The 72089-nt window shown below is 38.4% G+C and overlaps 1 protein-coding gene across 1 annotated transcript; it reads left to right on the top strand.

Moving 5' to 3' along the window:
• The first annotated feature begins 44870 nt into the window (after positions 1-44870).
• LOC145158366 (uncharacterized) lies at positions 44871-45575 on the top strand. Its single transcript, XM_079077277.1, has one exon. It carries the CDS (start codon positions 44871-44873, stop codon positions 45573-45575), a length of 705 nt encoding a protein of 234 aa, XP_078933403.1.
• Positions 45576-72089: the final 26514 nt, after the last annotated feature.

Raw genomic sequence — 72089 nt, 5'->3', positions numbered from 1 at the left:
TCTTTGTATTCTTTTAGCAAAGATGCCTCCTCGCAGATCTAACAAACGCACTACTCTGATAACTCCAACGCCGCCTCCTTCACAAATTGATATGGCAGCTATAAACGTTGCAGTGGCTGCGGCTGTGGCAACAGCCATGGCTCAATATCACTCCATCAGTACCAGCAGAGGTGAAACGCCTACTGATTCTACTCAAGGTGAGGTCCCTAGGCGCTCGAGAGAGTTCTCTTACAAGGACTTCACCAAATGCCAGCCATTGTCCTTTAATGGGACTGAAGGAGTCATTGCCCTCGTGCAATGGTTCGAGAAAACAGAGTCGATCTTCGAAATCTGTTTATGCCCAGAAGGAAGCAACGTAAAGTTTGCTGCCTGCACCTTCTCTGGCAAGGCCCTAACATGGTGGAACAACCATGTTAAGTCACTAACTCTATCAGTGGCTAACTCATTAGGTTAGGAATACCTAAAAGAGTTAATGCGGGAGGAATACTGCCCGTTAGGCGAAATTCAAAAACTAGAACAAGAACTGTGGGATCTCACTATGGTCGGATCAGACATATACATATATATATATATATATATATATATATATATATATATATATAGTGTCTTTAATTTCAAGGCCTTTTAATTCCATGTGTTGTTAGGCCATGTGGTATGGGGCACATTTTTACGCGTAGAGGGTGAGGTGGCACGCATCCTTACGCATGAACTCCACCCCTCTCACCCGTAAATGTGGTGTGGATTGATTCGTGTTATGCGTCCTTACGGACAATGGAATTGCATTTCACCAAACGGTCAAAAGTTAACCCGTTACAATGTAAAAAAAATTATATTTTTAACCTTAAACTAAACCATACAAATACCAACATTTTTATACCATTTCTAGGAACAATAAACTTAAGATCGATGGATTCGTAACAGTAATATGAATCAAAGAACAAGAACAATGATCAAAGATGTGCTGAATGCTTAATATTCAATAGCCTTAGAAGAGTTCTACATGAACTTCTCTGTAAAAGCTATGTAGGGCAATACAATTGTTAACCCTAAATAGATACATGCATGCACCTTAAATAGTCTAACCCTAGCATCATAAATACGGATGGACAGGCCCAACCCGTTCAATAAATAAGACTATTAAGTACAAAACATTTTGACACAATACATTAAAACCCAACAATCTCCCCCTTTGTGTCAAATGCGAAGGAGATTCTTCATCTTTGAACCTTCTGAACTTTAAACAGCTTGGTCATCAAATTCAGAAGAGTGTTTCGGATCACGAGATACCATCTGATCATATCATTGAAACATTTCAGATATTCGTCACTGTTGAGTTTGCATGCCACTGTTAAGTCCATGATGTGAGTCAATGCAGTAGAAGAGTATAAATGTTTGTCTAACAAAAAGACCAATCTCTTATGGACTTTATCACCGCTTCTCCTTTGATACACAACACTCCAATCAGCCTTCTTAATTATACCCAACTTCCTCTTCAGAAAATCCTTCGTATCTTCCTTAGGATCCACAACATGCTTTTTCTTTAATATTGCAGCTATCTCCACATCTAGTTTGGCAACCTCGTGAATATAGCAGATCAACATCCTTTTAATATGGGAGACGTTAGGCTCAAACTTCGCTTCATCTTTTGATAAAATCAAAAAGAGGGAAATCCAGTCATTCGGATTCAAGAATGGCAGATCAGAAAGCGTAAAATCAACTTCAACACGACGTTTTCCCCTGTAGCCTTTAAACTTGATGTTGGTGAAGTGTTCAATAGGAAAAAAAGCAAACACTTTAACAGCAGAAAGCTTCTGAAGACTCCATGTCTCGTACGGAGGCTGGCCATGCTTGAGATAGAACGAGAAGAGAATGTTGTTAACATCATAGCCTGAAAGAGGTTCTTTCTCAATATTCTCAAACCCTCGGAATAAGAAAGCTTTCAGAGTGAGTGGGAAATCAAGCTGCGAGTTGGCAGTGTTGTTCAGTTCAAAAGATACCGCAAATTGTAACCAGAGAACATTCGGATCATCTACCGCTTCCTTCTGAATTCTTTCAAAAGACCAAGGAGGGAAACGAGTTTTCTGAGTTTTAAGAGTTACTTTCGCAAGTCGCTCTTCAGCTTCTTTGGCGTCTAATTCCTTCACGACTCATAACAAATTATCAAGATCCTTATCTCTTTTCTTACGAACTAATTTTTCTCCTTCTGAGAGTACTTCTTCCTCATCATCATCATCATCATCATCATCCACCAGTTTTTCTTTCCCTTTAGATCCCGAAGCTTCATTAACATTCATATCTATCTTTGGTTTGTCTTCATATTGATCATCAGTGGGAGTGGGTTTCGTAACCTTGGGCTCCTGGGGCTTTGATTGTTCTTTTTCTTTAACGCTTTCTCCCCTTGTTTCGGAAGAGCACTACTTCCCGAAACACCCTCAATTTGACTCAAAACGGAAAAAACCGGTTGGAGTTTATCTGTGAGGTGTTGGCAAACCGAAACGGTGAGGATTGAATCACGAGTTTCAACAAGTCCTCTCAAAAATTGATTGACGTCTAAAATGCAGCTTTTGACAATTGCCCCTTCATTTTCCAAATCATCGACTCAACGGTTGGTGTATTGGAGCTTGACAGAAAGATTTTTGGCTTTCTTAGTCTTTTCTGCCAGTTTATCCATAAGATCGTTTTCTGCAGCAAGATCCTCCTTAAGTTTCTCAATCTTGGATACTATCGAAGCACTCATCTCAGCATTGTCAATTCTGAGATCAGAACGAACCTTGGAAAGAGCTTTTTTTTTTCATTCCGAAGAGTAGTTCCGAGGCTCATGATGACCTTGTTAGCAGCAGCTGTGTTCTGATCCGAAGAGGATCATAACTCTTCCATAAACTTTGTAACATCAACAAGTAGTTTTTCGACTTTTTCGGTCGTTTCCCGAACGTCTCGATTAGGGCTTTATGAGACTCAAGAGAATACTCGGTATTGGACGAAGATTTTGAAGACTCCAGAAGAGAATTCAATTTCTCATTGAGTGTTTTGAACTGCCCTTTCTGTTGGGTTTAATGTACTATAACACTCCTATGGTGCACATACAACCCTAATACCTTTTGATCTAAGTTTTATCTAGTTATACATGAAACAAAATTTTTCCAAAGCATGAAGCCTACAACTAGCATACAATATTGATATTTGAATCATAAAATACTAGTTAGAAGATTACCTCTTGTTGTAGCTTGTAGAGTTTTGGCCTTTCAAGAGCCTACCACCTCAAGTGTGATGCCTCAAATGTCTTAAAACAAACCAAGAACAAAATGAGAAACTTGAGAGAGAGGTTTGGGGACACAAAAATCGTGTAGAGCTTCTTAGAATCACTAGTGCACGATTTTTGGCTTAGGGGATACATATATATAGTGTAGAATTCCAAGGATCATTTGTAAACCCTAATCCATACACTTAGGCTTATGATCCATAACACACATGGACTAACTCTTCATGGACTCTCACATAAACTTAGTCCATCATGGATCAATAGCCTAAACCATATGTATCACTGATTTACATAATCAATCCCCGTTAATTTAATTAGTCTCTTTTGATCACTAAATTAATTCCAAATTAATTCTTGATCAATACTTATTAAATAATATGATTTCTCAATTAATATATTATACTTATAATATATTAATAAATCACAATAACCTCTTTCTCAAATATCCATCCTATCAAATTGTTCCAGAGAGTTGCAACCCAAATGGACCATGCTTATATCGGGTCAAGTACATACCAATCATAGTTATGGGCTTAGACACCTAATCCAACACTTTCATCATAGGGGACTCATCGTCATCACTGGCTTGATGAATAGTAAAAGGACTGAAAACAAAGTCCTGAAGATCATCCTGATCATCACCAAAAAACACTTCTAGATCGTCTTCTCGGAATGGGGAAGTGATTGAAGTGTTTGGACCAATAGAAGCATCGAAATCAAATGCCCCCGTATCAGATACGTTGGCAGTCGACATCATAGTAGTGAAAAAGGTGGATGTTGGTGAAATGGTGGAATCGGTAAAGAAGGGAGTAGATAACGGAACTGAAAGTTGTGGCATGGAGACTCCAACCGAAGTCTTAGGTGGTAAGGGAGCAATGGTGGTATGAATTGTAGTGGCGATAGGGGATGAAGTAGTGGTCGGAGAAAGTGGAAGAGAAGGAACGTGAAAGAAATCATCTGTTAATGGAACAGAGTTGAGATTGGAGATGATACCTTTGGAGTGGATTGAGTATGAATTGGTTCCGAGACCAAAGGTTTCGTAGTTGCTGTTGTGTCTTCGGTTTCATGCTGAATGTTATCTTCCCCTCATAAGTTAGAAACAGTCTGGGATTGCGAATCCTCTTGAGCGATAGGAGAAGGATATCTTGGTTTGCAAGAAGACTTCTTAACCTTCTTTCACAAATCTTCAGGCATAGGAAGAATACCAAAAATAGGCTTCTTTCGGTATTTATTCCCCACAACATTATTAGCAGGAACATTCAAGAGCATAGCTTCAGGAATTGAACCAACAAAGCCAAACTTAGTGGGATTAGAGACAATGAAGTTTGATGTATTCAGGATTGGAATAACAACAATCATAGAGTCTTCGTGCACTTGAACCTGAAGACGAGTAATAGCACGCTTGACAATGACTGACCAAAATCTAGCACATGAATTATCTGAATGCCTTGATGTAGAGAGTGTGCTTGAACAAGCTGTGCTGTAACGCCTGGTTCCTGGTACGCATTTAAGTATAACTTATTCGTTTTAGTAAAGCTACTCGACGAGTTGGGAGCCCCAGACTCGTCGAGTATAAATGAGATTTGGACGCGGGTTTTATGCCATCTACTCAAAGAGTTGAGACCTTCAACTCGGCGAGTAGGTCTGCCAGCATGAAACCCTAATTTCAGGGTTTTGCACCCTATTTAAGCAACTTAATCCCCACATTTTGGCCTTAGTTCCAGCCTCCAAGTCCCAAACCCTAAACCACGAAACCCTAGACCCTTGTGTGAGTTTGTGAGCCATTCTTGAGTGATCTTTGTGCATTTGAAGCTTGTGAAGAAGAGAAGAAGCTTGGAGATTCCGAAGGAAGCTAGTAGATCCAGAAGCAACTTCTCATCCCGTTTATTTTCTGGTAATCAAGTCTCCACCTTGCTTAGTAGCTTGTTAGATCTCTTCTTTATCACTTTATGGGGTTTTTGGTTCAAGAAACTTGGTCCTTGGGAAATGGACGTCCCAAGTGTTCTACCTTCCAGATCTGGAGTCTAAAAGGCGTTTCATAGCATAAAGGTGCAAACCTTATGACCATGGAAGCCCCATGCAAGCTTTAAGGTGTTATTATGGCCTTTTAAGCCCCAAAAGGCCATGCATGGAAGGAAAGTTAGGAGCTTTACGTATTCAAGTGGTGTCTAAGGCCTACATCTATGTTAGGATGGGTTAGTTTGGAGTATTATGGCTTTTGGACCAAGATCTATGTTCTAGAGAGCTAGGGTTTGAGTTTAACTCTTTTGGAAGGACTACTAGTAGGTAAAGTTGGAAACTTTACCCTTAAAAGGGTATTTCCAGTATGTAGATGAAGTATGGAGTAGGGATCTGAAAAGTAGGGGCTTAATCCCTTAAGATGGCCCAAACAGACTGAAGAGCTCGTCGAGTCCATAGAGGAACTTGACGAGTTGAATCGTGTTGTCCCGATTCTGTACCAGATAGAACTCGACGAGTCAGGGGTATGACTCGGCATGTTGGATCGTGATTCCAGGATTTATGAGTTATAGAACTCGGCGAGTTGGTAGGTCAACTCGACGAGTTGAGTCAGTCAGAATGTTGACTTTGACCAGGGGTAAAATAGTCATTTTACCCTTAGAAGGATTATCAGTTTTTGACTAAGTAATTATTGCGATAATGATAGCCGGGGAGTGGTTGGAGCAACTATTAGAGATTCCTCACACGAGATTTCAGCAGCCAGCTTGAGAGGTGAGTTTCCTTCAGTAGGAACGGGTCTACGGCACCAAGGCCGGCCCGTATATGCGATATGTTAGTAGCCAAGTGTGGGCGGGGCCCGAATCTCATAGTAGCCGAGTGTGGACGGGGCCCGAATCTCGTAGTATTATTTGAGTATGGATATGTGACTGCTTGTTAGAAACAGATATACTTGTTGTCTGTGTGATACTTGTGTGGATGTTAGTAGCGGAGTGTGGGCGGGGCCCGAATCTCCTAGACAGCGGAGTGTTGGCGGGGCCCGAATCTCCTAGATAGCGGAGTGTGGGTGGGGCCCGAATCTCCTAGACAGCAGAGTGTGGGCGGGGCCCGAATCTCCTAGACAGCAGAGTGTGGGCGGGGCCCGAATATCCATGAGAGTGGGCGGGGACCGTATCTCCTAGTTGCATGATTATGTGTATGGCATGTGGTAGTTGGGGAGACTCACTAAGCTTCGTGCTTACAGTTTCAGTTTTGGTTTCAGGTACTTCCACTAGCAAGGGGAAGAGCTCGGGATGACTGCATGGCAGACACCACAACTTTTAGCCTGAGATGTTTAGACTCTGATGTTTTGACATGTGATTTTGATACAATACTTGGATATGATGTTTTGGGGATACATGACTTGTGATTTTATTATGATGATTGATGAATTATGGTTTTCCTAAATGATTTAAAAACGAAATTTTTGGACTGTATTTTTGGGATGTTTCATGTGCCCAAAGAACATAACCATATTCGAGGTTAACACCCTTGTAAAGACCGTAGATAATCGTGTACAAGAGCTTGCTAGCACTATCAGATCCAGTAACACGTTCAAAAAAGCTTTTAAATAATAGAGTAAAAATCCCATTCCACATAGGAGGAAGGTTGGGCTTCCTGAACTTCGACAGTAGAGTGAAAATTTTAAGATACCCCATTTGATAGAACATGTGACAACCCGAACCCTTCTTTAGTTTCCGTTAATTAATTTCCGTTAATAAAATTTTATTTTATTGGGTTCCGTCAATTTCCTTCGGTTTGGAAAATCATTTAACTATATATATTGAGTTCTATATTCGAGTTGGAACCAAAACTACTCGAAATTTCGGGAATTCCTCCGAACGAGACCGAGTTCACGACCTGACTTGAGTTCACAGCCGTACATCCGTGTACGGCCGTACATGAGCAGGTGGACCCCATACCCCCGGGCTATATATATGAGACCCCCACCTTCATTTGAACCTTCTTGGCCGAACACTCACTCATTTCCTCTCTCTACCTTCTGATCGTACACACCAAAGACACTCTAAAACCTTCCGAAAAACGTCGAAAAACACCATTGGGGGTCATTTCGGAGCATCTGGAACACATTTCTCATCGAAATCAGCACCTTTGTTCTTGAGTGTACGGCCGTACACCTTCAAGTTCATTGACCGCACACCAGTCTACGGCCGTACACCTTCAAAGGCCGAACACCCTATTTACGACCGTACACCAGTTCACGGCCGTACACTCCCTTCACAGCCGTACACACTTTTAAGTGGTGCATTTGACTGAAAACCCACTTTCCTCGATTCGATCAAGTCCCGGTAACATTTCTTAACCGAAAGCAAGTGTTTTCCTAACACATTATCTAATGAAATCGCTAATTTAGATACATTTATGTATTTAATTGTTATTAGGATTCCGTTAAGTGCCACACTACAACTCGAGGGTTTTCATTCAGTCTGTTGATTCGACGCTTGTACACAGCTAACAGTGAGTTCATACCCCTACGCTTTTATGGTTTTTAAACGTTTTTAGGGGGGAATACAAGCCAAACACAAATGATTTTGTGTACTAAAACAAAAGGATTTTAACAAGTATAAAACTTATGCAATTGATACAGACAAACGATTTCCACGTTTTTATAAAATATTCAGATATTTTATCCCTTTTGTACTATGTTGAGCATAAGGGACGTTTTCAACGTACAACCATAATTGCATAGTTTTCAGATCAATATACAAACCAAATACACAATATACATGAAAACTATAATAGGTATAGTTTGGGGTTTTCAATACACAACTTTTACGAATTCAGAGTTATACACTGCTAAACATATAAACTATGACAAATTTAGTTTATGATATACATTACTACAAGAGTATAACATTTAATAATTATTTAAGTATAATTATTACCTTATACAGTATTCAACGGATTCAAATACAAAAGAACAATACAGAGTTACATGTAAACTAGATTATGCAGAATTGTGAGACTCTACTTCAAAACTGTACCCTTAGGTGTACTGAATCAAATCCTATCATAGTATAACCAGAGTCTCCTGGAGGGAGAGCGTGATATTTGTGAATAGATCTATTTGGGACTGACAATCCCACACCTGAACTGCTAGCTACAGTTAGGCAGGCATGCCTGAGGTGACAAATATCATTTAACCGACACTTGAAGAACGTCGTAAAGGTCACCAGGTCATATCAAGCATGGTTATACGACCCACAATAAGTATAAACTAACCTTTGTTTACGAGATTTCATTCTTCATTAGTTTTATTTTCATTAATAGAACTATTATACATTATACTGGAGGATTTCAGGGATACACTACTCGGTTTTGTTTTAAATAATAAAACAGCTATACATACTGGCGGTAGCCAGGGTTTTCAAACAGAACACGTAGTCAGGGTTTTCAAATGGAACATACTATACATACTGGTGGTAGCCAGGGTTTTCAAACAGAACATACTATACATACTGGTAGTAACCAAACATACAGACTAATATGTTTTAAATACTACAAAGGATACAGTAACAAACATTCATAGTTAGTTCTATAACTCCTTAGTTTATGCATCAGGGTTACGTATGAAGAATACTCGATAGACCGTGGAGTATGTGGTTTCTGCCTCATTTCCTGTTCCTTGTTTGGTTGTGGGCTTAGGGTAGATCCACATAATCCACTGTCTAGTCGATATTGGTTTATGCGTGACTAGTATGAACTAAGTGGTTAGAGAAGGAACTGGTATTATCATGCTTTCACTAAAGAAAATATTGGATTTTCTTGGAAACATACGAACATTTTCATAGACTCATCAACAGGTTTTCATTACAAAAACATCGCTTATGAACTCACCAGCTTTATGCTGATACTCTTTCAAAACTGCTTGTATTCTCAGGAAATCAGTAGACAGGTACCTCCTGGAGTTTTGAGAAGACGGAGCGTATCGAGTCTCGTCTTTTACTTTTATCTTACCTTTGAAGTGTATAAACATGGATCAAACTGATGTAAATATTTTTACTTAATCAATGTAATGGTTGTGTTTACTTTGATTACTATGATGCAATGGTTGTGATACTACACATGAAGTCATCCACCCCCGAACGTTTCCGCCATTCCGGTTTGGGGGTGTGACAGAACATCTCGATAATCGCTGATGAAGAAATCGTTTCAGGGTTGACGAGATCATCTGTAGCAGTAAACCCTAGCAACCTGCAAAATCGGGATTTAGAGATAGAGGTTTTGTGAGAATCGATCTCAAAAGTAATCATAACTTCACTTTGTTTGTAGTTTGTAGTGGAGAATGCCTTGGACAGATGAACCAAAGGTACACTCTCAGCCATTGTTAGTGCTTGAGCCAATGGAGAGTAACGTAGGCGTTCGACCATTGAATTGAGAGAATCAACATACTTGGAAGAATCGAGATCCAGAGCCAAATTCTGGTTTGGTTTGATGTTCAACATGACTGTGGAAGCGGTTTGTTTAGCAACAGAAGGAGTTTCAGATGAAGCAGCCATAGAAGCAGTTGGAGACAATGATGAACAGTGTAGGGAGAGAAAAGGGTTTTTCGCCTGAGAGATTTTGAAAGTGGTGAAAGAAATCAATCGTCGATTTTCCTTTTATACCTCTGTGATAAGTGGTGAGAGAAAAAATCCGCCGTATGATCTCCCCATATCCCGGTAAGGTAGCCTAGAAATACGCAACAGCTGTGTGTCAGGCGACGTTACAACTGACAGGCGTGATGTCAGGCTTTGAAAAGGACGCGCCTTAATTTGAATCCTTATCCACCAAGAAACCGCCCTTTCAATTCTGTTCTTTCGGAATTAGACACCAATCACCATAACCTTTGTTCGTAATGGAAAGTAATCATTCGGAATTGTTAGACCAAACTTTTGAAAAATCATGAAGATTTTCGTGCAAGAGTGTGCCAAAGATGAAGAAATAAATCAAAATATATATGTGGGAATCTGTGATGTCAAAGTAGACATAAAAGCAGATGGATCCCGGGAAACGATCTCTTCCTTCTGAATCAAGAGAGATTCGGAAGTGCTTGTGTGGCATCCCGTTGAATTACGATCATCTATTTGTTAGGAAATAGTGAAAGGCATCTTTTGAATATGCTTCATAGGTGGCTATAGCTTCAACCAAATTCTGAAACTCAACATAAGTCCGAATGTCTGGAAGAAGTACTTGTCTGACCAGTGTAGTCATAATAACAAGTATGGTTTGGATTTATTTAAGTGGCTAGTGAATGTAGAAATCTCAAGAAAAATAAAAACTTGATCTATTGGGAAGAAATATCTTAGGTCGAGAACATTTCATTAAGATCTCGCAAAAATAAAAATAATGAGATTCCAAGGTACAAACCACTAGGGTTGTTGTTCGTCAATTCCATGGTGAAAAATCTAGAACATATTAATTGTTCACTGTCAATACAGAAATAGGATTCGGATTTTGGGTTTCACTCAAATCGTGGTGATAGTGAATTTAAGATCATAAACACAGATGTTGTGTAACCATAAACCTCAGTGGTAAATTCTGAGAGTCTCAAGGGTTACAATTGTGAAAGCGAATATGATGGAGAAATTGTAAGGTGGTTCTGAAGAAGGTGTACCTCTGCTATAGATGAATAACTAAGCAGTCAACTCTTAACTCAATGTGAGAAGAGGAAGGTAGCTCAATGACTTAAGTGAATATCAGCCTGATTGGGAAGAAACAAACGGAGTGAGAGTTTCATTAAGGCTTCACATAGAGTCTCAGAGGCTTGGGTCAACATGCTCCTAGGGACACTTAACTAGTGCATATATTCGTAATTATATACCTGCCCCATCATTTTGAATTGAGATTACGATTAATATGTGCATGAAAGCTTCTCAATAGTGTAATATTTTTGGTATTTTCAAAATAAGCACAAAAACAAATAAAGAAAAATAAAATATTTTTGAAGTTTTTCATTTTCTTAAAAGAGAAAACAGAAAGGTAAATATTTTTGTCATTTTTGGATTTTCTGAAAACAAATAAAAAAAACAGAAATAAGAAAATATTTATGTGATTTTTGGATTTTCTGAAAAAGAAATAAAAACAGAAAAATAAAAACAGAAACACAAATGATAAGTTCTGAATCATTCGGAAGATACTTAATATACAAAGGATACACGACGTTCTGAATCACCAGATGAACAGTAGATTCTAAAGCGTTCCGAGGGCTCGGAGCCATTCAGAATATGAACAGTGAATTTCGAGTTACTCTGAAGGCTCGGAGCCATTCGGAATTTAACCAATGTGTTCCGATTGCGAAGCTGGTTTCGGAACCGAGTCAGCTTCTACCATTCCTAAGCCTTGTAGAATTCGATTGAAGGTTGTCTCAGGTAAGGCTTTCGTAAAGATATCAGCAAGTTGATCAGAGGATCTTACAAAATGAACTTCAACATTGCCATCCTCTACGTGATCATTTATAAAATGATACCTTAGTGCTATATGTTTCGTCTTGGAATGTTGCACTGGATTATGACATATCCGAATTATGCTTTCAGAATCACAGTATAGAGGGATCCTCTTCATGTTAATCTTATATTCCCTCAGCTGATTCTAAATCCATATGATTTGCAAAGTGCATGATGCAACTACAATGTACTCAACTTCTGCAGTAGATAGGGATACACACGGCTGCTTCTTGGATTGCCAAGTAACAAGTTTGCCATCTAGAAACTGACATCCCCCAGAAGTGATTTTAAGATCGAGACCACATCCACCAAGATCAGCATCTGAAAAAGCTTGAATGAAGAATCCGGAGTTGGATGGATACCATATGCCGAGAGAAGTAGTTCTTTTAAGGTATCCGAAGATGTTCTTTACTGCGATCATGTGTGGTTCCCGAGGATTCACTTGAAACCTGGCACAGTAACAAACATCGAACATTGTATCTGGACGACTTGATGTTAGATACATTAAAGATCCAATCATCTATCTATAAAGAGTTATATCCGCTGTTGGCTTGTCCAAGGATGAAGTCAGCTTTGTTCCGAATGCCATTGGAACCTTGACCTTTGAATTACCCGCCATTCCGAATTTTGCAAGTAAGGTCTTTGTGTAGGCTTATTAAATGCTGAATTTGCCCTCTGAACTCTGTCTAATATTTAATCCAAGAAAAAGGTTAATTGGACCTATTGAGCTCATTTCAAATTTAGTTTCCATCATTTTTCGAAATTCAACAGTTAATTTTGGATTAGTAGAGCCGAAAATGATATCATCAACATAAATTTGAATGATCATAAGGTGGTCACCATCTTTCTTGCAAAAGAAGGTTGGGACAACCGAACCTTGTTTAAATTTTGATTGCTTTAAAAAACAAGTTAGAGTTTCATACCAAGCTCATGGTGCTTGTTTCAGACCGTACACCGCCTTATCCAATATGTAACAATGGTTTGGATATTTTTCACTCACGAAACCTGGTGGTTGCTCCACATAGACTATTTCTTCTAATTCACCATTTAAGAATGCACACTTCACATCCATTTGATAGATTTCAAAGCTTTTGTGAGCTGCATATGCAAGGAAGATCCAAACTGATTCTAGCCTTGCAACTGGTACGAACGTCTCTTCATAATCAACACCTTCCTCTTGGCAATATCCCTTCACAACTTGTCGTGCTTTATTCCGGATCATATTTCCTTCCTTGTCTAATTTGTTCCGAAACAACCCATTCATACCGACGACTGAAGCATCCTTCGGAGTTGGAATTAATCTTCAGACCTTATTACGCTCGAATTAATTGAGTTTTTCTTGCATGGCTTGATCCTAATCAACATGATCAAGAGCGGTCTTCACATTTTTAGGCTCGACCTTGGAGATAAACGAATTAAACATGCAAAATTCCATTTTAGAAAATAATGCAGCTTTCTTCGCCTTTTGTTGTTCCCTCGTAAGTACTCCTATGGATAACTCTCCAATCACTTGACTTTTTTGGTGATCTTTAGTCCATTTTGTTAAAGGAGGATACTGTGGATCATATGCTGGATCAACTTCGGCATTAACTTTCTCAAATTTCAATTGCATATCAGAATCATTATTTTCAGTCTCATTCCCCCCTGGAAGTTTGCATTTGTTCCCTCATTTGGAATCAGTTTCTCCCCCTGAAACTGAGGATCAGTATGGGAAATAGAAGATGAGCTCTCCCCCTGGAATGGAGAACCAGAATGTCCTTCCTGTGTTGGAAATTCCGAAGCGTTCGGACTCGGAGGCTCTTGAGAGGTTTCAACATTTTTAGTAGCCTCATTTACAATCTTCTTCAGTTCATCAACCTGATTGTATTTTGCTTTGGATTATGAGGAAATGGCTCTATCAGGCTTACTAAACAAATTCATAAACTCCTCATAAAGGCTAGAAAGAGGAATCGCCATCGGATTTGTTGAAGGAAAATTTTCCTCGGATAGACAATCGGCTTTTTGGTATTTCTTCAGATAATTATCATCAAAGGTCACATAATAGGTTTCTTCAATCATTCATGATTTCTTGTTCAGAACCCTATACGCCTTCAAAGTAAGAGAATAATCCATAAATATTCCCTCATCAGCCTTCACGTCAAACTTGTTCCAGTGTTCTTTAGAGTTGAAGATGAAACACCTGGAACCAAAAACATGAAAGAATTTTACGTTAGGCTTTTGTTTTGTTCAGAATCTAATAAGGTGTAATTAATAATCGTTTATTGATCTGAGAGAGATTCTAAGTGAAACAAGTAGTTCCGATAGCATCAGCTCATAAGTAAAGTGAAAGGTTCGCAAAAGATAGCATAGTCCTTGCAGCTTCGCAAAGAGAGCGGTTTCGTCTTTCAACGACTCCGTTCTGTTGAGGAGTGTAAGGAGCAGAGAAGTTGTGAGCAACTCCTTTTTCAGTTAAGAATTCTTCAAACACTTGGTTTTTGAATTCATAACCATTATCGATGCGAACGTTCCTAACTGGCTTTCACAATTGAAGCTCTATCTACTTGATGAAGTCCTTCAGCTTTGAAATGGCATCCGATTTCTGTCTAAGAAAGTAAACCCAAGTAAATCTTGAAAAATTATCAACTATCACTAGAATGTACTTATTACCACCAATGCTCTCGATGGTTGATGGGCCACAAAGATCAATGTGTAACAATTCTAGAGGCTCGATTATTTTAGTATTGATAATAGTCGAGTGACTTTTACGATTTTGCTTCCCTAGCTCGCAAGCTGCACACAGACGTTCCTTCTCAAACTTTAAAAGAGGTAAACCTCGAACAAGTTCGCCAAGTACGAGTTTGTTGATTTCCTTGAAATTCAAATGCAAGAGCCTTCGGTGCCAAAGCCAACTGTCATCCGAAGATGCTTTCGTAAGAAGGCAGATGGCTGGCTTCCCTTTGATAGGATTCATATTCAACGGGTACATTTCGCCTTTTCTTTTAGATTTCAGTAGCACTTCCTTGGACTTCTTCTCAGTTATTTCAGAACCCTCATCATCAAATGACACCTTCAACCCAGTACCTACAACCAATTGAGACACACTTATTAGATTATGTTGCAGGCCTTCCACATAAGCTACCTTCCGAATGGAGAATTCACCATCCGTAATCATGCTGTAGCCTTTTATCTCTCCGATAGAATTATTTCCAAACTTTACACGTCCACCATCCTTCAGCGATCAAAATTCCCTCAACTCATCTCTCCTTCCCGTCATGTGGCGCGAACAACCACTGCCAATATACCATTCCGAGTCGTACTGTTCGTCACGAATCACCTACAAATTTTAGAGAGATTTAGGAACCCAAAGTTGCTTGGGTCCTCGTGAGGGTTTCTTAAGAATAGGAAAAGTTATAGCTTCATCAACCAAATAAGATCTCTTAATCAATGTAGAATTCTCCCCTTTCGTTATTTTGAAAACAACTATTCTATTATCCTTGTGATTTATTTCTTTAAAAGGAATCTTTCTTTGCTTGGTTACCTTTTTCATAAACTTCTTTTTCTCCTTTCTCAAGTTTGCTTCGGATTCCTTGAAAGAAATTTCTGGTTCCGAAACAACTTTTCATTTGCCCTTAACATCTTTTGATGTATTGACAGTTTTTGAAAGATTTGTTTTAGGAGAAAAATTTGTTTTCGGTTTTTCAACTGGTTTTGAAACTTGAGGTTTTAAAAAACTTTTTAGTTTCGAAACGTGTGAAGTTGAAGACTAAGGCTTCGAAAAAGGTTTTAAAATCGAATTCATAATTGGAGATGAATTCGTATTTTGTTTTGAAGATATTTCTGAATAAACAGAATTTTGAGTGAAATTCTTATTCTTCCAGAAATATTTTCTTTCTTGCAAGTTCTTCTGATATCTAGCATTCAATTGTCGTTTCTTAGCTACGGATTCCTCAGCTGACTTATAAATGTTAGTTCTAGGTTTCTATTTTCTGATAGGGGCGTCACTCTGTTCAGAGGATGTTTCACTTGGAACATTTTTGGTGCCACTAGGACCAGCTTTATCATAACAGAAGTTACCACAATTTAGTGATTCTGCCACATATCTCCCTTTTGTTTTTCATGAAGTCATTTCAGAAAGACCTTTAGTTTTTTCTAGATTATCAATTGGCCCTGACCAAAAGAATTCATCGCACCCGCTTGCATTATCATCATCTACAAGGGACGTTAATTCATAAGTTTGATTTTTATTAAGTCCAGTTTTTATGAAAACCTTATTCGGAACAATTTTCCCTTTCGGAAAAACTGTTGCTTTTGCATGTAAAACCTTTGAACCTTTATTTTCACAAATACGAACAAACTCAATATAATTTTCAGAAATCAAATTTTTCTGTGGTTTAGACTCATTTTGTACAAATGTGGAGCAGTCAATCTCATCCTCTACAGAAATTTCACTCATGTCGCTTTCATCAAATTCAGAGACGTTCTCAGTATCGAAAGTATTCTCTAAACTCAATTTTGTGCACAACGAGTTAAATTTTTGCACAGTATTAGATTTAATTAGTTCTTTATCCTTATCATCCAACATTTGTTTCAGGATATCTTTATGTTCTTTGGACTGAATGTATGCTTCAATTTTGTCAAGTCCAATTTTGTACGAATCAGAAACATCATCAGAAGACACAATGGATTCACATTTATAGTACTCTGCATTGATTTCATCCTCTTTCAATTCAAGAAAGGGTAAAATCATTTTGTGTATATTTTTGTCTATTTCACAATCAAGATGCAGTTGAGTAATGTTGAAATATAAACGTTTTGCAATTAAACAAAAAATGTTTCGTTGTTTCAACAAAGCAAGATTGTCTCTTTTAAGATAAATGACGTCATCCCTCGACCTAGTTAACTCTAATTCCAACTTCTCTGTCCACATCCTCCTCTCTTCACTTTTATTCGTTACCTTGCTGATTTGATCACTTAGGTTAGAATTACTTAGACGGGTTCTTTTTAAACTATCAATAAAACTAGTGAAGTAAAATTCGGGTCGTCTAATTCAGTTTCATAACGTGTAACGAGAATGTCAAGAGACTGAAGTATAGAGTGTACGTTATTGATGACCTTTTCGCATTCTTTCACCTGTTTAGAAATAGGCCTCACTGCGAAACAATTTTCAGAGGGCTGGCCGCCATCAGTAGCGTATCCCCTCTGTTCCAAGACTCTGCTATGAACCATCAGACATCTCCCTTCATACTCCTGCACTTCAGACTTTGCAACAAAGCATCCACCATGTGTGGGCTTCCGAACTTCCACATCTTCCGAATGTGTGGACCAAAGTTCAACACGTCCAAATTCATCACCATCTTCCTGCACAATCAAAGCGGGCTTAACTTTCTCAACACTCTTTTTCTTCCTAAGCTCTTTTATCTTTTGGAGATAGTAAGCTTCATCCTTCTCTTCTTCCTTCTTTTCGCTCATCCTTCTCAGCATACACTCTTTGGAAAAATGGTTCTTGCCATGGCAGTAGTTACAGTCGTACCCAGAGTCACCTAGCAGCTTCTTCTCTTTCTTATCTTCATCCTTTTGATAGCTTTTGAAGCTTCCATCTCTCGACTTTTCCGAACTGAAGTTTCCTACCCTGTTTCTGCTTTTGAATCGACCAAAGTTCTTTTTGATGAACATTTTGGGATTAGAAACCATCAGAGTATGTTCTTCCTTGGTAAGTTCGCAATCCGAGAGGTCGGATTCTGAATCTTCTACAACAACCTTTTACCCTTCGCAACCAGGGCCAACGATCCCATGCTAGAGACAAGCTTAACATCTTTCGTTACTTCATCTTCGTGGGATTTCAAAATTCCCACCAGCTTTGCCAAGGTATAGCTTTTAAACTGTTCATGAGCTTTTACCGTGGACACTACAACTTTCCATTCAGGCCTTAAACCATTCATAAATGTAACCTTTTGCTCAATCTTTTCACGCTTGAGATTATGTTTTAACATCCTGCTCAAGAGATGATTAAAACAATTAAATGTTTGATCTAGTTTCTCTTCTGGCTTTTGAACAAAAGCACCAAATTCTGACAAGAGCAAAGTTTGCATAGAATGTTCCAGGTCTGCATCGCTTGAGTAAATCTCCTTTAACCTGTCCCAGATTTCCTTGGCTGTCTCACATGCACTCACCAGACGAAACGTGTCTGGAGGCAGAGCAAACCTTATGTAACGTCCCAAAAATCATGACCAAAAATTTCATTTTTATTAATTACACAAAACCATAGTTATTAAAATCATTCCATCAAAACATAAGTAATAGTATCTCATATCAAAACATCTGCCAAAATATCAGAGTAAACATCCCAGGCTATAAACATAATGGTGTGTGCACTGCAGTGATCCGGAGCTCTTCCCCTTGCTACCGGAAGTACCTGAAACCAAAACTGAAAACTGTAAGCACGAAGCTTAGCGAGTCTCCCCAAACTACCACATACCATACTCATAACATGCAACTAGGAGATACGAGCCCCGCCCACACTCAATGAGATACGGGCCCAGCCCACACTCAGCTACTATGAGATACGGGCCCCACCCACACTCAATTACTATGAGATACAGGCCCCGCCCACACTCAGCTAATCATGAAAACACATTCTGGTATCACACAGACAACAAGTATAACTAAGCATATAAATCTGTACAATATCAACTATCTATGAGATACGGGCCCCGCCCACACTCAGCTACTAATCAGATAACATATACGGGTCGGCCTTGGTGCCTTAGACCCGTTCCTACTGAAGGAAACTCACCTCAATGTCATGAATAGCTGAAAGTCCCTGCTCCACAACCGGCTCTACTCACACCCTATACAGAACAACCTCTTAGATAACATTCCGTACTCAAAACCCCTTCATGGGTCAACCTTGGTCAAATTCAAAGTCAAAGTCAAAGTCAACATCATGAGTTAAATCAACTCGTCGAGTTGTTCCATCAACTCGTTGAGTTCCACGAATCATAAACCCTGAAATCGCGATCCAACTCATCGAGTTCTTTCACAACTTGTCGAGTTCCTCCTATCTACTGAAACAAGACTTCTCCAGTCAACTCGTCGAGTCATCTTTGAACTCGTCGAGTTTTGCTTTTAACAGAATCGGGACAGTTCGTCCCAACTCGTCGAGTTCCTCTATGGACTCGATGTGTTCTTTAGTCTGTTAAGCCATCTTAATAGATTAAGCCCCTAATCCTCAGATCTGGGCTTCATACTTCACCTACACACTGAAAAAGTCCTTTTAAGGGTAAAGTTTCTAACTTTACCCATTAATACCCTCACTTAATGAGTCTAGCTCAAACCCTAACTCTTTAGGACCTAGATCTTGGTCCACAAGACATAAATACTCCATACAAAGGAACATACACTGAGATATGGACCCTAGATACTACATGAACACGAAAAGCTTCCACCTTTCTCTCCATGCATGGCCTTTTTGAGCTTAAAAAGGCAAAATGACATCCTATAGCTTGCATGGGGCTTCGATGGCCATAAAGTTTGCACCTTTATGCCATGAAAGCTTTCCATGCTTTCAGATCTGATGGTATACTCACTTGGGACGTCCATTTCCCAAAGGTCGTGCTTCTTGAACCAAAAACCCAATAATATGATAATAAGAAGATCTAAGAAGTTACTAAGCAAGTTTGAGACTTGCTTACCAGAAAATGATGAGAATGAAATGGAGTCTCTGGATCTACTAGCTTCTCCTTGAATCCTCTAGCTTCTTCTTCTTCCACAAGCTTCAAACACACAAAACTCTCTCAGAAATGGCTCAAAAACTCACACAAAGCATTAGGGTTTCGAGATTTAGGGTTTGGGACTTGGAGGCTGTAAATGAGGCTGGCATGAGGGGATTAAGATGCTTAAATAGGGTGCAAAACCCCGAAATTAGGGTTTCACTCTGGCAGTCCTACTCGTCGAGTTGAGGCTTCCAACTCGTCGAGTAGACTTCAAAATCCGCGTCCAAATTCATTCCCTACTTGACGAGTTTGGGGCCTCCAACTCGTCGCGTTTCTGCATAAAGATGAATAAAATTATAATTTAAATACATACCAGGAACCCGGTGTTACACCTTATAATCCTCATCGCCTCGATGTTACTCAACAGCTTATCCTTTTCATCTTGAGCAACTTCTTTAGTGTTGAGAAGAAGAGTATTGTATTCGGCCTGAGTCTTGATGACTTGTCTGGTAGGTCTATGAGCGAATGTTTGCTACATCATGGCTTCCCATATTAGGGTTCCATGTTCTTCAAGACCAAGAACTATTGAGTATTTTGAGATATTGAAACTGATTTGGCATTTTTGGTTATTTAGGGAAGCCTTTTTAGGGTTTTATATTTTTGGTAGATATTTTATGTTCCCTATAAATAATCATTAGGTTAGCTTTTGATGTAAGCTTTTTCCTTATTATGCTTTTCTTTGTACGTTCATATCAATATCAATATACACAAAACCTTTGTCAGATTACTTCAACTTTATGGTGATTGATTCATGATTGTTCTTAATATTCTGCATTCGTCATCTCGTAATTATTCCTATCAAGTGGTATCAGAGCGGGTTCATGTAGATCTTAGCGATTATTGCAAGAATCGATCTTGTTTATGGCGATATTTTATCATGAATCTCACTTTGTTTTTCAAGTTTTGTAAGTTTTCTGAAAAGAAAAAGTGAAATATCTCGTTTTATTGCAAAACCCATCTCAGATTTGTTATTTTACTTAATTTGTTCTTGATTCGTGTTTTGGAAGAGAAATAGAAGAAGAATTACGTGTTTATTCGCATATTTGTGTTCAGATCTACTTTATCTCTCTAAAAATCGTCTCAGATCTGTTTTCTCTCTCTATAAAGCATCTCAGATCCGTTTTTTCTCTCTAGAATTCTTATCAGATGTACTTTCTCTCTCTTCAAGTTCAGTTTCTTATTGAAGATCTAATAGATTCTTCATTATTTGACTCCATTCTAGAAGTTGGATCAAAGGTTACTAAACCAATCTATGGTGTGAACAAAGTGACTATGTGGCATATTCTTGGTCAATCTACATTGAATGATGCTACTGAGTTGTATAATCTTTTTGTTGATAAGAAAATATTTGAATACTCATGTGTTGATATGGGTGAGTTACAAAAGAATGAGAAAATAGTAGAGGAATTTTGTTTTATCCATGGACACTTAAATCGAGAAAATAAACAACATATTTTGGAGATGAAAAGAGCTGAAAAGAAAAAGGAAGTTGTTCTTGATGTTCTTGGCGTTCTTGGTGAAGTTCATAATGTTCTTCATGTTTCTGAAGAAAAGGTGACTCTCGATGCTTTTGTTGAGGGGGAGTCAGATGTTCATACAAAGTTTTGTGATTCAGAAGTCATTAACTCCTAATCTGGTGTTTCAAATAGTGAATCGCAAATCAAGTCTTTTGAAATCGTGAAAGTACAGAAGTTTTGTTCTATTGGAACTCAAACAGAAGATTTTTCTTGTTCTGATGATGTTTTTGAAGGAATAGTTCCTTACAGAAAGCCAATAATTCAAGATGTTCAGATTTACCAAACTCCAAAAGTTTGTGTACCAAAGGCTTATGATGTTCATATTCTAAATTGTAATGAACATGTTCAAATTCTAAAATCATATTTGAAGCCTCATAATTTGAAAAGAAAGAAGAAGATGATGATGAAGAAGAGTAAAATGAAGAAGGTTTGGATGCCCAAGGTACAAGTCCCTCAAGCTTGTGAAAAAGTTCAAAAAGTTGAAGCCAAGCATGTTCAAAGAAACTTCAATTCTCAATTTTCTTCAGATAAAGATGTTAGAAGTTGCAGAAAAGAGAAAAGAGTATTTGGTTGGTTTAATGAAATTTTGAAAAATTTTGTTTTGCAACTAAAAGGCGAATATCATTTCCAGAAGATGATCGCTTTTCTTCAAAGAAGTGGGTGTGCAAAAAGTCTTCATCAATCTTGAATCTTAAATGGGTACCAAAGGTTTCATAAAAGTTTTGTCTTAAAAAAAAGGAGGGGGGGGGGGGAGGGACAAATTTTGGTGAAAATTTAGTCAAAAATATGAAATGTTGTTGAAGAAATCACTTTTTATTGATTTTTAATGGTTGTAAATGACAAAAGGTTGAAAAAGTTGAAAAGTGGCTGAAAAAGGACATTTTCTGCAAAAGGGGGTGCAATTCTGACATGTTGCAGTCAACAGTGGGTGCTAGTTGTAAAGTGTACTTTTAACAAGGGCTAGTTTCGGAACTTTGAAGAAATAAAGGGTTACATTCGGAATTATACACAAAATTGATTAGTTTCGGAATTATGGGTATAATCTGCCAATTCCTTGAAGTTTAAGGGTAATTTTCGGAAGCTTAATCAATTGATCGTTCTATCGTGCGAATCGTGATCTTCCAAGATGATCGTCAAAGCTGCAATCGGAATAAGTGTATTCCGAAATCTCCTGCTCGGAATCTGAAGCTACGAATTCGGAACTACTGTTCGTACTACGAGCCTTTGGAATGACTCGCAACCAATTTCTGGAATTGGTCGTCTACACTGTTCAAACTCCGAGCCCTCGGAATTAATTTATGGAATCGGAATTGAACAGGTCTCGGCATCGGAACTTCTAGACTGTTTTCGGAACTACTTTTGGTTCGGAATCGACATCAAAATCGTTTAATTCAGAAACCGAAAATCTCACTACATCCTTGTGGTCTCGGAATCGGAAATTAAAACCGAAATCGAGATTTTACTGGAAACCAAAATCGGAACTTTATGTTCTTCTTCGTATTCGTAATCGGAAGTATTTACAATTGAAAAACGAAATAGTTTCGGATTTAAACTGCATCATTCGCATGTACTCCGAATTTGCTTGCAAACAAAAGTCACAGAATCTGCGATTGGAATACGTTCGCTATTTGATTTTGACTTTCAAAAGTCAAAGGCGTGTTTACTTCCGTTCATATGAAGAAAATGAGTTAAGTTTCGATTCCAGTCCCCAGAGTTTATGCGAATTGACAGATTTAACCCCATATCCCAATATTTCAAAATTTCTTGGGATTTTACCTTTTTTTTACCCCTTCTTACCAAAATATTTTCATTTCTTATCCTTTTTCTTTGGTCTTATTTTTTTTAATCCCTTCTAAATAATTGCTTCTTATTCTATTCTTTTTATCTAAATTTTAAAAATCGAAAAATAAAAAATTAATTTTTGTTATTTTTCCGGTTTTAATTTTTGAAAATCGCGAAAATCTAAAAAGGATTTATTTCATCAATTGTTCAAATATGACGGGTTTTGAAGATCTATTTTGGCAAACTCGCTCCTTATGACAGAGCATGTTATATGCAGACTTACTCTATGAGATAGCGAAGATTGTTGGTGATTCTTCTTAACTTTCTTAATTCTCTCCATGGTATTTGTTGAAGATTCAAGGGGGAGTTCGTATTTGGAAGACGATATTTGTTTCTCTCGCTTTGAAGACCCCATGCACTGATGAGTCTCACAATTTAGGGGGAGAAATGCCAATAAGATCGGAAATCGTGATCTTCATCAGTTTCAACATCTAGGGGGAGATTGTTGAGTATTTTGAAATATTGAAACTGATTTGACATTTTTGGTTATTTAGGGAAGCCTTTTTAGGGTTTTATATTTTTGGTAGATGTTTTATGTTCCCTATAAATAATCATTAGGTTAGCTTTTGATGTAAGCTTTTTCCTTATTAGGGTTTTCTTTGTACGTTCATATCAATATCAATATACACAAAACCTTTATCAGATTACTTCAACTTTATATATGGTGATTGATTCATGATTGTTCTTCAGATTCCGCATTCGTCATCTCTTCATTATTCCTAACAAGAACATAGTCTTCAAAGTGCAGTGCCCAAACTTCATAATCCTGCGGAAAAAGGATTGGGATCCTTGTTGTAGAACCGATACTGCTGGAAAGATTGAAAGAGAGAGTGTGTGGATATTCGTGTTGCATGATGTTGATTCACAAAAACCTTTATAAAATCAGACGTGTAAAACACTAAACGGGTCTAGGGAAAAACAAGGACCAAGATCTAGCGTAACAATCAATTAAAACGATGAAGACGGCAAGAACAAATCCAACTGAAACTCAAAACCCTAATGAAACTCGACAGAAGATATGCGTATGAGTTACACAATCTCCTGTTCTGATACCAATTGTAGGAACAATAAACTTAAGATCGATAAATTCTTAACAGTAATATGAATCAAAGAACAAGAACAATGATCAAATATGTGCTGAATGCTTAATATTCAATAGCCTTAGAAGAGTTCTACGTGAACTTCTATGTAAAAGCTATGTAGGGCAATACAATTGTTAACCCTAAGCAGATACATGCATGCACCTTAAATAGTCTAACCCTAGCATCATAAATACGGATGGACAGGCCCAACCCGTTCAATAAATAAGACTATTAAGTACAAAACATTTTGACACAATACATTAAAACCCAACACCATTTCACACCCCAAAACCATTAAAATATCTTCATATTCTCTCATTTTTTTTTCTAAAAAGTATGGATGAAAATCAAAATACTCCAAACACCCCAACAACCCCAAACACTCCAAATGATCAATATCAAGGTTACATGCAAATGTTAACATCCCCAATCCAACAACAACCTCTATTTATCAACATTACATATCAACAAAACTACTTCCAACAACAAAGACCACAACAATTCAATCAACCCCACTTCCAAGGTTTTCAACAATTTCAACCTCAACAATTCCAAACATAACCATCTCAACAATTCCAAACACAATCATCTCAACAATTCTAAACACAACCATCTCAAGTCCCCTTATCTCAATCCTCACCTATAAACTTGGACAATGACGACGACGACCGGGTCAAAAAAACACAACCAGAAGAAGGCAACCAAAAGGAAAAGCTACAAAAAAAAGAGGAACGGATTGGAACGAAGATGAGGAGGAAGATTTGGCTAAAGCTTGGATTTTTATATCGTGTGACTCGAGGAAGGGCAACGCGCAAACGGGAAACAGTTTTTGGGTTCGTGCTTTAGATCACTTTCACTCGCTTTTGGGAAGGCAAACGGGTAGAACGTACGACGCCGCCAATGGAAAATGGCGTGAACTACGAGCGGCTTGCACCAAGTTTAACGACATATTTGAAAATCTAAAAAATATGCATAAAAGTGGTAGCAACGATTTCAATATTTTATCGATTGCTTACTAACAATACAAGGTCACCAACGGTGGTAAAGCATACGACCACCAAAAAGCGTGGGAAATTTGTCGTAAGGGTCCAAAATGGGTCCTTAAACCGGAGACTTCACATTCGGAATCGACCACCGGCTCCAACAAAAGGCCAAGAACTTCCGAGTCGGATGTGAGTTTTGGTGTCGACCTCAACGAAGACTTCGACGACACCGAAGGGGAGGGTCCACTGGAAGTCCAACTTCGTCGACCACCGGGAAGGGACAAATGGAAAAAAGCGGCGTCTTCAAGTGGAAAATGTGACAACCCGAAATTTCTATCCTGTACAACAATTCACTTCAATAGAAGTCAGAACTGTTTATGCTAACTTTTGAGCTGTGTAGAGTCAGTTTGAGTGTTTTAAAGTTAGTACTTCAAGAGATAACTGGAGAGAGGATGCCCTAGGGTTTATTGTGCATCAATAAAGTCCCAAAACTCCAAGAGTTTGGAGTTTACGGCCTAAACAAGGTGTTTACGGCCGTAAACCCTAAGGGGGTATAAATATGATACTTAGTCATTTTTACCACTTTTTCACCATTTTCAAGTCTAGAACTCAAATCCTCTCAAGTATCATCCGATTTTCCTTCTTGATCTTCAACTTTGTAAGTGTTTCTTGCCCTAATTAGTTGATATCTTACTTAATCTAGTGATCTTACATGATTCCATCCGTGAAATCATTCCATTTGTGTAGATCTTCAAGTGTTCTTAGTTTCACCAAGAACACCAAGAACACACACTAGCGTTCTTGGACTTTTAACACCCTTTCAAGCTTATCTATTGTAAGTACTCTTACCTTGGCTTGTTATAAGGCTTGTTACACTTCTTAATGATCTAGAAAACACAAAGAAACTCAAGATCAAAGGTGTTTACGGTCCAAACATGTTCTTGGACCGTAAACCCTAATGAATGGGCCATTGTGTGCCCTAATCCCTTACCAAGCCTTAGATACTAGTCTAGATTCTATCCTTGATGTGCTTAGGACTTTAAACATCAAAAAGACCATGAACCATTAGAGTTTACGGCCGTAAAATCATGGAGAAATGGTCCATGGGCCGTAAACTCTACAAAGGGGTGAAATGATGCCACAATCACTTCCTAAGGCTTAGACTTGAAGCAGGAATGCTTCTTTATGACTTATAAAGCTTCAAAACACAAGATGGTAGAAGTACCATGGGTTTACGGCTGTAAACTCATGGGTTTACGACCGTAAACTCCATGAGAGTTGGTCCCAAGACCGTAAACTCATAAAGAGTTTACCCTTGGACCCTAAACTCAAATGCAAGGCCCTACAACCCTTAGATGCAATCGTTAGTACTTATAACACTTGAATCATGGTGTTTTTCATGTCCTAGGGTGTCTTAATTTGATTAATTAGCTGTTAAATGACTAATTGGATACATATATGTGTTATTATATGTTAACTAGGATCCTTGTGTGTGTTCAAGTCTTCACTTGACACTTAACATCCTATACCATCCGTTCATCCAAACCACTCACTACAGGTGAGTTCCTACCCCTTAATCAATCTTTTAAATGATTTTAAATGCTTTTATGGGGGGATACAAGTTGATCTATTATAGTTATTATATCAATCCCATGTGATTAATAACTACCAAACAAGTGGATTTCTTACTTTTCAAACGGTGTTATCAAACAAACTACTTTTCAAACTGTTTTACAAGCTCCTTTACATGTCAAATACTTTTATCAAACTCTTTTACATGTTAAATACTTTTATTTAAACTCTTTTACACTTATATTCTGTTAAATGTATATCTTTATAGATATAGTTATATAAGTAGGATTGAAAGGACTTAGGACTGATAACTCACCTTACCTCCTGTTCCTCGTTTGGTTGTGGACTTAAGGTATCGGTTATTTGTCCGAAGGTCGTTTGAATCCTAGTTATATATTATGTATATGTACACATATATAAAAGTTCCTTCTTTCTATTCAATACCTTTGGGTAGCAAAGGTATACAGACATGTTCATACATGCAAATCATATTACTAGTAAACTATAATAGGTGTAGTTTAGGGAGTTACTAATACTATTACTAGAACAATGAAACATACAATGAGTCAGTTCATACATGAGTCAATACAGTTAGTACATACTATACATTACAATACAGCTAGTACATACTATACATTTTACAAGAAAACATACATGCTAGACAGAGAGAGAACAAACAATACCATACAGAGAGAACATACATACATACTAGACAGAGAGAGAACATTACAATACAGCTAGTACATACTATACATTTTACAAGAAAACATACATGCTAGACAGAGAGAGAACAAACAATACCATACAGAGAGAACATACATACATACTAGACAGAGAGAGAACATACAATACAGCTAGTACATTCAATACATACACAAGTGCACTAATACAGTTATGTGAGCCACGTAACGGGGCATGTCATCACCTGTCATGGCCCGTTTTGTATCCAGAATCTCCTTAAATGGAGAGCGTTGAGTTTGTGTATAGATCTATACTGGATTGACTATCCTACACCTTGCTGCTCGCTACAGTGGGACTTGCAAGTCTACGGGTGCCAAACGTCATTCCTTCCGACGTCTTACATCGTCGTGTTTATGGTCGGTAGTATGGTACAGGCCGATCACATGGTACTTTAAATTACAATTGGTTTAAGGTAGTTAGTACAACGGTAGTTACTTAATACAACACTACAGTACTATTTCATTTTCCCATTGCATTCACTTTGTGATCTTCACACAATATACAGTAATGTAAAAACTATATTTTTGGTTAATGATAATCAGATTTGGGAAAATACATACTCTTACAAGAGACACACACACGACCACTAGATGCCTTGGTAGAAGGCTACTGTTAGTAGGAAACATATGGTTTTCTAGGAGATTCAAACCTTTTACAAACATTCACAAACTTTTACAAACTTACACATCACATACTTACAAGCACTTTCATACAAATACAGACACTAATATACTTATGATCTCACCAGCTTTAAAGTTGATACTCTCTTTCAAAATAACTTGTATTCTCAGGTTACCAATAGACAGGTACCGATGCCAGGTTTTGAGAAGATGGAGCTCGTTCAAGACTCATCTTTTATTTTGATTCATATTTTGGTGTCTATTTAACTTGACAGAACACACTTGTATTAAAATTATATTATTAATGGAATGGATGATGTTGTCGCTTGTTTACTACTTTGCATTGTTGTGATACTGTACATGACGTCCTCCACCCCCGAACGATTCCGCCGTTCCGGTTTTGGGGTGTGACAGATTGGTATCAGAGCATTGTTTATAGTGAATCGAGTGTATCAACCCATAAAATATATACGAACTATAAACACAGCGGGATTAAAATACTCTGATAAAGAGTCTATACTTTTAAATAATAAAATATTTAACCAAGTATACATACCTGCATTCATACTAAAATCAGTGTCACTAGGACAAAACAAAAGTATTACGATTGTTGGGCAGCACAAGTAGACTTAGAGACATATAGTCAAATCTGGGAAGATATAGCCTGATCAACTATATTATCCGAGGAGTGACTAGCATGTGCCTAAGTGTGGTTGTGAGGTTGCAGCAAGTCTAAAAACTTACCAACAATACCACAACGAAAACCCTAGACCAAAACATAAACCTAAAATACTATAGGGGTATTTGTGTTACTATAAACTACTTATGTGCTAGATTCTTATATCCATTTTCTCGTGTAGATAACATGGCTGGATTCCATCTCCACGACAACTTGTACTTCCCTAACCAAGGTAATGGAGGAGGGTTTGAATCAGATCCAGAAAATGATCACCCAATCCCTGTGGATGGTCACCAGGCTGAAGGCTTTGCAGATGGTTCTGACTCTGAGTCTGAAGTTGAGAACCTACCCCCGATGGCTCCTGTCCCAAATCCTAACCCTCATCCGGCTTTTCAAGGCCCGACACCTCCATGGGTGGAAAGCTTGGAAACATGGAGCCAAGATCAGAATCAGCCCATACCATTCAACGGAGACCAAAGCTTTTACGAGCTGAGCGAAGGAGGCTCAGCAGACAGAGTCTTGCCAATCCTAGTCCGTAGAGTGGCCAGAAATGAGATTCAGGGCAGGACAGCCCTCCATCGAATCACGAAAGTAGACGCCAATGCGAGAATGCATACCATCCGCACCATTCGTCTGGAAGATGCTCGTGAGAGGTCTAGGGGAGACCATGAGACCCTGCAACAAGAGCTAGCTGAAACTCGAGCTGAAGTCATAGAGCTCCGAGTACGCCAAAGGGTGTACGAAAGGCACCTACTTGATATGGAGCGTCAGCTGGCTGAACAAAGGGTTCACCCAAGGGATAACTGTCACCAGTAGGAGGTAGACTACCTTTATTTCCTTGGTTGAAAGAATAGTCTTCCTATCTATGCTCTAAGTACCACTTTTCTAAGTAACTAACTCTGTACTATAAGTACTTTCTAGTTAGGCCAGTATGCCGTCAAAACTTTTGCTACTTCGGATATGATGTAAGACCTACTCCAAGGTCATTTTTCCAAGCGTATTACATATCAAATATCAATGATATTGACAGTCGGCTAATTTTTGTGCCAATCCTTGTTCAAATACTTTTGTTTTTCTATCGTTAGAATCCTATCGAAACACCCAATTCGTCAAATTATTGAGCTAGGGTGAATTAGCTCAAGGATTCCTTCCAATTCTTGGCGAAGGTTGGATAGCAATTGTCTTATAACCATTCTATGAACTTACTTCTACTCTTTACTAGGATTGCATCATAGGGATGCAGGTCAAACCCTCGAGAACTTACTCCTACTCTTTGTATGAATGGTCGAAATACATCTAGGTTCAACCATAATCACTCACAAACTCCTTTTCTTGTCAAATAGCAAAATCATGTCGTCGCCAAGAGGTAATCCGCTGAACGACACAACCCCGATCCTTCATATTGACGCTGCCACTTTCCAAGCAGCGGTATCAGCTGCCGTGGTAGCTGTCCTTGCACACCTCAACACGAGTAACGAAAGCAAGGGTGAAACAGGTGTTGACAGTTCAAATTGTTGTAACCACCCGGGAAATCAACTATTGATGACTGTCGCGAACACCCAAAGCCACAACTCAGAGTTTAAGAAACGAAAGCGTCAAGCCCAAAAGGAACGCAAGCGATTTCAAAGGCTTGCCAGGCAACAGCAACCAGTGGCGACCCCTGCCACCTCAGCACCGGTCAAGCGATATGAGGGAACACTCCCGAAGTGTAACGAGTGTAACTATCATCATAATGGAGCTTGCCGGGTATTGCAATGCATCAATTGCAACAAAACGGGGCACGTTGCTCGTTTTTGTAGAACCACCTCCACCACCGGAGCCAGCCAAGTTTGCTATAGTTGCGGTGAGGCAGGACACTATTATAGAAATTGTCCAAAAGGGAAGATCAACGAAAGCAACCGTGTTCACATAACTCCGACTCGACACTTCACTTCCACCACCAATGCTGGTACAAGCCAGATATGTCATTTATGTGGTGAGATAGGACATATCAAGAAGGATTGCCCAATAACGGAGAACTCTGGCGCAAACGGGAAGATACTAAGGATCACAGCTGCAGGAGAGATTACTCTAGACCCACGTTGAAATACTAGGGCGTTTCGTAATAGTAGACTTATAAACTGTTAAAAACTAGTGCAACTCGAGTCTTATCTTTTTGCGAGACCCCGTCAGTCAAGGGACTCTCGTGCTGCGTGTACTTGCTTTTTGTAGTATACCATGTTCGCAGCAGTAGTCTTATAGATAAAACTAAAGTACTTAAACTCTGTAAAAGTTGCACCGTTATGTTTTGTAACACCTTTATGATATAGTCTAATGCCTCTTATTCCGAGTAGTCCGACATTTTCATATAACTTGAGCAAATTCGACCCTCACAATACCAGTTTCAGGCGTAAATTCTTTTCTCCGAAATCTCCTTTCTTGCGAAGCCGTCACTCCAGAACTCCGAGGTACTCATGCAGAGGGTACCTTATGATTCGTCTCCTTCCCGAAGACACCTCAGCAAACCTCCCCGGAGTACCACTCGTACAGTACGTCAAGTTCAACCCGAAGACCAATTCGGTTGATCTATCACTGGAGAAGGTATACGCAAGGGTGATATATAATCAAGGTTCTACAGGCTCAGAATTGATGATTCTGCTTTAACTTCTTTTCCTTGTTTGGATGTGAGCTTAAAGAAGAATCATTTATTCGATTGCCTTTTCAGTCTTAATTATATACGACTCGTATACACGAAGCTGTGATCGATGAACCAAATACGATTTCTGATATGAACTTTAGGACGGAGACTACCCAAGACTACGAGTGATCGTACTGCCATGCGGATAAATTTAGAATCCAATCAAATGCCTTCTCGTCGATCGAGAAAATAGATTCAGTTAGAGCAGACAACTCCCATGATTACCTCCGCAACGTCAAATCGAATTTAGGATCGACTTAGTTACAGGGACTACCCCAGTAGCCAAATCTCCCTATCATCTAGCACCTGCCTAGATGCAGGAACTGTCCGATCAGCTTAACGAACTGCTCAGAAAGGGCTTTATAAGACCAAGCTTCTCACCCTGGGGAACTAAGGTCTTGTTCGTCAAGAAGAAAGACGGATCGTTTCGTATGTGCATCGACTACAGGGAGCTCAACAAGCCAACCATCAAGAATCAGTACCCTTTGCCTAGCATAGACGATTTAGTTGATCAACTGCAAAGGGCGAACTTCTTTTCAAAAGTCGATCCAAGATCCGGGCATCACCAACTACGAATTCGTAGTGATGCCGGTCGGATTAACAAACGCGCCGCAGTATTCATGGATTTAATGAATAAGGTGTGTCATCCTTACTTGGATCAGTTCGTCATCGTCTTCATCGATGACATACTTATCTACCCTCGTAGTAAGGAGGATCATAGTCAACATCTTCAGCAGGTATTGGAAACATTTCGATCAGAGAATCTCTACGCGAAATTCTCTTAAATGCGAGTTTGGATTCGAAGGGTCAAATTCCTGTGTCACATTGTTAGTGAAGAGGGAATTCAAATAGACACTTCCAAAATCCAAGCCGTTGAGAATGGTCAAATCCAAAGACACCTACAGAAATTCGTAAATTTCTAGGTCTCGCAGACTACTATAGTAGGTTCTTTCAGAACTTCTCACGATTCGCGAAGCCCCTTACAACTTCAACCCAGAAGGGCGTGACCTTTGACTGGGAAGAGAAGCAGAAGAGAGCGTTCCGAACGCTAAAACGATGCCTTGTGCACCGCACCAATACTATCCCTCCCCGAAGGGATAGAAGACTTCGTTGTCTATTGCGATGCATCAAATCAAGGGCTAGGATGTGTTCTGATGCAGCGAGGTAAGGTCATTACCTAAGCCTCCCATCCGTTGGAAACCCTCAAAGCTAGCTATGAAATTCACGATAAACGAAGATAAACGAAGGAAACCGTTGGAATTCCAGGTGGGAGACCGTGTTCTGTTGAAGGTCTCACCCTGGAAGGGCTTAATACGCTTCGGAAAGCGTGTAAAGCTAAATCCGAGATGCATAGGGCCTTTCGAGATTCTCTCTAGAATCGGCCCTGTAGCTTATAAACTTAACTTACCGTGCGAACTCAGTAACGTACATTCTACTTTCCACGTCTCGAACTTGAAAAAGTGTATGTCCGACGAGACGCTTGTAATCCCACTCGACGAGATCGAGATCAACGAGAGCCTCAACTTCGTGGAAGAACCTGTAGAAATCATGGACCGGGAGGCCAAGCAAACAAAGCAAAGCCGCATCCCGATAGTGAAGGTTCGCTGGAACGCCAAGCGAGGACCTGAATTCACTTGGGAGCGAGAGGATCAGATGAAACTGAAATATCCTCGTCTTTTTACTTAGTTATTTGTAACTACTTATTTGCTTAAACTCTAATTTTGGGACGAAATTCCTTCTAACGGGGGGATGATGTGACAACCCGACATTTCTATCCTGTACAACAATTCACTTCAATAGAAGCCAAAACTGTTTCTGCTAACTTTTGAGATGTGTAGAGTCAGTTTGAGTGTTTTAAAGTTAGTACTTTAAGAGATAACTGGAGAGAGGATGCCCTAGGGTTTATTGTGCATCAATAAAGTCCCAAAACTCCAAGAGTTTGGAGTTCACGGCCTAAACAAGGTGTTTACGGCCGTAAACCCTAAGGGGGTATAAATATGACACTTAGTCATTTTTACCACTTTTTCACCATTTTCAAGTCTAGAACTCAAATCCTCTCAAGTATCATCCGATTTTCCTTCTTGATCTTCAACTTTGTAAGTGTTTCTTGCCCTAATTAGTTGATATCTTACTTAATCTAGTGATCTTACATGATTCCATCCGTGAAATCATTCCATTTGTGTAGATCTTCAAGTGTTCTTAGTTTCACCAAGAACACCAAGAACACACACTAGCGTTCTTGGACTTTTAACACCCTTTCAAGCTTATCTATTGTAAGTACTCTTACCTTGGCTTGTTATAAGGCTTGTTACACTTCTTAATGATCTAGAAAACACAAAGAAACTCAAGATCAAAGGTGTTTACGGTCCAAACATGTTCTTGGACCGTAAACCCTAATGAATGGGCCATTGTGTGCCCTAATCCCTTACCAAGCCTTGGATACTAGTCTAGATTCTATCCTTGATGTGCTTAGGACTTTAAACATCAAAAAGACCATGAAACATTAGAGTTTACGGCCGTAAAATCATGGAGAAATGGTCCATGCGCCGTAAACTCTACAAAGGGGTGAAATGATGCCACAATCACTTCCTAAGGCTTAGACTTGAAGCAGGAATGCTTCTTTATGACTTATAAAGCTTCAAAACACAAGATGGTAGAAGTACCATGGGTTTACGGCTGTAAACTCATGGGTTTACGACCGTAAACTCCATGAGAGTTGGTCCCAAGACCGTAAACTCATAAAGAGTTTACCCTTGGACCCTAAACTCAAATGCAAGGCCCTACAACCCTTAGATGCAATCGTTAGTACTTATAACACTTGAATCATGGTGTTTTTCATGTCCTAGGGTGTCTTAATTTGATTAATTAGTTGTTAAATGACTAATTGGATACATATATGTGTTATTATATGTTAACTAGGATCCTTGTGTGTGTTCAAGTCTTCACTTGACACTTAGCATCCTATACCATCCGTTCATCCAAACCACTCACTACAGGTGAGTTCATACCCCTTAATCAATCTTTTAAATGATTTTAAATGCTTTTATGGGGGGATACAAGTTGATCTATTATAGTTATTATATCAATCCCATGTGATTAATAACTACCAAACAAGTGGATTTCTTACTTTTCAAACGGTGTTATCAAACAAACTACTTTTCAAACTGTTTTACAAGCTCCTTTACATGTCAAATACTTTTATCAAACTCTTTTACATGTCAAATACTTTTATTTAAACTCTTTTACACTTATATTCTGTTAAATGTATATCTTTATAGATATAGTTATATAAGTAGGATTGAAAGGACTTAGGACTGATAACTCACCTTACCTCCTGTTCCTCGTTTGGTTGTGGACTTAAGGTATCGGTTATTTGTCCGAAGGTTGTTTGAATCCTAGTTATATATTATGTATATGTATACAGATATAAAAGTTCCTTCTTTCTATTCAATACCTTTGGGTAGCAAAGGTATACAGACATGTTCATACATGCAAATCATATTACTAGTAAACTATAATAGGTGTAGTTTAGGGAGTTACTAATACTATTACTAGAACAATGAAACATACAATGAGTCAGTTCATACATGAGTCAATACAGTTAGTACATACTATACATTACAATACAGCTAGTACATACTATACATTTTACAAGAAAACATACATGCTAGACAGAGAGAGAACAAACAATACCATACAGAGAGAACATACATACATACTAGACAGAGAGAGAACATTACAATACAACTAGTACATACTATACATTTTACAAGAAAACATACATGCTAGACAGAGAGAGAACAAACAATACCATACAGAGAGAACATACATACATACTAGACAGAGAGAGAACATACAATACAGCTAGTACATTCAATACATACACAAGTGCACTAATACAGTTATGTGAGCCACGTAACGGGGCATGTCATCACCTGTCATGGCCCGTTTTGTATCCAGAATCTCCTTAAATGGAGAGCGTTGAGTTTGTGTATAGATCTATACTGCATTGACTATCCTACACCTTGCTGCTCGCTACAGTGGGACTTGCAAGTCTACGGGTGCCAAACGTCATTCCTTCCGACGTCTTACATCGTCGTGTTTATAGTCGGTAGTATGGTACAGGCCGATCACATGGTACTTTAAATTACAATTGGTTTAAGGTAGTTAGTACAACAGTAGTTACTTAATACAACACTACAGTACTATTTCATTTTCCCATTGCATTCACTTTGTGATCTTCACACAATATACAGTAATGTAAAAACTATATTTTTGGTTAATGATAGTCAGATTTGGAAAAATACATACTCTTACAAGAGACACACACACGACCAATAGATGCCTTGGTAGAAGGCTACTGTTAGTAGGAAACATATGGTTTTCTAGGAGATTCAAACCTTTTTACAAACATTCACAAACTTTTACAAACTTACACATCACATACTTACAAGCACTTTCATACAAATACAGACACTAATATACTTATGATCTCATCAGCTTTAAAGCTGATACTCTCTTTCAAAATAACTTGATTCTCAGGTTACCAGTAGACAGGTACCGATGCCAGGTTTTGAGAAGATGGAGCTCGTTCAAGACTCATCTTTTATTTTGATTCATATTTTGGTGTCTATTTAACTTGACAGAACACACTTGTATTAAAATTATATTATTAATGCAATGGATGATGTTGTTGCTTGTTTACTACTTTGCATTGTTGTGATACTGTACATGACGTCCTCTACCCCCGAACGATTCCGCCGTTCCGGTTTTGGGGTGTGACAGAAAATCGATCTTCAAATTAAACTCAACGGAGGAATCTCGTCGCCGGAAACTAGCACTTACCGATCTTCAAATTTTAAACACAAATCCGCAACCAGATATCGACCTGGAAAATCTAGCGGCGTTTCTGAAAATCAAAAGACAAGTTCGTGACAAGTATGAAAATTAGGTTTTTAACGTTTTAATTTTTATGTTTAATTTTCTATGATTTTTAAATCATTTAGGTTTAAATTTCTATGGTTTTATGTTTTTTTAGTAATTTAGGTTTGAAATTTTATGTTTTTATGCTTTTTTAGTAATTTAAGTTATGTAATATGTTTTTATGTAATGTGAAATATTTATTTATGTTTATTAATTATGTTTTTTATTTAATCTAAATATAAAAAATGATAAATAATATGGAGTGGTAACTATTTCCTAGGGCTAGTGAACATATAGTAGAGATGATATGACGCACAAGTGACATCACTGTTCTAATGAACATGTATAGACCACACTCTCATGTCCTTATAACCAATGTTTTAAAAACCGGTTTGAACCGGCCGGTCGAACCGGTTGGACCGGGAACCGGGGAAGGGAGCGGTTCAACTATCACCGGTTTATGTCTATTTCTGAACCGGATCGAACCGGCCGGTTTTTTACAAAAATCCAGTTGAACCGGTTCAATTAAACCGGTTAAATTGAATAAAAACACATGGAATTGAAACCATTTGCATAATAAACGTTGATATTTTTTTCACATTTATTAAAATTTTTCTGAATAAAAGCACATGATAAATGTTATGAAGTTTCTTGATGCGTTTATATTGATCTAGGATTTTATTTTCTTTTTAATGCATGTGGATTGATGTAAAACTTATGGTTATAAGTTATTTTAATGTATTTAGATTGATCTACTACTTATTTTCATATGTATTTTAATGTTTGCACTTGTGGACATCAAATTCTTGATTTGTGTATATATGTATGTGTAGAAAAATACGAAAAAATGAAAATTATAGAAACCCGTTTACTCAACGGTCGAACCGGTTGAACCGGAAACCGGTCACCATACAGGTTCAACTAAAAAACCGGTTTTTAAAACATTGCTTATAACCAAACTTCTCTCCGTAATAATGAATTCATTTGGAGGAGATAAATACGTGTACCACATTTGAATTAACTATATGCGTCAAAATCGGTGCACCCAAAATAAAAGTTGGTTGAACCAAGACGAACCATATTTATATTTTTAGCTACCAAGTGCTTTTACTCGGTGGCAATAAACATGAATTAAAATGCATGAAAGTTAACGGTTACTTATTAATGTTTTATGAAATATTAGATTTTTAATTTTAGTACTTTTTAGGTGTTACTAATTATTTTAAATGACTATAAGTCCAAAATATAAAGTTTGTATGATCAACATGAAAGAAGCATGTTGCTCAAACGATTCGTTATGGATAAAGGGTGTAATGGATGTAAGTATAAGCTTCTTTTTCAAACATCTTTTAAAGGTATAACATTTGAAAAACTAAATATAGTTACAAATGTATGTTTCCTAAGCTATAGTTGTAATTCCTAAAGAAATACTAATTCGCTATAGCAACCTAGCTCAGATACCAAACTCTCACACCCTCCCCGGCCGATCGCGAAAATACAGAGTGGTGACGGTACATAGATTTCCCTAATCACAGAGCGACAATCATATTTTATCTTGACTAAACAAAATCTACAAGTCTTCATGCCGATAATCCTTTCCTGACTTGATTTCTACTCCATCCTAGGAACACATGCGATTTTTGAAAATGTTAACTTGATGTTGCTGAGTTCACAAGTTTTGAGGTAAAAAGTATAATAAACTCTTTTGAAAACTTTTTAGAACTCTTACCTTCCTAGATTCGTAGTTTCTTATGGCTTATTATATCACCTCTTTATATGCTAATACTATCTTATTGACTTCTAGGATGTATTATTATTCCTACCTTACTATCTTCGTAGGATATCTAACGATCCTATCTTATTGTCTTTCAGGATATTTTATTAATCCTAATTTACTATCTTTGTAGGATATCTAACGATCCTATCTTATTGTCTTTCAGGATATTTTATTAATCCTAATTTACTATCTTTGTAGGATATCTAACGATCCTAATGTATTTTATCTACCATTCTAATGTGTCCCTAATGGTAGTTGGATCTCTAAGGTTTTTGTAATGTATTGCCAAGAGCTCCCATAATCGACGTTGTTTGAATAATAAATTGTCCCACCACGACGCTTCATCAGACGTCGAATAGTGAATAATAAGAAAATTATCATGCCGGGATTGTAGCTAGTAATCGCAAGTAGGGATGTCAATCCCCGTATAGATCTATACATATCTTTCTAGCTCTCGCAAGATTACCGATTATAGGTACCGGGGAATGTCGAATTTAATCGACGCCTCCGGATGAATATTATCACATCACTAACGCATTAACCTTAATTATTTATCTTTTATCTTTTATTTTTAGTCTTTTATCTTTTATCCTTCCTAGGGATTTCCTATAACTATCGCAATATAAATCTTTTATATTATATTTGATAATTATAACTTTTGATCTCATAATCATTTTTTATATATAAGTATTCATATATATATATATATATACCTGAATTATGGTTATTTGAAAACGGGATATTTGGGCAGAGTAACAATCAGGTACGGTGCATATCCCTATATTTGACCAGCATAACTCCGAGGTACTACGTTATCCTAGGGATTTGGCCATTATAACATCTAGGTATTATCTCTTCCTAGACTATCGGACATCATATCTCTTAGGCATAATATCATAGGTTACAACTAGGCATAGTACCTATAGCTACATTATCCTAAGGCTTTAAGCTTATAATATGATTTGATATTTATAGACATAAATATATTTTGACAAAACCATTTGATAAGCATGTATTCCCCCTTCCCCCGTAAAACATTTAAAATAGTAAAATAGGGGTCGTGAACTCACTCTTCTAGCGTATTCTGTATTCTGAAGCATCCAAGCCATTGCACCCGAAGCTTCGTGCCATTGAGAGGAATTTTGAAACAGCTTGAGAGGTATAAATAAGGTTTGGGAGAGTGTTTGGAATGATAAAAATCAAAAAGTGAGCACTTCTATTTATAGTGGTTGTGCATGTGGCGCACTTCATACGCGGCGTGCACTCGCTTCGTGGCTCCATCCAAAGCACGTGTCACACTTCCGATGGTCCACGTCTCCCTAATCTTCGATGAATCTAAGTGTCAGGTGTGCGCGACGAGCATGGCACGAACTTGGCGTGCACCCTTAACTCTTTTATAAAAATTCATATCTTCCTTATAGGAATCTTGTTTCTTACCCTCTATATATATATATATATATATATATATATATATATATATATATATATATATATATATATATATATATATATATATATATATATATATATATATAGCTCTATACTAGTACTACAACTTTCCTTAAGGTCGCATTTCCAAATTTTGAATTTCATTGTTAACCCGTATTTTATATTTTTCTAAAAGTCATATCTCCTTCATACGAACTCCATTTTTGACCTTTTTTTCCTTTCAAAGTCCTTATCTCTCATAGTACTATGAATTTCCTTTTAGTGACGTTAGCCGAAACTCAACCGATTTCTTTATGCTATTTTGACATTAGTAGCGTTATTAACGTGGTTGATTGTTATCTTTTATAAAATCATAACTCCTCCAATCGGAGTCATATTTTTACAATGCTTATATCCCTGGAACCACTTTATTGTGTACTTTCCAAATACACTAACCGTCATAAAAATGATATAACTTTTTGGTCGCTCATTTTTGACCATATTATTATTTAACTGATCATATTTTCCTTCAATATGAAAAGCTCTATCCTTGTCATTGGTTGATGTTAATATTTAGTGACAATTGGTGACGGGAAATTCCCAATTGTTAAACTAGCATCACACGACATAATCTAGTGGGTCGACATTGGTGCATTCGGTTCACGAGTACAATGAAGAGACTCACCTCTCAGACGATAATCAACTACTGTTCCTCTCACTGCTAACAATACAAGTGCTATTCCACACCTACATAGCCATACAAGGTAAACCCGCAGTCTACATTCCAAAGCTTAGGGTTGGCCAAAAGTCAACTCAAGTCAAAGAAGTCAACAAGCCATCAGCAAATCCTCCACGTTGTGGCCTTCCATGGCCACGATGTAGCCATAAGATGACAAAACAGTTGACTGGTCCCTACTCGCCATGATGTGGCGGCCTAGTGCCACGTCGTGGAGAACAATCTGATTAACTTAGTCGAGTTAAGCTGCTTTTAACTCAAAACCAAAAGCTTAAAAACCCAGATCTACTCCTTCTCGACGCTTTAATGGATAATGTTTTCAACTTTATCCATTAAGACACTTCAATAAGACAATATCTCTAATCAAAGGTCTAATAAAGGAAAAATCATGACATGGGTTTAACCATTAAGCACTTTTCCTCAAAGTCCTTTGTCCAACCAACCCCAAAAGAGTTTCTAATACCAGATCTAGCATAAAGTTGGGTGCTTTATAGACATGCATGTCCGATGCATGTCTAGATTCCATTTTAGGTCAAAATGAGCAAAAAGGTGGCCAAAACTCATGCAAGGCTAAGAATCCCAACCAAAGTCTAGATCTACAAGATATATTGCTCATAGGACTCAGGAGAGTCATAAATTTGCAACCTTTATCACATCAAACCAACCAAACATCACCTATGGACCAAAATAAGCTAATAAAGCTAGATCTACAACCAAAGAATCATCAAAATGGAAACTTGAGGACTTACAAATGGTCCATAGAGTAATTTCGATGATGGAGAGGAGGAGTTGTTGCATGATCTTTGGGCTAGCACCTTCTTCTCCTTCCTTCAAAATGCAACCGAACACCACAAAAAGCTTAATATCACACAAGGGAGGCTAGGGTTATGGTTTCTGGTCTTGAGAATATGATGGGGGCTGAATGATCACGAAATCCTATCCATAATGTCCTTTATACTGGGCCCAAAGCCCATGGATTAGGTTTTCTCCAAAATTGGTTGTCACGTCGTGGTACCCATTACCACGCCATGGCAGGTCATTTAAATCCGATGTCAAGAAAAATAACACCATGCCATGGTGAAGCCCCACCACGCCATGGTCGCCCAAGGATAAAATTCCAAAAATTAAATGAATTTACTCATACCTGAAACGAGTGTCACAGACTTATATGTTAGTTATTGAGTGGGTCCTACTCTTCAGCCTTAGTGTATGGGGTTCACTTTTGTATACTCATTTATAAAACAATGAAAGAAAGATAATATCTTCATTTATAAAGGATTAATAATATATACAATATATATTTATATTTAGATGTATCCAAAGTTTTAAAAAATACATAATTTTTATTAAATTTCCAACAATTAGAAACCGAAACATGTAACAACTGCTTTAAGAATTTGTCCTAAAAACTCATCTAAACTATGCCATTGTATTAAAGATTCATTTTGTATAACCTTCTAGTCATTCTGGGTTTCACATTATCAAAGAAGGCAATAGTAATGAATGGTTCGATAGAGATACAGATAATATTGGAAGCGTTTTAGGGTCTGATCAAGACCATCCTAAAAAATTTAGAGAACACAAGAGTAATCTACACAAGAATAGATCCATTGGAGCTCATCTTATTTCCGATACATAAAAGGAAGGGGGTTGATGAACAAATGTTTCTTTGTCCCACCCCCTGGGGTTTTCTCATCCTCGTCCAAGCGATGATCGTTTTTCCCATGCTAACAAGGAGGTGTTAAACTAACAACTAACTAGGAGGTCACGGGTTCAATCCCTGGAAGAGGAGAAAAAGTAATTATTTGTCGTTCAAAAAAAAAACTCTAACAAAGGTGGTGGTGCAGATTCATTTAATTCTGGAAGTGTTCATAATTTGTGCAAAGATACTTCAGTGGTGGAAGGTTTATCGATTTTGATTGAGATGGGTCATGCTAGGATTCAATATGTCGGGATGTGAAAAGGATAAATTTGATGTTATTAGTCGAATGGGAGCTAATAAGGTTTATCAATGAGTTGTATTTTATTGAATATTCCAGGCGCTGGTAACGGGGATAAGTGTTCTTGGTTACACAAGTTGTGTAATCAACATCATGTTAACTTCTTGGGCATTTAGAAGACGAAAGTAACGACTATGGATCCTATGTTGGTTCGTTCTATATGGGGTAATAGCGCTTTTGAGTTTGAGTACTCTAATGCTTGAGGTTTGTCGGGGGGGGGGGGGGGAGTTTGGTCATTTGGGATTCTAGCTGCTTTTTAAAATAAAAGGCTATTGTTCATGAAAATTTTGTCGTTGTAGAAAGGGTGTGGATGGCGAAGGAGGTTCAGCTCTTGATGGTAATTGTGTATTTTCCTCAACAGTTGGAGCATAAACGACTGATTTGGCACTCTTTGCTTCAGTTATTTCAAAAACCGAAGGGGAAATAGTAGTTATGGGACATTTTAATGAGGTATGAGATTGCAGTGAGAGGTTTGGTTCTATTTTTTTGTGCTTATTCTTCGGCTGCTTTTAATCAATTTATTATTGATTCTTCTTTAATCGATATTCCTTTGGGTTGCCCTTTTTTTAGTTGGTCCAATAAATGGGTCACGAAAATGAGCAAGTTAGACCGTTTTTTGGTTTCGGATGGTCTGTTTGATTTTTACCCAGACATGGCAGCCATGGTTTTGGGAAAACATATTGCAGATCACGTTCCAATTTTATTAATTGAACAAAATTTCAAATATGGCCTATGTCCCTTTAGGTTGTTTCATATTTGGTTTGATCTGGATGGTTTTGAAGACGTTTTGAAGTCTTCTTGTAGTACTCAGGTGGAAGGGGAAACGAATCCTTTAGTTATTTTTAAGAAAAAATTGCAATTTCTTAAAAATAATTTAAAAAGTTGGAATAATACTAAAGGGCAAAAAACTGAGGCTCGTAAAATATGTCTGCAAACAATCATCCATGGTATTGAGACTCGTATCGAGTCTTCCTCAGCTTCTGAGGAAGATATTCATTCTTGGGTGCTTTTGCTTAAGAAGTTGCGAGATATTGAGCATATTAAGAATCTGGGCATGGCTCGAAAAGCTAAAGCTAACTGGGGCATCGAAGGAGATGAAAATTCTAAATATTTTCATGCTTCCGTCAATTGGAAACGGAGTCAGGTAGCGATAAGGGTTATTATGATTGATGGGGAATGGGTTGTCAACCCTAATCTGGTGCAAGTTGAATTTTATAATCATTTTCGATCCAAATTTGCCAAAGACTTTGGAGTTCGTCCTACAATCACATCTGAAAACTTTAAGAAGCTATTTTTACAGCAGGTGGTATATCTTGAGTCTCAGTTATCCCGTGAGGGGATTAAGAAAGTAGTTTGGGATTGTGGTTGTGATAAGGCGCCTGGTCCTGACGGTTTCACATTTGGCTTCTTTAAAAGGTTTTGGGATCTTGTTAAAGATGTCATCTTTAATCTTGTTTGGTATTTTCAGGAACACCGCTTAATTCCTAAATGGTGTAATCTGTCTTTTCTTGCTTTAATTCCTAAAAATAGCGATCCAAAATTTACCGATGATTATAGACCTATTAGTCTTATTGGATGTCAGTATAAGATTATTGGGAAGTTTCTTGCTAATCATTTTGCTGTCGTGACTGTTCAGCTGTTTGTGCCGAACAGTCCACATTTATCAAAGGTCGTCAAATTTTGGATGGACCCTTGATGTTGAGTGAGATTGTTGGTCATCACAAGGCTATTCGAAAAAAATTGATGGTGTTTAAAGCGGATTTCGAGAAAGCCTATAACTCATTGTCGTTGGACTATCTTCTCGAGGTTATGGGTAAAATGGGCTTCGGGGTTCACTGGTGCGCCTGGATTAAAGCAACTTTGGTTTCTTCATGGGCTTCAGTTCTTCTTAATGGTTTCCCAACAACCGAGTTACAGGTGCAAAAAGGGTTACATCAGGGTTATCCGTTAGCAAATTTCCTTTTTGTGTTAGCTATGGAAGGATTTAATGTGGGTCTTCTTGAAGCAAGCAAGGCTGGAGCTTTTCGTGGGATTCATATAGGTTCTTCTGGGCTTGAGGTTTCTCACTTCTTTTACGCGGATGATGTCATTATTTTATGTGACTTGGAGCTGGAGAATACACGTCGTATTATTCGAATTCTGGAAGTTTTTTACATGGCTTCTGGTTTAATAGTAAACTTATTCAAAAGTAATTTGATTGGTGTGGGAGTCGATTATGCTATTGTTCAGGAGGTTGTGAGATTGTTAGGGTGCAAGGCGATTCGTATTCCGTTTTTTTTATTTTGGAGTGTCGGTGGGTTCTAATATGAACCGCATTGAGTCGTGGAAACCGATTGTTGAAAAGTTTGAATCTAGGCTTTCGTCTTGGAAAGCTAAATTGTTGTCTATTTGTGGCCGTTTAACTTTAGTGAAGGCTGTAATGGGTAGTATTGCTATCTATTACATTGGACTAATTGGGATAGGGTGTTATCTAATTGTGATTCTGGCGGTCTGGAGATCGGAAGTTTATTCTCTTTTAACCGATATTTGTTGTTCAAATGGTTATGTCGTTTTTTTACAACCGAATTCCTTATGGGCTAGAGTCATTAGAGCCATTCACAAATATGGTGGGGGTGGTGTTAGGCCTCAGGTTCGGAGGGGGGTTATGGGCCCTTGGACTAAGATAATTCGTTCCATTGATCAACTTGATTGTAAAGGGGTTGACTTAAAGACCTTTTGCACAATTAAAGTTGAAAAAGGAAGTGATACGCGATTCTGGTATGATGTTTGGCTTGGAGACAAACCTCTTCAGGATGTGCATTCTAGAGTTTTTGCCTTAGATCCCGATGCATAATTGTTGGTCATGAATAGAAAGTTTGAAGCCAAGCTCATTTCTGCTTTTGGTAGACAGTCGAAAGGGGTGATCCAATTATCACAATGGAATGATTTACTTACTCGATTGCAGGAGTATGACTTCACGGATGTAGCAGATCGATTGGTGCAGGATCTCGATGTCTCTGGTTCTTTCTCCGTCTCTTCGGCTAGGTTTTATATGGACTCTATGTTACTCGGAAGTTCCGATATTGCTACTAGATGGAATACTCCTGTCCCTCGGAAAATAAATGTACTTTTATGGCGTATATCGAGAAACCGAATTTCGACTCGGTTGAATGGTAGAGATAGAGGTATGGACCTAGATTCGGCTTCATGTCCACTTTGGTCGTCTAAAGGAGAGTCTACAGATCATATTTTCTTCCCGTGCCCGCATATTGCTCCTTTATGGAGCCAGATTGCTACTTTGTGCGAGGTCTCGATTCCGATAAATGCTTTTGTTCCTTCACTTATTACTTGGGTCGATCATTCTTCTTTTGATGTAGATAAAAAGAAGAATTTTGACGCGGTTATCATTTGTACGTTTTGGTCGATCTGGAATTACCGTAATAAACTCGTCTTTAGAACGGTAAAGCCTAGATTGGATGTTTTGTTTGATGATATTCAATCTATTTCGTTTTTTTGGATCCGTAATAGGAGAAAGAAGTGCAAAATGTATTGGGATCGTTGGTTGTGAAATCCCAACTTATTATTATGACTTTTTTTTTTTGTAATTTCTCTTTAGCTTCTTACAAGAACTTTTTATTGCATTCCTGCCGTTCTAAAAAAAATTACATAAATTCTTTAAAAGTTCGCCTTAAATTGTCAGGTTTGTTCACTAGGAAGCAAATTGTTTCGATTTGAATAATCCTATTTTTAAAACTCTTTCCAAACATTAAATTATATATGGGGTTTCTTTGAGGGTTTTTACGGTAGTGATTGCATCTAAATCTGAAGTTAGAATTATTTTGTTTTGTTTATAATTATCTTGTGTACGTGTCAATACTTTAGTGGTTGTGTTGTAACCATCATACCTGACATGCATTGTAACATTCTTGTAAAACAAAGTGTCGACACACCTGATTAGTGAACCAAAATTATATTTTGATGGTTAAGTTGTGGACATAAAGGATGTGTTACAAGCTTCCAAAAATTGTACTTATGCATTACAGAGTTTTACATAGACTATCAAACATATAAAATCTACATATGCCGATATAAAAATATACAAAGGGTTGATGCATCCCCCGAATTGTTAACGTGTTGTCGATTGGGTCGACCCAAAAATGAATGCAGTTAACGCACAGTGAAGTCCATTATTGATTGGGCTATCAAACTAATAAATAAATGATGTGTGCCAACTTGCGATATATGTTTATTTGTCAAATTAGATAAAACTTATAAATATATTAAATATCATTTTATTTAATGGATTAATTTAAAAGGCAAGACCTAATAACCTTATTTTAAAATCTTAGATTTAAATAGCATAAATGCTATCAATGCTTTAAGGACCATACTTGTTGCATCAAACTTAAAATTTTGAAGTACATATGCGAAATATATTTTGTATATATATTTTTTCGGATTGGTACATTATTTAGATGTGTCACATCTTCTTGCAATAAATAAGTATGTTGACTGTATAATAAAAGTATTTTCAAACGATTTATATTTTAGTGGTTTATATGGGTTTACAACCAAATATACGATACGGTTAGACTATCCGATATAGGTCATAAAGATATCGTTGTTGGATGAGCTGGCACACCAAAACGGTGTTATAAAGCCGGGAGCACCATCGCCCATGTTATTGTAAGCCATATTGTAATGCCAGCGTAATGCAACACGATTTCCAACAAATCAGGCGGAGGATTTCACTAAAATAAAATAAAACGTTACAATACTCAAAAGAAATACATAACACCACAATTAAAATTTAAAAACACAAAGATTCAAACATAAACTTAAATACTAAAGAAAACTGTCTTCCGAAAATTGGTTGTCCAATTATATATGAGTGGCACATTAAGATCAATATTATTAAGCACCCATAGGTGATCGGTCAAATCGCGGCGACGATCGTGATGGATTTTCCAAATTATGTATTATTGTGTGTATTTGCATGTATTCATCACCACCAATCTCTAGTTGTTGTGTCTCCGGAATGACTTCATGCTCGTCGTAGTCACATATCATGTTACCTTCATCTTTTAGTATCATATTATGTAATATGTTACACGTGTACATCACCTCCGATATCTTAATCCTATTAGAAAAAATTAGCGCATTTCTAAGTATATGCCAACGCTTTTTAAGAGCTCCAAATGCTCTTTCCACATATTTCATCGCTTTTTTACTGAGCTTTCTCGAATCTTACCCTTCTAGCATCATCGGGACACGAGAAAGATTTAACAATAACCGAATGATCAGGATAGATCTCATCAACAAGGTAGTATCCGAATATGTAATGCCTTCTTCGTAATCAAATGAGGAATATGGTCTGGTGCCATCAAACATCTTATTTAATATTGGTGAATTATTCAGAACATTAACGTCATTAAGACAACCATGGGTACCAAAGAAGGCATGCCAAATCCACGTATCCTGTGAGGCTACAACTTCAAGTATAACCGATGGATAGCCATGATCACGACATGTATATTGTCCATGATATGCACTAGACAATTGGCCCATTTCCAATGCATATAGTCCAAACTTCCTAACCCAGGGAAGCTGTCACACCCCGAAACCAGAATGATGGAATCGTTCCGGGGTGGAGGACGTCATGTTTAGCATCACAACCAATGAATAATAGGAAACATAGCAACACAACCAATACAGTGGATACATATATAAGTAAAATGTTTACATCAGTTTGAAAACTTGTTTCAGGTACATCAAAAGTATGTAAAAATATAAAAACATGACTCTTATTGCTCCGGCTTCTCTAAATCCAAGGAGTACCTGTTTACTGATTTCCTGAGAATACAAGCAGTTTAAAGAATATCAGCATAAAGCTGGTGAGTTCATAAGCATTTAGTTTTCGTGGAAGAGGTTCTTTGATTCTTTTGAAAGTGTTCCTCAAGAAAATCCCATATTTTCTTATGGAAAGTAGTGTTGAAAGAGTATCTATTAGTAGAAGATAAATCATCAGTTTTAGAAGTGCCAGTGTTATCCTGGGAAAATCTCATATTTTCCCTAAAAACAAGTTATCTGTCCTAGAGGTAGAGATGAAATCTGTCATAGTTTACATATATTCACTTATGAAATCTGAATTGGTAAGAGCTGCCTAGAGGGTTATCCCAAACTATACTCATTATAGTTTATTAGAGTTGACATGGAAAATGTTTTGTAAAAACCTTTCTGAAAACCGTGAAGTAGATTGCCAAAATAAAAGCTTCCCTTATGCTCGACATAATACAAAAGAGATAAAATATCGGAATATTTTATTAAACATGGAAATCGTTGAATTGTATTCATAAGTTTAAAACTTAATAAAATACTTTGAGTTTGGCTTGTATTCCCTCCTGAAAACATTAAAAACACGGAAAATGTAAGGGTGTGAACTCACTGTGGTTGTGCGAAAACGTCCACTGGAAACGAAGATCATCGGGTTGTTGTATGTGGCACTTAACGGAATCCGGAACCTGCTTGAATCGAGAAAACGAGCTTTCACCACTTAGGAAGAGCTTGCGGCCTTGAAGAGTGGTTTACGGCCGTGAGCTGGGTTTACGGTCTTTGAAGATGGGCCGTAAACGGGTTTACGGTCTTTGAAGATGGGCCGTAAACTCAAGAACAAGGGTGCTGATTTCGAAGAGAAATGTGTTCCAGATGCCCCGAAATAACTCTAAACGGTGTTTCTCGGTGTTTTCTCGAAGATTGAAGGCCTTCTAGGTGTTTACGGTCACGAGTTTTAGAGAGAGAAAGAGAGAGTTTCCAGTCAAAGGTGTTCAAATGAGGGTGGGGGTCTCATATTTATAGAGGTTTTGTGGTCGGTGGATGGGGTCCACCCGACGCTGGCCGCAAACGAGTTTACGGCCGTAAACAGGTTTACGGCCGTGAACTCCAGTCAGGCCGTGAACATGATGTTTTCGAGGATAATTCGAGTTTCGCGCGGTTTTGGTTCCGACTTGCATATATAAGTTTAATTATATAATACCAGATGATTTTTCTAAATCAAAGGTTCGACGGAAGATTAATAAAATTCAAATTTTATTATCAGAAATTGCATAATGGAAACGGAAAAAGTTTCGGGTTGTCACATCATCCCCCCGTTAGAGGGAATTTCGTCCCGAAATTCAAGAATAGAGATACAAATTATGGACTTGGAAAAAGATGAGGGTACTTCTGTTTCATTGAATCCTCATGCTCCCAAGTGAATTCAGGTCCCCGCTTGGCATTCCAGCGAACCTTCACTATCGGGATGCGACTTTGTTTCGTTCGTTTGACTTCCCGATCCATGATTTCCACGGGTTCTTCCACGAAGTGTAGACTTTCGTCTAGGTCGATCTCATCGAGGGGAATGAGACGTGTCTCGTCGGACAGACACTTCTTTAGGTTCGAGACGTGAAAGACAGGATGTACGTTGCTAAGTTCTCGAGGTAACTGGAGTTTGTATGCTACGGGACCGATCCTAGCGAGGATCTCGAATGGTCCGATGTATCTTGGATTCAGCTTTCCACGCTTTCCGAAGCGTATCATGCCTTTCAAGGGTGAGACCTTCAAAAGAACACGGTCACCAACCTGGAATTCCAAGGGTTTTCGTCTCTTATCAGCGTAGCTCCTTTGTCTATCTCTTGAAGCTTTTAATCGTTCTCGGATTTGTACGATCCTTTCGGTCGTCTCTCGGATGATTTCAGGACCCGTGAGAGTACTGTCAGGGGTTTGACCCTTGACTAGCTACGTGTCACCCACTTCAGCCCAGCACAGAGGGGATCTGCACTTACGGCCATAGAGGGCTTCGAACGATAGGCTTTGATGCTGGTATGATAGCTGTTGTTGTAGGAAAATTCGACCAAGGGTAAATGAATGTCCCATGACATGCCGAAATCTATGACGCATGCTCTCAACATATCTTCCAATGTTTGAATTGTTCTCTCACTCTGTCCATCTGTCTGTGGATGATAAGCCGTGCTCATATCCAACTTAGTTCCAAGAGACTTCTGTAGCAATTGCCAAAATCTCGAGGTGAACCTGCTATCTCGGTCGAAGATAATGGATACAGGTACCCCATGAAGGCGAACTATCTCTCGAATGTAGATTCATGTGAGTCTCTCCATCTTGAAGTTTTCTTTGATTGGCAAGAAGTGGGCGGATTTTGTCAACCAATCAACAATTACCCAGATGGCGTCGTGCCCACTCGGAGATCTGGGTAGCTTAGTGATAAAATCCATTGTTATCCTTTCCCACTTCCACTCAGGTATCTCTGGCTGCTGAAGTAGACATGAGGGCTTCTGATATTCTACCTTCACCTTGGAACAAGTCAGGCACTTGCCCACGAAGGTAGCGATTTCTGCTTTCATGTTCGGCCACCAATAGAGTTGTTTGAGATCCAGGTACATCTTATCTGAACCTAGATGAACAGAGTATCTAGTTTTGTGAGCTTTATTCATGACAACCTTCTTGTAACCACCGTACTTTGGGGTCCAGATTCGGTTCATTAAATAGTAAGCTCCGTCTCCCTTGACCTCTAAGTTCTTGTCTATTCCCCGCATCGCTTCATCTGCCAAGTTCTCTGGTTTCAAGGATTCCAGCTGAGCCTCTCTGATTTGTGCGGACAGATGGGAATGGATGGTCATTGTTAATGCCTTCACCTTACGCCTTGAATACTCCTTTCGGCTGAGGGCATCCGCTACCACATTGGCCTTGTCGGGATGGTAGCGAATTTCGCACTCGTAGTCACTGAGTAGCTCTACCCATCGCCGCTGTCTCATGTTTAACTCCTTCTGATCAAAGATATGCTGCAAGCTCTTATGGTCGGTGAAGATAGTGCACTTGGTTCCGTAGAGATAGTGCCTCCAGATCTTTAACGCGAAGACCACTACTCCTAACTCTAGATCGTGAGTTGTGTAATGGACTTCGTGTGTTTTCAACTGTCTCGAGGCATAGGCGATAACCTTTCCTCGCTGCATGAGCACACAGCCTAGGCCCTGATTGGATGCATCACAGTAGACAACGAAGTCTTCCGTCCCTTCGGGCAGGGACAAGATAGGTGCACTGCATAGGGCCTGCTTCAATGTTTGAAACGCAGTGTCTTGCTTTTCTCCCCAACTAAAGGTTACACCTTTCTGTGTCAGGGTGGTTAAAGGCTTAGCGATTTTGGAGAAGTTTTAGATAAACCTGCGATAATAGCCAGCGAGACACAAAAATTGGCGGATTTCTGTGGGTGTCTTTGGTGCTGACCAATTCTCAATCGCTTTGATCTTGGAAGGATCCACGTGTATGCCTTCTTTGCTAACTACGTGACCAAGGAAAGTTACCTTCCTGATCCAAAACTCACACTTTGAGAATTTTGCATATAGTTTCTCCGCCCTTAGTGTCTCGAGTACCTGCCTCAAGTGTTGTTTATGATCATCCTCGCTCCGCGAATAAACAAGTATGTCGTCAATGAACACGATCACGAACTTGTCTAGGAAAGGGCAGCACACTCGATTCATCAGGTCCATGAATACTGCCGGTGCGTTGGTTAGACCAAAGGGCATTACTACAAACTCGTAGTGTCCATAGCGAGTTCGGAATGTTGTCTTGGGCACATCATTCTCGTGAACCCGCAACTGATGATACCCTGATCTTAGGTCTATCTTCGAAAAGTAACTGGCTCCCTGAAGTTGATCGAAGAGGTCGTCGATTCTGGGTAGGGGATAACGGTTCTTGATGGTAAGATTGTTCAGCTCTCGGTAGTCGATGCACATCCGAAAGGATCCATCTTTCTTCTTTACGAATAAAATCGGGGCTCCCCAGGGTGAGGAACTCGGCATTATGAATCCTTTGCTGATAAGTTCATTAACTTGGTTGGATAATTCTTGCATTTCTGCCGGCGCTAAACGATAGGGAGAGTTAGCTACAAGAGTAGCTACGGGGATTAAGTCGATGCGAAACTCGACTTGACGCTCGGGAGGAATTCCTGGAAGATCTTCGGGGAAGACGTCAGGAAAGTTACAGACTTCGGGGATGCTCTCGAAGTCTCTAAGTTTTTGCGTCTCGTCGACAGCATGAGCTAGGAATGCATGGCACTCTTTCCGTAGATACTTCTGGGCCTGGATGCATGAAATAATACGAAGGCTCGAATTGAGTTTATCACCGAAAATACTGAGGGCTTCGCCAGAAGGAAAATTGAGACGGATAGCTTTCTCGTAGCAAAGGAGATCATCATAATTGGGGCTTAACCAATCCATGCCGATAATGACATCGAAACTCTTAATGGATACATGCATAAGGTCGATGGGAAAGGAATGACCGTCTAGGGTAAGAGTACAGCCTATGAATATATCGTTAGTGCTCTCCTTCTTTCCGTTAGCCATCTCGACGGTAAATGTTTCGGTTAGAGGTTGGGATTTACATTTGATTAGATGTTTGAATGCATGACTAACAAAACTCCTTTCCGCACTAGAATCGAAAAGAATGCATGTATAAGAGTTGTCAAGGAGGAACGTACCCGTAACAACGGTAGGATCAACGACTGCTTCCTCCTGGCCCATCGCCAGAACTCTTCCTGTGTTGCCGCCCGTTGTCGCTTTGGGGCAGTTTCTTTTGAAATGCCCAACTTCTCCACATCCATAGCAGGCTTGGCTGGCACCCGCTCCAGGAGTCGGATTGGTTGGTTGGGCTGGTGCTCTGCAGTATCAGGTCGTGTGCCCCTTCCTTCCACAGTTGTTGCAATTCAAATCACGACAAGGTCCGTGATGATGAAAGGTATGTTGGATATAGTGTCTAAGTCCATAACTATATTTGGTATGTACTTGACCCGACCCGACATGGTCCATTTGGGTTGCACTTCACCCGAACAATTTATGGATAATCGTTTGAGAATAGTATAAGTTATGATTTATTAATATATTATAAGTCCTAATATATTAATATAAAATCATATTATTTAATTAGTATTGATCTATAATTAATCTAGAATTAATTTAGAGATCAAAAGTATGACTAATTAAATATGGGCTCTTGTATTTATATAGTGTGGGCTAATGCTTATTTGGAATGGGCTAGGCTTGCATGGAAAGTCCATGGATACTCCATGGAGCTTTAACCCATGGATCTCATGGAAATGAAAAGACATGGGTATTAGGGTTTACATGAATGTAACCCTAATCCACCACACTATATAAAGGAGGCTTTGGTTCTTGAAATCACATGAGTTGTGGTGAGTAAAGTAAGAGGGCCGATTTCAAGAAGGTGATTACTATTCTCTCAAAGTTCCAAGTTTGTGGTGATTTGTGATTTCCATTTGAGGCATCCACACTATTGGTGCTAGGCTCTAAAACTCCAAGCAATCAACTACAACTACAAGGTAAGTAATTCTACTAGCTTTATTTGATTCAAGTTCCCCATGCCATGCTAGATAGGATAAGAACCTTTGAAAAATAATTATTTGCATGTATCATAGTCAAACATAGATCCAAGGTTTCTAGGGTTGCATGTACACCATAGGAGTGTTAGAATGCTCTGAAAACCCATCAGTGCTATCAGAGCCAGGTTTGTTTATTTGATACTTGATGCAAAAAAAAAAAAAAAACTTGAAAATCGAAGTTTTGTTCAAAAGCTCGTATCAAAATTTCAAGTTTTGTATATGTACTTACGATTCTTGAAATTTTTGATATGAACATTCATAAACATATGAGTTTAGAAGATCATAGAAATTATGTGCTAATAATTGATTAGATTAATTCTTGATCTTTATGTGTTTTAATGGAGTCCATAACTAGTTCTTAAGTTATGGATAACCAAAAGTCACATTTATAAATAACCATTAAAAGAACACATAGGTTACAAAAATGAAGAGTCTTCATTTTTAATAACCATTAACTCATAAGTTATGAGAAATGAAAAGTTTTGAAAGTTTACAAAACTTTCCCTCAAGTTTTGGAACATGTAAAGTCATATTAAAAACTTTAGTTCCAACCCCTAGAATTTTAAAAGTTAAAATTCAACCCTTATACTTTATAATATTATAAGTTTAATAATATTTATATATGTATAAGATCAAGTCGTCTTACCGCTAGTACGCCTCATTCACGAAGCCGGTCTATAAGGGGGGTATAAGGTTGTTTCCTATAAAATGGCAACTTAATGGGTGTCCACTCTCACCCACCGCTTCCTTGATCGGTGGAGGGTCGTTAGCCGAACGGGTAGGACAAGGACTTATAAATTGTCATTAAAAGTATAATGATAATACTAAAGTAACTAAACTTTATTGAATTCCCAATCTTAGTTATTTTAGGAAAATGTGAATAAGGTGCTAATCCATGAAATTACACTTTACACTTTGTTTAAGTCGTTAGTGGAGCGTGTGTGGTTAACCAGCACACTAACTTGAACTTAACAAGGTAGGTAAAGGGTGACTTAATGTTTATCATAGTATCGATGGAGCGTGTGTGGTTAACCGGCACATCGATTGAGGGGTAATACATTAAGGGTACCAAGTAATTTGCATGGTTACTTCACACCTTGTTTTGTGATCCTCGGCATCCCAGTCACAAAACTTGAAGGGCACACTCGAGATTGAAACATGCCATTGAACAAAGTTCAATGAATCTAGGAGTTTCTAAACCAATTAAAACCTAATTAAATATTTTCATGGTGGAAATTGGTGAATCGTCATTCACCTACCTTCAAATATCTTATAGCTTAGATTACGGCATCCCTCTTCTAAGTTATAAAATATTGTGTTGGGTCCTAGCCTTAATATTACATTTGGGTGTTTTGTTAAGGACTATCTCTATATCTAATCTAATCTATTCCCTCTTCTTTTCAGATGTCTTCCAATAACAATGCTTCTGGCTCAAACCCTACTAGCTCCTTCTCTCTCATGAATCTTTGTGGGAGAGTCATCTTTGATGGGTCCAACTTTAGAGATTGGATCAGAAACATCAGGATGGTCACTCGGTATGAGAACAAAGAATATGTTCTCGACAAGGAGCTGAAGGTACCCGAGCCAACTGCTACTCCTGAAGAGCTTGCTGAATATGAGGTACATGAAAGAGATGCTACAAAAGTGGCATGCATCATGATGGCCACCATGACAACCGAGCTCCAAAAGTCCTATGAGGACTATTATCCTTTTGAGATGCACCAGGACTTGATGGACCGCTACCATCAAAGTGCTCGTCAAGAGCGATATGAAATAATCTCCTCCATGATAACAACCCGAATGAAGGATGGTGAACCCATCACGGGCCACATGCAGAAAATGCAAAGGTATGTGGACCGCTTACTGAAGCTGAATGTGAACTTCCCTGAGGAGTTAGCAATAGACATCATTTTGCACTCCTTGCCATCGTGTTATGATCAATTCCGCATGACATATCACATGAACAAGGAAGAAGTCACCCTCAGCAAACTTCAAGGACTCTTGAAGACCGCCGAAAGTGGTCTAAAGGGTAAGTCGGTTGTTACTACTCCTACTCCTACTCCAACTGCGGCCAATGTATTGGCAATCGGGCATGGCAAAGGGAAGAGAGAAAGAACCCTTCTAAGGGTACTAAGGGTAAGACCCTTGAAGGCTCCTCTTCAAGCAAAACCAAGAAAGGTTTTATCACTCCTTCTGCTAACCCTAATGAGGCTGAATGCTTCTATTGCCATGAAAAGTCGCACTGGAAGCGAAACTGCCCAAAGTACCAGCAAGATTTGAAGGATGGGAAAGTAAAACCCAACCATGCAGGTATATACACTATATTGTCTAATAACTCACCTCATTCTAAGTCTTGGGTCCTTGATACTGGTTGTGGTATTCACATATGTTGTGATTTGCAGGGACTAAAAAGAAGTGAGAATGTGGAGCAGGGAAAGATAAACTTGATCATGGGAAACAGGAAAGCTTCACCTGTCACCAAGATAGGAGTTTATTCCTTAGTGCTAAATAGTGGGTTTACATTAGATTTGAATAAATGTTATTATTCGCCAGAAATGGCAAGAAATGTTATTTCCTTTCATGCATTGTCTAAACAAGGTTTTACCTTTTATTTTGATAATAATAATGGTAGTATTGATGCTTTCTTTAATAATGTTCTTTATTTTAAAGCATTACCTTGTGATGGCGTGTATGAAACTGTATCTGTTGTAGATAATCTAGGAAATAATGTATTATGTATTAACTCTTCCACTAGCTTAGATAAAGCATCCTTATGGCATTGTTGTCTTGGACATGTAAGCAAGAAACACATAGGCCAACTCCAAAAGGATGGAGTCTTGGAGTCATTTGACCTAAAGTCAGATGATAGTTGTGAATCTTGTTTGCTTGGTAAAATGACAAAGTCACCTTTTACTGGCACTTGTGCTAGGGGTGAAGGTTTGTTGGACCTCATACACACGGATGTGTGTGGACCCTTCAGAACCGCCACAAGAGATGCTAATCGGTTCTATGTGACTTTTACTGATGATTTTAGTAGATATGGATATGTCTACCTAATCAAGCATAAGTCAGAAACCTTTGAGAAATTCAAAGAGTTTAAGCAAGAAGTGGAGAATCAGTTGGGCAGGAACATTAAGATGCTTCGATCCGATCGTGGTGGTGAGTATCTTAGTACTGAGTTCCTTGACTATCTTAAGGAATGTGGGATTGTCTCACAATTGACACCTCCTAGGACACCACAGTTGAATGGTGTAGCTGAGAGGCGCAATCGGACCTTGTTGGACATGGTTCGTTCCATGATGAGTCGAGCTTCGCTACCAATCTCATTTTGGGGGTATGCCTTAGAGACTGCCGCCCATATCCTTAATCTAGTCCCTACAAAGAAGGTTGCCAAAACACCTCACGAGGTGTGGAATGGAAAAGTTCCCAATCTAGACCACATCAAGATTTGGGCTTGCGAGGCTTTCGTGAGACGCGAGACTCACGATAAGCTCGAACCCCGAAGCGAAAGGTGTATTTTCATCGGCTACCCACAGAAATCCTTTGGTTACATCTTCTACAGACCCAGTGATAATGTGGTCTTTGTAGCAAGAAGAGGATTCTTTTGAGAGAGAGAATTCATGAGCCAAGGAGACAGTGGGAGGCAAATTGACCTTGAGGAAATTCAAGAGTCAAGTGGTGAAGGAACCTCAAAACCTAGCCCTCAACCTGAGGAGAAAACTCCTGTTGAGCCGACTGAAGAATCTATACCTCTGAGGCGTTCCACCAGAGTTAGGAATGCACCTGAGCATTATTATGGTTTTCATATTACTACAGAAGGTGAGACACTTATCAGTGATAACATACTGATAAATCTGGGTGAGCCTAACAGCTACACGGAAGCCATGGCAGGCCCTGAGGCTGCTAAATGGAAAGAGGCTATGGATAGCGAGATACAGTCCATGTATGACAATCAAGTTTGGAACTTGGTTGACAATGTACCTGATCGTAAGATAGTTGGGTGCAAATGGATCTTCAAGAAGAAGACTGACATGGATGGTAATGTACACACTTATAAGGCACGACTGGTTACAAAGGGTTATTCTCAAACTCCGGGAGTTGATTATGATGAGACCTTTTCACCAGTGGCCAAGATTAAGTCTATTAGGGTTCTGTTAGCCATTGCTGCATTTCATGATTATGAAATATGGCAAATGGATGTCAAAACCGATTTCCTTAATGGAAAGTTGGCTGAAGATGTTTACATGGTTCAGCCAGAGGGTTTTGTCAGTACAGAGTACCCCAGTAGAGTGTGTAAGCTTGAGAAATCCATTTATGGATTAAAACAGGCACCTCGCAGATGGAATCTTTGCTTTGATGAGAAAATCAAAGAATTTAGCTTTTCAAGGAGTGAAGATGAATCTTGTGTCTATATCAAGGCTAGTGGGAGTATAGTCAGCTTTTTGGCACTGTATGTGGATGACATACTACTCATAGGAAATGACATCCCAACCCTGCAGGAAGTAAAGTCCTGGTTTGGGAAGTGTTTCACTATGAAGGACCTTGGAGAAGCTGCCTATATCTTAGGGATAAGGATTTTGAGAAACAGGAGTAAAAGACTAATTGGACTTAGTCAAAGTACCTATGTGGACAAAGTGTTGAAAAGGTTCAACATGCATAACTCCAAGAAAGGAGAGTTACCCATCCAGAGTAACGCCAGATTGAGTAAGACACAAAGCCCTAGTACTGAGGCTGAGATAGCAGAAATGAGTCGAATACCTTATGCTTCAGCTGTAGGATCGATCATGTATGCTATGACGTGTACTCGACCTGATGTAGCCTTTGCTTTGAGCATGGTTAGCAGGTATCAGGGGAACCCTGGCAAGGCACACTGGACTGCGGTAAAGAATATCCTCAAGTACCTACGGAGGACTAAGGACTGGGTCCTTACCCTCGGTGGCAGTGAGGACTTGAGAGTTGTAGGGTACAGTGATGCTAGCTTTCAGACTGACAGGGATAATTTCCACTCTCAGTCGGGCTGGGTCTTTACTCTAAACGGAGGGGCAATTACTTGGAAAAGTTCCAAGCAGGAGACAGTGGCTGATTCCACTTGTGAATCAGAGTATATAGCAGCAAGCGAGGCAGCAAAGGAGGCTATATGGCTAAAGAACTTCATCGAAGACCTTGGAGTTGTACCAGCTATAAAGGAGCCAATGGAGATTTTCTGTGACAGCAATAGTACGGTTGCCTTAGCCAAGGAACCAAGAGATCATGGGAGATCCAGACACATTGACAGAAAATATCACTTCATTAGACATCGAATAGAAGAAGGAATCCTCGTGGCAAAGAGGGTATCATCGGATGAGAACCCAGCAGATCCCCTCACGAAGGGACTGACTCGGGCTAAGCATCTCCAGCATGCTCGGAGCATAGGGCTGAAGGATGATATTAGTTTTAGTAGTTAGATAATCTTGAAATTTGTAAAATGTAATTGACATTTGATGATAAATAAAAGCTGTTATTTATGAGTAAAGTGTTGCTATCTCTTGTCAATCGTTTACTATTATTTCTTTTTGCATGTTTTGACTTCCAGAATAATTATGCTACGGTTTATATCATATTATTCAAACTCTCCACAGTCGGTCATATGTTGGAAGTAGATATGAATCAAGACTGTCATGGGTTGGCTTGTAGAGGTCTAAGATGTTAGACAAAGCGGGGCTACAACACTCATGAGTGCTCATAAGTTCTGAGTATTGGATTCAACCCACGCTCACTTGTATCACTTCATGGAATTTATCTCGAGTGATCGTGAGATGGTAATATCATATAAGTCTTCAAACCTAGAGATATGATTTGTTGCCTATGAGTTGGTTATGCATTGATTGCACGAAAACGCATTGGTAACTCGATGTTATAAACCGTGCTTTTGTGTGTAATTCAACAAGTAGTAGAGAAAACATATGAGTCGAAGTTTATCTGTTCCTTCTAGGATTAGAAGCGATATATGGGCCCCTCGATGATTTTGTTTTGACCTATGTATCGGGCCCGGTCAGAACTAAATTGATGTGTTCAGTTAAGTTCTATGTCAAACAAATCGGAAATCGGGAAACAAATGCTGGACAATAAGCAAGACCATGTTCCATGTATTTGTCCGGCTGATATCTAGAATAGAGGATTATATGATCACTTATCTAAAATGGCGCTTCATAGTTCAACAGAGTTTAAAGAGCTACGATTGCTGATCGGTTCTTGAAGTCATACTTGCAACTATAGTTATTAGACTTATCCAAGTGGGAGACTGTTGGATATAGTGTCTAAGTCCATAACTATATTTGGTATGTACTTGACCCGACCCGGCATGGTCCATTTGGGTTGCACTTCACCCGAACAATTTATTGATAATCGTTTGAGAATAGTATAAGTTATGATTTATTAATATATTATAAGTCCTAATATATTAATATAAAATCATATTATTTAATTAGTATTGATCTATAATTAATCTAGAATTAATTTAGAGATCAAAAGTATGACTAATTAAATATGGGCTCTTATATTTATATAGTGTGGGCTAATGCTTATTTGGAATGGGCTAGGCTTGCATGGAAAGTCCATGGATACTCCATGGAGCTTTAACCCATGGATCTCATGGAAATGAAAAGACATGGGTATTAGGGTTTACATGAATGTAACCCTAATCCACCACACTATATAAAGGAGGCTTTGGTTCTTGAAATCACATGAGTTGTGGTGAGTAAAGTAAGAGGGCCGATTTCAAGAAGGTGATTACTATTCTCTCAAAGTCCCAAGTTTGTGGTGATTTGTGATTTCCATTTGAGGCATCCACACTATTGGTGGTAGGCTCTAAAACTCCAAGCAATCAACTACAACTACAAGGTATGTAATTCTACTAGCTTTATTTGATTCAAGTTTCCCATGCCATGCTAGATAGGATAAGAACCTTTGAAAAATAATTATTTGCATGTATCATAGTCAAACATAGATCCAAGGTTTCTAGGGTTGCATGTACACCATAGGAGTGTTAGAATGCTCTGAAAACCCATCAAGGTACACTTGTTGCATAGAGGTAGTTTCCCTGAATAACCACCGGTAGGAGCTTGGGTGGTTGGAACAGCAGTGGGAGCAGCAGTAGGAGTAGTAGCAGCGTGGACTGCCACTGTTTATTGCTTCTTGGAGGGCTTCTGAGGAGACTGGCCCTTGCGTTTGTTCCAAAATTTCTTATTCTTCTCACCACTCTCCTTTTGTGGCTCGGCGACCGCTGATGCCTCATCCAGATCGTTCCCATGATCGATCAGAGTCTGTGCTAGATCCTTGGCGCTCTCAAACGTGGCCGGTCTAGCAGCCAAGACATTTCCTTTGGTTGGTTGTGTTAGTCCCCAGATGCACCTCTCGATTTTCTTGCTTTCCGGGGTGACCATTCCCGGACAGAGGAGAGCCAGATCACAGAATCTAGCGGTGTAGGTAGCGATGTCGGAACCTGTGACAACCGTCAAATTTCGGTCAAGTCAAAGTCAAACAAAGTCAACAAGTCAAACCGGTCAACTCCAATAACCCTTGTATGTTAGGGTTTACGTTATGTAATCACTATACAATTCGCTATTTTAATGAGAAATCATCATTTGGAAAGTTCATGTGTTTGATTTTCCTTAGCCTTAACAGTGCTAAACAACTAACCAAAACGATAAAACATTATTGCACACTCATCGGGAGTGTGTACGACACTAAAACACGGTTTAACGGGGTTTACGAACCTTGCGTTATGAAGCCGGACACTCAAATTAATCACAAACGAAACCTCTCTAAATCGTTTTCACTCTATCTCTTTCTATTTGAAATCTCTCCCAAATCTCTCTTAAAAGTTCCCATAACTTTTTGGAATCATTCGGGTCATCCCGACCCTTAACCGGGTCAAAAACCACTTGAAACGGGGTAAAAACGGGTAAAATAGCCTTAAGGACCCAAAACGGAAACTTCAGGACCGAAGCCTCTCATCCGAGGCCTCGGATCCGAAGCCTCTCATCAGGACCGAAGCTGAAGCCTCTTAGGAGACCGAATCCGAAGCCATCAGACAGCAGCCTCGCATGCGAGGGTCCGAAGTCTCGGCCCCCATCCGAGAGGTCTCGCAGACGGCCCCTTTTTACCGGTTTTTCGACTACAACTTCGTTTTAACTCCGTTTTTCATTATTTTAACGTGGGATTTTCACCCAAAACTTTATTTTATAAACTAAGGCCCCAAAATATATAAATCTCCAGGGTTTTTATAAAAATATATTAAAAGAATTAGTGGTTGAACTAATTATTGAGGGAATATTTGCTTTTCCTTAATTTATGGCAAAAGCAAACCACCACCACCTCACTCTATGATTAGCCACTCTTTCCCACTACCCCTTGTCACCTTAGTGGACCTTTACACCCAATCTCCAGCTCTTCCCACGTTCTAAGAGCTGGAGAATTGGTCATCTCTCCTCATTCTCATTAACTTCTTTCATTCTACACTTAGCAACCAAAGAACACTCTCCAAAATTCTCTCATCTTTTCTCTCAACTTCAAGAACTTCAAGGATTTCTCCAGGGATTTCTTTCTTCAATTAGTAAGTATCTTCATCATTCATATAATTATTATACTCCATTCTACTCAAATCATTGATATCTTACACAAATTCCATCTTATTCGGTGTTAGATTCTCGAATCATCAAGACATCTTCTTAGTGTTCTTGGGTTGAACACTTCCTCTCTCTTACTTTCATCTACTGAAACCACATAGGGTGAGTTCATACCCCTACATTTACATGTTTTCTTAAGTTTTAAGGGGGGAATACAAGTAAAATCATCAAGAACACAATTAAACTTTTTCTAACAGATTACATCAGAAAAGATGGACTTTAATCACGGACTGTTTTGGTCAACTTAAATATTTTAGTTTTCAAAACTGTTCCAGGTGCAAGTAGTTCAAACTCTTAGCTTTAAAATGGCTACTTGAACATCTCCATGTGATGTTTCTACAATTTATGGTGATTTTTACAAAACTGCCTATCATTTCAGAGGCAAACCCGGACCAGCCTGTGATTATGGACATTTTGACCTCTGTTAGAAATCACTAAAAATCATGATAAAATTTACGAACAAACTAGACTCATATTCCAAACTCTCAGAATTTGCGGATTTGGATTTGGAGCTTTGATGATTTTTCTATAAATTTTCTAAGAACAGCAACAGAAACTGTATTCAACAAAAAGCTGCTGTCAATTTCATTTCACCTTGTAACATGTTGAGCAAGGTGTATATCTTTATGTGATTATATATTATTGCAATGTATGACATTTTATCTTAATATTTAGACACACATCAGTTTACAAATGGATTTGGACATATAAAATATAAAGAATAACAAGTGATTATAATTAAAGTACAACCGATACATTCAAACATTTAATAAACTATTTTGAATATAGTTTGCATACATTACTACGTATTACCCTTGGTTGATAAACTATAATAGGTATAGTTTATGATACATTACATAATACATACATTTAAAAAGGGTACATTTATACAAAGGATATTTTCATTAAGCAAGGTACGGCCATACGGTACCAAGTTTTCATAACACGTAATTCCGTTAATGACTTTATGAAACATTACATAACACATACATTTAAAAAGGGTACATTTATACAAAGGATATTTTGATTAAGCAAGGTACGGCCATACGGTACCAAGTTTTCATTACACTACACGTAAATTCGTTAATGACTTCTGCGAGACATTCGCTTCAAATTACAAATAAGTCCTATATTATAACCAGAGTCTCCTCGAGGGAGAGCGTGATACTTGTGTATAGATCTATATTGGGTCTGACAAACCCACACCTTAGCTGCATGCAACAGCTAGACCGACAGGTCTGGGGTGACAAATGTCATAACATTTCCGACGCCTGAAGAACGTCGTTTCAGGCCAACTAGGTCATAGCATGGTTATAATAACTCACATGTGGTATTAACAAACATAGAATTTACGGGGATTTCACTAAAATCAAATGAGTTTATGTCGATTTAAACTTGCATTGTTTTACTATAAATATGACAAATTACTTGTACATTTCGGTCTTTGGGTTTTAAGACTACATTTACACATTAAGGAAAATATTGGATTTTCTAACACAAATACTACTTTTACAAACGAAAAGCTTTTAATAATACCAAACAAAAGCTTATGAACTCACCAACCCTTGTGTTGACACTTTTTCAAACAACTTGTATTCTCAGGAAATCATTAAACAGGTAACCAAGTGCATTTGAGGATGGGACGCTAAGGCGTCTACTATTTCATATTTTGTCAACATAATGTAATTGATTCGTAAACATGTAATTCATACAATGATGTAACTTTTTCAATTATATATATGTTGGTTGGGTTTGCTTGAATTACTATTACAATTGTTGTTATGATACTATACATGAAGTCCTCCACCCCCGGATGTTTCCGCCATCCTTGGTTTGGGGGTGTGACAGAACCCTTCATCTTCAAATTCCAGAGTTCGTGCTCCAACTTTTGCACTTCGCCTCTCGGGCAGTATTCCGCAAGCATGAGTTCCTTCAGTCTTTCCTAACCCATAGCATTAGTCACTGGCAGGGTTAGGGTTTTGACTTAACCATTCCACCAGGTCAAGGCTCTGTCGGCGAAGGTGCAGGCGGCGAACTTCACCTTGTTGGCTTCGGAACAAGCGCAAATTTCGAAGATGGATTCAATCTTATCGAACCATCGAGTTAGAGCGATAACACCTCTATTTCCGTCGAAGGGCTTGGGTTTTGCGGTCATGAAGTCCTTGTAGGAACACTCCTTTTGATGTCCCTGACTTCCGTTTTGCCGTTGGGGGTCGGTTCCACCTCCAGCCCCTCCAGAGTTCACTTGTGCCATCGCTGCGGTTACGGCGGTGGTAACTGCTGCCTCGAACATGACGGAGTCGAACTGAGGGGGTGGTGGTGTTGGTGGAGTGTCGTCGTTTCTTCTGATGGGTCTTGGTCAGGGAGGCATCTTGTTCTAGAAACAATCAGGAAGAAGAGGATGGTAAGTCCTCGAGATATATGAAACTAGATATATCTCATCCTAATAATAAAAGTATACTACCGAAAGATAAGCACAGAGAGGTTACTAACACAAGTAAGTTATTGCTTAAGAAAGAAGAGGTAGCAACACTTGAAATCTATAGATTGAGTTTGGCTCTAACTAATATACTCCTATAGTATTTTATGTTGGATGTTTTTGTTCTTGGTAAGTTTTAGGCTTGCTGTAACACCACAGTCACTCCCAAGCACATGTTGGTCATGTCTCGAATGAATATAGTTGATCAGGCTATATTGACCCTAGACATGATTACATAACTGCCCAGGTTTAACCGCAGTGTCCCAACATCTAAATACTTTTGTTTCGTTCTATTTATGACTCTGGTTCTGTTATGTATGCGTACTAGTATACTCATTACAAAATACTTTAAATTTTGAAAATATACTTTTGGTTTAGAGTACTTAGGCCCCTTGGTGTTTATAGTTGTATACCATGTAAGGTTTGGTATACTTATTTCGCTACAAACAAGCGCTCTGATACCAATCTGTCATACCCCGAAACCAGAATGACGGAATCGTTCCGGGGTGGAGGACGTCATGTCTAGCATCACAACCAATGAATAATAGGAAACATAGCAACACAACCAATACAGTGGATACATATATAAGTAAAATGGTTACATCAGTTTGAAAACTTGTTTCAGGTACATCAAAAGTATGTAAAAATATAAAAACATGAGTCTTATTGCTCCGGCTTCTCTAAATCCAAGGAGTACCTGTTTACTGATTTCCTGAGAATACAAGCAGTTTAAAGAATATCAGCATAAAGCTGGTGAGTTCATAAACATTTAGTTTTTATGGAAGAGGTTCTTTGATTCTTTTGAAAGTGTTCCTCAAGAAAATCCCATATTTTCTTATGGAAAGTAGTGTTGAAAGAGTATCTATTAGTAGAAGATAAATCATCAGTTTTAGAAGTGCCAGTGTTATCCTGGGAAAATCTCATATTTTCCCTAAAAACAAGTTATCCGTCCTAGAGGTAGAGATGTAAGTTTAGAAATCCCTGATTACTATCAGTGCATATATGAAGGTAGTTTTATTACTAAAAATAAAACAAATGAAGAGTAGAGTCCGTAAACCAAAGTTAGTTTATACTTATTTGCGGGTCGTATAACCATACTTGATATGACCCAGAGACCTTTATAACGTTCTTCAGGCGTTAAGCTAAATGACATTTGTTCACCCCAGGCGTGCCCGCCTAACTGTAGCTAGCAGTTCAGGTGTGGGATTGTCAGTCCCGAATATATCTATTCACAAATCTCACGCTCTCCCTCCAGGAGACTCTGGTTATACTAAAAGGATTTATCACTGTACACCTAAGAGTACAGTATTGAAGTAGCGCATCACAATTCTATATAATCTAGTTTACGTGCTAAAAACAGTATAAAACAATAATCATCCTTGAATAATTGTATTTTATACTCCTTAGAAAATATATAACATAAACTAAATCTGTCATAGTTTACATATATTCACTTATGAAATCTGAATTGGTAAGAGCTGCCTAGAGGGTTATCCCAAACTATACCCATTATAGTTTATTAGAGTTGATATGGAAAATGTTTTGTAAAAACCTTTCTGAAAACCATGAAGTAGATTGCCAAAATAAAAGCTTCCCTTATGCTCGACATAATACAAAAGGGATAAAATATCGGAATATTTTATTAAACATGGAAATCGTTGAATTGTATTAATAAGTTTAAAACTTAATAAAATACTTTGAGTTTGGCTTTGTATTCCCCCCTGAAAACATTAAAAACACGGAAAATGTAGGGGTATGAACTCACTGTGGTTGTGCGAAAACGTCCATTGGAAACGAAGATCGTCGGGTTGTTGTACGTGGCACTTAACGGAATCTGGAACCTGCTTGAATCGAGAAAACGAGCTTTCACCACTTAGGAAGAGCTTGCGGCCGTGAAAAGTTTACGGCCGTGAGCTGGGTTTACGGTCTTTGAAGATGGGCCGTAAACTCAAGAACAAGGGTGCTGATTTCGAAGAGAAATGTGTTCCAGATGCCCCAAAGTAACTCTAAACGGTGTTTCTCGGTGTTTTCTCGAAGATTGAAGGCCTTCTAGGTGTTTACGATCACGAGTTTTAGAGAGAGAAAGAGAGAGTTTCCGGTCAAAGGTGTTCAAATGAGGGTGGGGGTCTCATATTTATAGAAGTTTTGTGGTCGGTGGATGGGGTCCACCCAACGCTGGCCGCAAAGGAGTTTACGGCCGTAAACAGGTTTACGGCCGTGAACTCCAGTCAGGCCGTGAACATGATGTGTTCGAGGATAATTCGAGTTTTTCACGGTTTTGGTTCCGACTTGCATATATAAGTTTAATTATATAATACCAGATGATTTTTCTAAATCAAAGGTTCGATGGAAGATTAATAAAATTCAAATTTTATTATCAGAAATTGCATAATGGAAACGGAAAAAGTTTCGGGTTGTCACAGAAGCCATACACGTTTGCATGATGCTCATACAACTGTTTTATGTCATTTGTAGTAGGGTAACAGAAATAACGTGAACCATACAACCTCATAACATACTTGCAAAATTTGTGAATACTGTCATGCGCGATGCGTGCAGACATCCTAAAACTCTCATATAGTGCATCGGGAGGGGTGTCATATGCTAACATACGAATTACAGTTGTGGCTTTTTGTAAATGATGAAATTTGATCACATTTTTGCATCTGAAAGTTGTTGGAAAAATGTGGACGCTTCCGTCACGTCATGTACTATATGTTGAAACAAATGGTTGTGCAATCGGAACCGGTGTCGGAAATAGTAACCTTGAAAAATAGCATGTTTGTCAAAATAATCATGCATCAGACGTTGGTGGGCCAATTCATGATCTCTCTGTATATAGCTTCTTCATCTCCGTTGCGCATGTCTCGCTCCCTCGTCTATTTCTTGTTGTATCGCATTAACAACAATGATTGCCACTTGTAGCAAGAAATCTAATTCAATGGAGGAGGAAGAGGATGATGAAGATATTTTTTGAGAGATGAATGATTAATTGTGGTGTAGAATGATGAATGTAAGTTGTATTTATAGTGATAAAAAATTTAAAAAAAAAAATCAAAAAAGAGCCGTTACACACCCTCTATCTCTCTCATCGGCAATTGAAAACCGTGGAAAGCTACCCAACTCAACATGTCGTAAACAAGGGACGCTGTACACCGAAAATGTCGAGCGTTTGCTAAGGTGCATGCCATACTTGTAACATCCATAAAAATCATGCCAAATTTAAACTTTTTAAAACATTTCAAAACCCATGATTATTACAAAACTTGTTTTCAAAATAGTATATTGTCAGAGTATCCCAGAATCAAAACATAAAAACAAAAAGTGTGAAGAGCGGTACGATCATGCCTTCGCCTTCCCGCGATCATCAGAAGTAGCTGAAACAATAATCGATAAATGTAAGCTCGAAGGCTTAGTGAGTTACCCCCAAAATACCAACGCCATGCAAATATAACCATATCATATAAACATATAAGCAAACAGCATGCATAATGAGCCTTCAGCCTGACTGGACCGCCTCGCAGGCCTTCAGCCTATTTGGACCGCTCTCCGAGCCTTCGGCACGTCTGGACCGCCTCGCAGGGCCTACAACCTATCCGGACCGCTCGTCGGGCCTTCGGTTTGACTAACATGCCCTGGGTATGTTGGCCTTCAACACAAAGCAGGTCTGCCTCAACCCAAACCCCAATCAAACAAACATGTGCACATAATATCATACGCTAGCATATATAACAGTCAAACCGATCTAATAGATCATCAATCATAGCAACATCCTATAACCAGGATACAGACCTAACCGGTCACTAACATAGCATCATCCTATATACTAAGATACCGACCTAACCAGGTAGCTAAGCATATCACCATCCTAACTACCAGGATGTAAATCAACAAGCATATCATGCAATAAACCCGGATACAAATCCAATAAGGGCCGACATTGGTGCCTTAGACCCTGTTGATATAGTGAGGATAACTCACCTTGCAATGTCGATCTCAACTGATGACTCGAACTCCCGAATTGCTGTCTCACCAAAAATCTTGAACTATCCAAATAATAAACACTATGTCAATACATGGAATATCAATCTTGACTAAGGGTCCACATAATCCATTTTGTCATTTCTCTTTATTGGGACAAGGCCCAATTGCCAAATCCATGATCTTAAAAGCCCATATATCCAAAGTCCATTCATGGTCCAAATTTCCCAATTTGGGCCTAACTCCCTAATTGGGCCTCCTTATAGGGCCCCTTATCAAAACTGGCCCAACCTCAATTATTCATAGGGCCCAACCAGGCCCAAGTCCAATTAGTCCAAAAGTGGCCCAATCCTGAAGCCCAGTTTGTCAAAGGCCCAATAGAGGATGTACGCGGGGCGTACTCCTCTGGTACGCTGGGCGTACTCTTCCTGACGTTGACCACCATCGGGGTGGTTGACTCAGTACGCTGGGCGTACAGAACTTACGTTGGGCGTACGTGGGGTTTTGCCAAAACCCTAATAAGTGCTTAATGGCTTAAGCACTTAAGCCCATATTTCAGATCCATCGACCAAAAGTGTCTTAGAGCCATAAAGTCTTGAACTTTATTACTTTGGACGTTCAAAAAGCTCTTAATCCATGGTCTTAATCCATTAAGACCTTTCTACTTCATGCATGGGACAACTTAAGCTATTGGGACCTCAATTTTATCACTTAGGACCTCTTCAAGGGTCTGAAAGGACAGCTTATCTTGTCCAAATCACATCATGTACCAATTTGGGGACTTTTGGGACAAGAATGGTTCCATAAGGCTAGAATAGCTAGATCTATATCATGCCAGCATAAAGTTTGAAGTTTTTTACCTTCTGGAGCTTCTAGGGCACCAAACAACTTCAGATCTACAAACTTGATCTCCTTCTCCAACACCTTGATGCAACACCTTCTTCTCCAACTACTCAAAAAACACTCTATAAGCTCACACACTCAAGGAAATGATTAGGGTTTGGGGAAAACGGCTCTAAACAGTGGAGGCTGAGGTAAGGGAGGGTTATGAGCTCATAAGGTTGTTTGTATATCACCCAAACCCTAAATATTAGGGTTTCCACCTGACGTGAGTACGCCCAGCATACTAGGACGCGCCTAGTACGCTCAGCGTACCCTTATGTACGCTTAGCGTACTCCTTTGATCCCAAAGTTGCAACTTTAGCCCTCAGACTTCTCATGGGTCGACTCTTCTAACCCCCAGGGACTACAATGACAAAATAATAATAGAAGAGAGGATTCAGAAATACCTGCAAAATCTCGGGATGTTACAATACTGGTCCGTCGAGTCTTATAAAATTATAACGTAAACTCTTTTATGTTGATTTAAAAGTATGTTTTAAAATAAAATTGAAGGAAATTATGTTTTTATGTAGTTTGCGTAATTAACAAAAAACAAGTCTCTTTGATTTACAAGCATTTGATTTTTTTTTAATTTAGGCGATTATATTCTAAAAAATAAATATCTTGAGAAGAAAAACAAAAAGATATGCAAAAAAAAAATAATAATAATTAAAAAAAAAACGAAAATATTATCAGAAAAGAATGTTTGGTTTTAGAAGTTCATTTCCATTTAGGTGTAATTAAAGTTTATTATAGTTTTAGGATCAAAGTTATAATCTAATATTAGTTTGTTGGTACATAATACACAATTATATAGATTGAGTTTGATTTCTAACATGATAAAACAAGAGGGTAAAAGGGGTCGAACCCTTCTGGGGTTCAAGGGGGTAGAACCCTTGTGGTGACAAGTCAATATAAAAAGATGGATTATAACTTAGTTAGAGTCTATTTGATTTTATTAAAACTAGGTGGTGATCTCATGCTTCGCATGGGGCGGAGGGTGTTCGACCTTTTTACTAAAATACGATGCTAAATGTTGGTGGTTTTACAAAGAACTAAAATACAATGCTAAATGTTGGTGGTTTTACAAAGAACTAAAATACAATGCTATAACATCTAATGGGGTACCCTCATCAAAATTATTTTACAAACCATAACGAATATTGTTGGCATGAAAACTTAAAAACATGACTACCGAATAAGTGAAAAAAACTCTAGGGTAATTAATTGTCCCACTTATTGACATCAAATGTCCGTTTGGGTAGTCAATACAGATTTGCACAATTGAAAATAGTGTCTTCTTTCATGAAGCAAAAAACATCAAAAAAAGGTATACATATAACCTCATTTAATTTATCGTGTCCGTTTTCTTACTACCAATGGCATCAAAAAAGGAGGTTTGAGTGTCGCCTAAAAGGAAACCGATGAAAATTTATATAAATATTTTTATATAGATATACCTTATCACCACCACTCTTCTTGCCAGCTTACGTTTCTTTTTCACCGAACCACCACCACCCACTTTCTTACCCGACTTTTTTTTCCCTGCAACAACTTCATCCATTTTTCCAATCTTTTAGTGTGACTGTTGTAGCTGGAAGTTACCTTTCTGATATTATACAAACATGACATTACAATGTTCAATCAATTCTAAATTATATTTTACATTGCTCTTCATGATCTTTTACCTCGTTTTACCTTCATGGACAATAATAGATAAAAAAAGTGTCGAATCTTTTACATGATTCATAAGAAATTCAGAGCCATTCACTTGCTCATATTCATAATTTCCCTCCACCAATTGCTTATAGACAATATTATTTAGACAATTAAATTAAAATATCGACTACCATTATATGGACTATTGTATTGACTGGCTATTGAGAGTGAAAATTGATGATCTATGTTTGGCTACAAATATTGGTTTCCTCCTATTCATTTGTTAAAACTCTCAACATCAAGAAATACCCCTAAAATCAAATGGAATTTTTAGGTGAAACCAACTTTTTCCTTATCCAGACTTACAAACGTCATCTATGTTCATAATCTTCTTTTATTTCTTATGTCTGCCCAGTTGGTCGAAAATGCAAAGAGTAAATCTTTTTATGGTTCAGATAGTAAATTCAATTATCTCTTCTCTTTTTCCAAATCTTGATTTTACCTAATCACTAAAATTATTGGATAAACAACAAGATTTGGCTTCTCCAATCAAATGAGCTTTTTTTTCGAGTTTTGATTTGCATTATCTCTAGAACACATACCTTAGAATCAAGCCCCAGATGATTCTTAAGCTCCTTCTGCTTGATCCTACTGTTTTCCACCCTATCTACTTCACAAGTTCCTTGTGTTATTATTTTCATATCTAAATACAATTTAAAGGAAATTTTGATGGGTCTTACTGGTGGCTAAAACTAAAATACCCAATAAGAGTGTGGTTTGAAAAGCAACATAAGTTGTAAGTCAGAGTATAATACATGTAATCAAGAACCATTTGATACATTATAACATCCAAGTCAGTTAACAACATGAATAAAGACGTTTTACTCAGTGAATCGAATGAAGTTATAACATAATTATGATGATCCACATAGAATAAATGGGAGCAATTATTCTCATATATAATGATTT

This window comes from Lactuca virosa, chromosome 2 (genome assembly GCF_052849685.1).
Source record: "Lactuca virosa cultivar CGN04683 chromosome 2, Lactuca_virosa_CGN04683_v6, whole genome shotgun sequence".
NCBI classification, from domain to species: Eukaryota; Viridiplantae; Streptophyta; class Magnoliopsida; order Asterales; family Asteraceae; genus Lactuca; species Lactuca virosa.
Note: the sequence above shows the minus strand (reverse complement) of the source record. Positions and strands in the feature narration are given on the sequence as shown.

Bases quoted from the DNA above. Each gene is read 5' to 3' on its own strand.
- LOC145158366 (XM_079077277.1), top strand. From the start codon at position 44,871: ATGAATAGAAAGTTTGAAGCCAAGCTCATTTCTGCTTTTGGTAGACAG.